The following is a 72,089-nucleotide window of genomic DNA, read 5'->3' on the forward strand; positions in this document are numbered from 1 at the left end:
CAAAGGAATCTGGGGCTAAACCAACTCGCGGAGGAGGAGAAGAGGCTTAAGCGGGGTTCAGCTGTACAGCTGAGCCAGTAGCAATTTTCGACACACCTAGCTCAAGCTGCCTCAGCTTCACCTGCTTCTCTGCCTCGATTTCCAGCTTGCGTACTCCAACTGCAAGTTCAGCTTGGTGCGCCTGGGCTCTCCCTTGCGCTTCATAGTGCAAACGGGCCAGGCGGACCTTCAGTCGCGTGCCTTCCCGTGAATCAACAGAACTGGGTGAAAACGGCTCAAACGGTGGTAAGCCGGCCTTGGCTTCAGCCTCCGCCTCTGCGTCGGCATCAGCTCCACCACTCCGCTTGTCCTTCTCCCCAGAACTGAGCTGGGCCAGAGCCACACCATCCACGTTAACATCTCCGCCGGTTTCAACGCCCCCAACATTTGACGTAGGCAACACCTGTAACTCATTCAAACGCAAGATCAGAATTTCTTTTATTTCTTTTTTAAGAGACTGTTTACTTACAACGATCTGAAAATGGTCTGCGATCTGCAATAAATCCTGCTTCCTGCACAAATTAACCTGCTCTAAAGATGGATTGGAAACAAAATCGTGCAAGTTAAACACTTCCATAATAAACAACCAATAATCATAACACTACCACACTGCATGAATAAGTCCTATACTGTCATTATACGCCAAACAATGCAATGTCCATTCTTGCCACCAACACATCTACAAAATTACCACAATTACTATAATTCTTGGGATTAAATGATATCCCGGACGAGCCCCCATTAAATGTTACGACCCCTTAAGACGGTCTAGGAGGTAAAAGGAGTAACATTGAGATTGTGGAAAGTCTGTACAATGATGGATGCGGCAAGAGACAAAGCAAAGACATAAACTGCCAACGAAAGTGATTTATTATACAAAGTGAAAAGAACCCATAAATACAAAGTATATTTACAAAAGTATAAGTCATTTAAAGAGAGAACAAATATGTACAAATTTACAATTCAGGGAAAAAGAGAAAAAACTAAAAAAAAAAAAACTACACAAATCAACCCAGGAGAAAGGGGACACTAGTGACGCCAGAAGAAAGAAAGAAACAAAACCAATTCTACCTTATTTAAACATCTATCCTAACTAAAGGAATAAAAAGAAAATAAATCTTCAGCGCCAAGCGCCGTATACTTCCCTACTCTCAACTGACAAACAAAACATACAGGGGATGGCGTTCACCTAGGGTTTCTATACACAGAGTTACCTAAATGTTGCACAATGGAAGTCGTACGACATCTTCCCTATCCACCTTACTCTTGAGTAAAGAGTAAACGTCACAGAGCATCAGCTCATCAAAGCTCAAAGAGCAATGCCATCCGAGTTACAAAGTAACAATCAAACAAAAATGGCGAATCAAAAAGATGGTAGGGTTTAACTACTGTCAAACAAGGATCTTGGCATAAATCAATAACAAACAAAGCAAAATCAAAACGAGTACAATGACAGCAAAAAGCAGTGAGCAAAAGAAGTCTCCATTCACTTCTTTCAGCGTCCTTATATCTGCCAGCAGGAAGTTTTCTGGCAGCTGATAGGTCGGCGTCTTGTCGCTTAATGATGACTGACAGCTTCATGAGCCAATCAGCAGTCAAGGAAGGCGGCCTAAAAGATCAACAGGAAACAAAGAAAGAGCAAGCAGGAGAGAGAGAGAGAGAGAGAGAGAGAGAAACCACAGGCACTCCCACAAGGACATTTATGGACGTAACACACACAGACACACACAAAACAGAAAAGGAATCCACAGACCTGCGAACCGTGACAGCTGCTCCTAAACACTTCACTTTCTAATAATACCATTTACCTATTTTTTCAACAATGTTTGTAAATACAGCTTGAATGGCTAGTGTTTGATTTAATACACCAGAAGCAACAAGTCGGATTGAAACACCTGAATTCAATAATTAAGAGGTGTGTACCAATACTTTTGTCCATATAGTGTATAACAGTCACAAGCCTGTTATAGGATTGTGAAGAATGTTGGGTTATTCTCTTCCTCACCACGGGGGGCACTAGAGTGCAGTATTTTTCTGTATAAGTCATGTCATTTTGTAGAAGAAGACAGCAGACATGAATTTGTACAGTAGCTGGATTCATGGAGTGAGGATATCAGGCTCTGCTGATCTGCAGCTGTAGTAAAGTTACTCTCAGCTCTTACAGCACACATCAAATCAATACATCTAGTGATGGTGAAATGAAGCTTTGTGAAGCACCGAGGATTTCCCCTCAACTGTATCGTAAAAAGGTTCATTACTTGAAACTTTTCAACACGGTGCACACTAACGCATCTTGTGGTCAAAAGGTGGAAAAATCAGCCTTTGTGTCCCAGATGACCCAGCCATTTTTGGATTTTTTTCAGATAATAAATCAGTTTGTGCTATGAAAACCTGTATAAAGCATATAAAATATATAGTCTATATAAATAAGTCTTTCACATGTCAGCCATTGTATTACACAATATATGAATAATTGAGTCTGTGTATAAATTTGTGGAAAAAGTAGGCAAGGCTGTAGGCATATATGTTACCCTGGACCATAAAACCAGTCTTAAGTGTCAATTTTTCGAAATTGAGATTTATACAGCATCTGAAAGCTGAATAAATAATCTTTCCATTGATGTATGGTTTGTTGGACAATATTTGGCTGAGATACAACTATTTGAAACTCTGGAATCTGAGGGTGCAAAAAAATCTAAATATTGAGAAAATCGCCTTTAAAGTTGTTCAAATTAATTCTTAGCAATGCATATTACTAATCAAAAATGACTTTTTGATATATTTACAGTAGTAAATTTACAAAATATCTTCATGGAATATGATCTTTGCTTAATATACTAATGATTTTTGGCATAAAAGAAAAATCTATAATTTTGACCCATACAGTGTATTTTTGGCTATTGCTACAAATATACCCCAGCGACTTAAGACTGGTTTTGTGGTCCAGGGTCACATATGATCAAAATGAAAGAAGATTATCATAGAATTGTCAGTTTCAGGCCCTGTTTACACTAGTGCGTTTTCGCTTTAAAATGGCATTTTAAAATGAAACTATCCTCGTCTACACTGGCGTTTTCACTGCGTTTCAGAAACGATCTCCATCCACACTACACAACCGAAAACGCATGTCACATGACCATTTATGCAGGTATAACCATAGATATGTATAGGTAGAGTCCCTATTATTTTGATGGCAGACGCGTCTATGTGGTTGTGTAATCTCCCTGAAAAGGGGGACATAGATATGTTAATGAACAGACACGAACACTTGTTGACATTGCACATACTTGTGGGGCAGTCGTGGCCTAATGGTTAGAGAGTCAGACTTGTACTAAACAAACTACAGATGGTCCAAACTTGCAGCAGCTAGAGTTCTTACAAGAATCAGGAAGTATGACCATATTAGCCCGGTTCAGTCAACACTGCACTGGCTCCCTATTATACATCATATAGATTTTAAAATCTTGTTAATTACTTATAAAGCCCTGAATGGTTTAGCTCCTCAGTACTTGAGCGAGCTCTTATCGCATTATAGTCCTCCACGTCCGCTGCGTTCTCAAAACTCTGGCCGTTTGATAATACCTAGAATATCAAAATCGACTGCGGGCAGCAGATCCTTTTCCTATTTAGCGCCCAAACTCTGGAACAATCTACCTAACACTGTTCGGGAGGCAGACACACTCTGTCAGTTTAAATCTAGATTAAAGACCCATCTCTTTAGCCTGGCTTACACATAACACACCAATACGCTTCTATTATTCAAATCCGTTAAAGGATTGTTAGGCTGCATTAATTAGGTCAACCAGAACCGGGAACACTTCCCATAACACCCGATGTACTTGTTACATCGTAAGAAGAGTGACAAGAGTAATTCTGAGGTCACCGTAGCCACCCGATCCAGTCCGTATCCAGATCTGATGGTGGATCAGCACCTAGAGATGACCTCTACAGCCCTGAACGTCAGCGAAGATCAGAACACCTACACTGTCAGAAATAAAGGTACAAAAGCTGTCACTGGGGTGGTACCTTTTCAAAAGGTACACTTTTGTACCTATTAGGTTCAAATATGTACAGTTTAAGTACTAATATGTACCTTTAAGGTACCAAAACTTCTGTCCATCAGGCATCTGTACAACATAGGATCTGGGCTGATCAGAAAGTTTAGTTACTTGAGCTGGATTCCATATGCCATCTTGCCATATTCTGACACTGTCGCCAGTCTGAAGGTTCTGAAGCACCCTGTTCCTTGATCAAAGTATTCTTTCTGTTTATGTTGTCTTTTTTCTAACAACTGCCGCACTGTGTTAGAGACCATACAGGGTTTCAACATTTGTGACATCGTTGGAAGTCTCGTTCTCACGCGTCGACCCATCAACAGCTGGGCTGGTGACGCTCCAATGTCTTACAATGGTGTACTCCTAAGGTTCAGCAAAGGCAAATACGGATGCTTTCCATCTGCTTTAGCTTTTTTTAGCATGAGTTTTACGGTTTGTACTCCTTTTTCAGCCATTCCATTCGATTGAGCGTGGTGGGGGCTTGATGTTTTGCGAGTAAACTCCCAGTCTTTTGCAAAAACTTGAAATTCATGAGAGCTGAATTGAGGTCCGTTATCTGAAATCACTGTCTCAGGAATTCCATGTCTAGCGAATTGTGACTTAAGATGGGTGATGACTGTTGCACTTCTTGTGTCTGACTTTAGCCATTCTACCTTGATGAACATGGAATAGTAATCCACTAAGAGTAGATACTCCTGCTGCCCAAAGGTGAATAGGTCAATACCTATCTTTTGCCAGGGTCTTACTGGAACTCTGTGTGGATGTAACGGCTCTTTGGTTTGTTGTTTCTGATGAGTCCTACACATGTCACAGCTGTTCACCATTTCTTTGATACTTTGCGACATTCCAGGCCAAAAGAGTACTTCTCTCGCTCTATGTCTGCAGCTTTCAATGCCCAAGTGACTTTCATGAATTCACTTAAGCATTTCAGCTCTCATTGCTGCCGGAACAATGAGTCGTTCTCCTTTGAATAGAACACCATCCACTACTGAAATTTCCTCTCTGTAATTCCAATACATTTGTATTTCTTTTGCAGCTTGGCTCTTTATCTTCGGCCATCCATTCAGGACTGTCTCTGTGAGTTTAATCAGCGTCTTATCATTCTTTGTTTCTTTTCTGAATTCTCCTAATTTCACACTTGACACAGGCAAATTGGAGATCACCATGTGCACCTGAGCTTCTATGTCTCTATCAAGTGAGCCGGTCACTGGTAAGTAAGCTCTGGGCAATGCATCTGCAATATGCATCTCCTTTCCTGGCCTGTACTGCACGTGCACTTGATATTTCTGCAGTCTCATTAACAGTCTCTGTATTCTAGCTCAATGGCTTTTTCATTATCACTTCAAGTGGCTTGTGATCTGACTCCACATAAATTTCCTTTCCATACACATACTGATGGAAACGTTCTACCCCGAACACAATCGCTAACATTTCTTTTTCGATTTGTGCGTAGCGCTGTTCTGTTTCAGTCAAGGCACGTGATGCATATGCAATCAGCTTGTCCTCTTGCAGTAGGACAGCACCAAGTCCGTTTTTGGAAGCATCCACTGATAGTGTCACAGGAATGTTTACATCATAGTATCCAAGCAAAGGGGTTTCAGTGAGCATTGTTTTCAATTTGTCGAATGCATGCTGATGCTCATCTCTCCACTGCCATGCCACATCATCTCTAGTTAGTCCATGTAATGACTCAGTGTGTTGTGACATGTTTGGAATTAACTTTGCTAGGAACGTGACCATTCCCAGAAATCGCTCCACATCTTCTTTGCATTCAGGTGTTGGCATTTTCTTTACAGCCTCAATCTTGCTCTGATCAGGTTTCAATCCTTCTTTTGAAAAAAATTACCTGTATTTGATTTCCTCCAGGCCCACTTTGCATTTTTCTTTATTCAGCTTGAAGTTCTTGATTCTTGCTCGCTCTAGCACTCAATCTCAATCTTTCATCATGCTGTTCTTTTGTCTCTCCCCAGATCAAAAGGCCATCAATGTACGTCTCAACGCCTTCAATTCTTTAAATTCCTTCAAACAGTTGTCCCACTGTCCTGTGGAACACTTCTGGTGCCGAATTAATTCCAAAAGCAAGACGGAGGAATCTGTAACAGCCAAAAGGAGTGTTGAACGTACAGAGGCGAGAGCTGGCTTCATCTAATTTGAGTTGCCAAAAACCTGAACTTTCGTCCAGCACTGTAAAGTATTTGGCTTTCGACAGTCTGCAGGTTATTTCCTCAACTGTTGGTAGCTGGTAGTGATCCCTCATTACTGCTGTATTAAGATCACGTGGATCTAAGCAAATTCTTAATTTTCCATTAGACTTTTCCACAATCACAACTGGGTTTACCCACTGTGTAGGCTCTTCGATTTTTGCTATCACTTTAATTTTTTCCATCCTGTTCAGTTCTGTTCTTAATTTTTTCCTTAGAGTGACAGGAACCTTTCTAGGTGGGTGTACTTTTGGTGTCACACTCTCATCATTTCGAATGGTGTGTTCCCCTTCAAGACAGCCTATTCCCTCAAACACATCAGCATACTCTTTGAAAATATCTATTTCATCACTTTTATTCAGTGCCATCACTCTCTTGATGAGCCCCATTTGTTCACATGCTTTAATTCCTAGTATTGGTTTGGCATCTGATTTTACAACAATGAATTCCAGGAAATAACTTTTCTTCTTGTATTTCACTGTCCAGTTACACTTTCCATTCACAGGTATTTTGTCTCCAGTGTATGTTGACAGTTTTAATTTGTTGGTTCAAGTATGTTATTTTTGCCTGTTCTTTGTAGTAAACTGTAAGGAATTACATTGGCCTGCGCCCCAGTATTAAGTTTGAATTTGACAGGTTTGTGCTCCAGTTTTATTTCGATAGTCCATTCCTCTGCTTGTGGCTGTGTGTTTGCGTGCACAGCTCAAACGTAAAGACTTGCTTGCTGATCCGTGACTTCATCATCTACTGCGTGCTCTTTCCGCGATTTACACATCCTGGCAAAGTAGTTCATTTTTTTGCAATTTTTACATTGTTTGCCATACACAGGGCATGTACGCAATGTATGTACAGTTCCACATCGTTTGCAATCAAACGTGCTTGCTTTATCTTTTTCACTCACTTTCATTTTATTTTGTTGGTCTTTTTTCCATGTCTGTTTATGTTTCACGGCATCTACATGCTTGTTTTCTCGTGCAGAGGCTTGTACATTGAGATCCTCCTCATGCATTTTTTAAATTTGTGCTTTAGTCGTTTATGCCGCTACACAAAGCTGGGTTGCTTTTTCGAGAGTAATGTCAACCTCTCTTAACAATATTTCTCTCATTATATCTGACGTGATTCCACAGACAACTCGATCTCTAATAAGGGATTCTTGGAATTCACATGATTTTGCCCTTAGCTTTAATTTAGTGAGACACTGGCTAAATGACATGTCCTCTTGCACACACGTGAAAAACTTGTACCTTTCATAGGTTATGTTCTTCTTGGGGTTACAGTAGTTTTCAAATTTCTCCATAATTTTCGTCAGATTTTGCTTATCTTCTTCTTCTTCAAAAGTGAAGGTATTGTACAGTTCCACTGCCTCTTCACATGCAATATGAAGAAATAATGAGGACTGTACATTAGCTGACTTGTCAGTTCCTCCGATAGCTGTTAGATATAGCTCAAACCTTTGTCAAAATCTTCTTTAATTTTCCGACAGGTTCCCTTGCTGTAAATCAAGTCCAGCGGGTGGCTTAAATCCTTCCATGTTAGCAACACTGTTGTTCGCCTTACTACTTCTGACACCATGTTTTAATGTGTTCATTATGGAGCATACATGACATACACGACGGTTTTCTGCCAACAACTTGTTCTACTTTTGAACTGCGCCACCCTGTGACTTCCACATGAACTATATCAAAATCATGATTAATTATTTACATATGACAGATGACATCACTAAATTCAATAATGAAATGCCTTTAACTGAAAATTGAGTATTTAATCTCGTCATTTTACATTATTGACACTATTTTCCTATTTTGATATTGTGAAGTTGCTTTGACACAATGTGTATTGTTAAAAGCGCTATATAAATAAAAGTGACTTGACTTGACTTGTAACCCAAAGGTCGCAGGTTTGAATCTTAGTACCGGCAGGTATTGTAGGAGGGGGAGTGAATGACCAGTGCTCTCTACCACCTTCAATACCATGGGGGCTTGGGGGTTCGGTGTGCACCTGGATGGATTAAATGCAGAGCAGAAGTTCTGAGTATGGGACACCTTGGATACACGTCATGTCACTTTCAATTTCACGTTTGTGTACAACCCAGATTTTGTGAGCGGAGTGGAGCGGCAACAATTTCCCCTCCGCGCTCCAAGCATTTAATAATCACTTCGCTCCAGCTCCGCTCTGGGTTCACCATTTCCCGCTCCCGCTCCACTCCTCACTCACTGATATCAGAAACACCGCTCTGCCTTCACTCCGCATCTAAAGTATTTCAGTATGTTTAAAAAAATCACAGTTCTGTTCGTAATGTATATGAAAAGAAAAATTAAATTAAATAAATAAAATAACAGGAGCGTTTCAAAGTGGCTTATTGGAACACTAGTATGCAAACTTATTTCCTACCACATGACAAGCTAATAACATGGCTGTCAGCATTAAAAGGTATAATTGCTGCTTTTTGCGGTGCAAATTTTGTTTGGGTTGAAAATAACAGTACATTTTCATCAGTTATTTTACATACGAATCGCTTCATTTCTGCTCATTCAAAATCGGATACATGAAGTAGCACTGTAAGATTACATTTGTTTGAATGCAGGCACGTGAACACATAGACATCAAAGGAGGCTTGAGCACCTGCCCTTTTTCTTCCTCAAGAAAAAGTGCCCTTTTTTTCTTGGGATTTTTTTTTTCTTTTAAAAAAAAAAAAAAAAAATGTATATATGTATGTGTGCGTGTGTGTGTGTTTCTGTTTGCGCACAGCTTTCCCTGGCAAAGAAATAAAAAATCTAAATATCAGGTCGGGTCGGAAAATGAGACTCTGTCGAGTTACGATGTCCTTCTCCCCTCTGCGTCTCGGCGCAGGCGCGCGCAGCACAGCAGTGTAACACACACTGATCAGCCGCACATCACAGTCACAGACAGACAGAGAGCCGCAGAAGTGAAGCCCTCCCTCCCTTTCCAGTTGTGTTTGTCTTGCTGTGGAGGTGAGTGGTGATGAACAAAAGACTAAGCTACCTGTGCCTCGAATTTACAGCTAATTATACAAAAGGCAAAATATAGTTAATTTGTCTTGGGAACACCCATGACTTACCATGTAAGTTAGCTTAAGTTTAGCTAAGGCAATAGGAAGTCTAGTAGGTTAGACCAGTGCGAGTTCTTTCACTGCATGATTCAGTTCATTAAAATGCATTTAGAATGATAACAAAATTCAAGATATGGGGGCAGAAATATATATATTTATATAATTTCATATAGTTAATCAGTATCATGCGTTTTTTCCACCAAAAAGCAGCATGATTACAAATGTTATATTTATTTTACAGCAGTTCAATAAACAAGAATTTAATATTAACACACTTACGTTTTAGACACAATATTGACAGTTTTTGCTGTATTTTGACAACAAATATAATTCCAATATGCGTCTCTGAGCAACATGATGCTGTTTCGTTCCTGAATTAATCAACCATTTAAATGATTCGGTTCGATCGCATTGACTCACTTTTTAACAGTGACTTGCTGCCACCTACTGGCAGTTTTAATTTCACATTTAAAGTATATTTTCTTATATATATATATATATATATATATATATATATTTCAAATATCCGTATTCAACGTTTTATTTATTTTAATGCATTTGTAACTGCAGGTTAAAGCATTCATGCATTAAACATTACTGCATTAAACAGTGTGCAAATACATCTAAATGCCACAGATGCAGCTTCTGTGTTTTTTCTGCATTGCAAAGATTAATTTTGTCAATACTGATCTCATTTGCTTGGTAACAGCACAAATGACTTATTATTCTAATTGACTGATTCAATTTAAGAATTTTACTCAAAAGATGACGCACATTTTTAGAAAAAAAGAGCTTTATAAAGGTAAAAATGCCCATAAAAGGTAAAAAATAAATAAATAAATAAAATAAATCAATTTAAACTTATTGGAAAATATTAATTTCTATCACTGCTGTGAACTGATTACCTCACAGAATATGCATAATATCAAAAACTTTAGGAGTCAGCTGTCCACGGCAGTCCTTAAGATACCAGCACAATAACACACTCAGCAAAATACGGTCTAATATAATTACCGATAAAATCCCCGAAAATACTGATATATATGTTTGTCAGTATTGCACACCCCTATTATATTTAACGTTTTGTTTTGAAAAAAAAAAAAGAATAAATATGAGAAGGGCCCTTTTTTCCACTTGAGCCCCTGCCCCTCAAAATGTCTATGCACGTCCCTGTTTGAATGCATCATAATGATGATCCTGACTTGCCGTCTCCTCATTAGACGCGCCTTTAGAAAGAAGTGCATCTTCATGGATTATAATGAAAGAGTTTTTGTTATCAATTTGATTTATTTCGTTAAGTAGTCTGTGAGGCATGTATTCGCTGACTTTCGGTTCATTTTTGTGAAGCGCTCCTGTTCAAGACGAGACGGCAGAAAGCGCATCATTGTTTTCTTGTTTTGTTGATATTGTGAGTGCACACAAATAAAAGTAGACCCTTTACAGTCCCAAATGATGTATTACTCTTACCTTTATGAGAAAAAATTATGGCGTAATGTGTTTCCATTGAAAACAATGCAATTGATTGCGCTGGTGCCTCCATGTCCTGCGCTTTAGCTTCCACTCTCCGCACAAACTATTGGATGCAGCACACATTTATTTAGGTTTAATGTTTAAACATTGTTATATGCTTAAACTGTTTTAGTATATCTATAGATTTTATTTTAGGCAAATCGTGATGATTTGAGAAGGCTAAATTGATCAAACATAGGCTATGATCAGCATGCCGGACTGCCGCTGGCCGCTTGGTCGTTACTTTAAGAAAGAAAAAAAACGTATTTAATGAACAAAAAAAAATGCTCCAAATGTTTTTCTAAATAAACTTAATAAAAAAAAACAAACGGAGGGCCCCAGTGAATATGTTGTCCAGGGGGCCCAGAATCCGTAGCGGCGCCCCTGAAGTGTCGTACTTGTTTAAATCATGCTTTCAGCTGAAAATATTCAGTATCTAAGGAACAAACAAATTCCTTGAGAACTATAACTTCCTGCTCGTGTCCACTGATATGAGTGCAATAATTCCAAACGAATGCCCAAAAGATAAACCAAAATCTCTGTCCTTTTTGCCGCCCTGACTGTGCTGTGATGCCTAGTTCGCCTATGCACGCGCCGGCCCTGGGTCCGGTGAATGAATGAAATACAATCCCTGTTCACGAAACGAAAGTTGAACTCATGGTGTGTACACACAGCTACACAATGTATTTTTCCCTTACCAATTATGTAAATGTACAAATTACTTATTTCTCGAAAATGTTTGAATTACACAGATTTTTTTAAATGAAATATTTACCTTGTGAGACATGGGCTGCCATTGATATTCATAAATGTTCATTTCTAAATTGTGCACATACATCAGTTTGTTCCATCATCATTTTCACAACATATTTTAATATTTTACACATAGTTAACTTACATCAAACATATTTTTTAAATGAAAAAAAAAAAGGCTGTAAAAGGATACAACTAATACATGACTAATTTAAAGGTTTGTTTTATCTGATGCAAAAGAAATCGTAAAAATACATGCGCTACTTATAGACAGATAATGATTTTTGCAACATCTTTCACAAAAGATAAATATTAATAAAAACACACAGGTAAATGCAAACACCAATCTTTTAATTAAAGCAAACGTACCATAATTACATTAGGCTGTTATATTGGTTACAATTATAAATTATCAACTAATAAAACAAAATTTCTTAACCAACTTTATTTAGATCGGGAATAGATCATTATTTTGAGGAGCATGTGCACATATGATGCATTTTGATTTGCGCAGATCGATCAGTGTCTGACTTGAAGCAGTGTGTGTCATCAAAGCAGGCAACAGCAAGAGCGATTCGAGCAGACACTGATTACGGTCATCGCAGTTTCTCTGGCGCTGCTGGCTGCACGAGCTCTGATGACCTCTAATTAACGATTTACCAGACTCACCATATTTCATGTTGTGCTTTAATTTTTACAAGAGTTTGTTACCATTTTAAAGTTATACTAATGCAATCGGGGCGCCTGCAGGATTTCTTCCAAGGGTACGCACTTATCAGAATTACCCGAGCCCGTCTTCCCCTTCTCCCAAAACAGACTAGCTACTGTTATTAAAATAGGATAAATTTTAAGCAAGGACAAAGCAGCCAGTGGCAGCAGTGAGTTAATCATAGCATGTGTTTGATTAATTAGCCATATCAAATCATCACGACTTGCCTAAAATAAAATCTTTAGATATAAAACAGTTCAAGCATATCCCAATGTTAGTTCAAATGTTTAACCTATATAAATGTGCGCTGTTAGACTCATATCCAACAGTTTGTGTGGAGAGTGCAAGCTGAAGCGCGCTCTGCAGGACATGGAGACACCAGCACGATCACTCATTTCACAAGTTCACACTTACATATATTTAGCACGAGTAACGTAATGCGTATTTGGCGAGTATGGTAATACGTTGCTGGCTTGTTGTCCTGGGGAAGGGCTCCGAGCTTGGGAATTGCCCAAACCCAGAGTACCCCCTAGTGTGTTGGGAACTTTAGTGATGATAGTGGAGAAGGGGTGGTGGAGGGATGCTGAATAGCCGTCAAATGAATGGAGGTATGTCAGCTGTATTTATACCCGTGTGTTGATTAGCTTGATGGCGTACCACTTGTGTCTAATTAAGCTAAGTATCTGACGTGCTCCTCCCGAACTTTGTTAATGAAACATCATTTCACGAGTTCACACTCACATATATTTAGCACGAGTAACGTAATGCGTATTTGGCGAGTATGGTAATACGTTGTTGGCATGCTGTCCTGGGAAAGGGCTCCGAGCTCGGGAATTGCCCGAACCCAGAGTACCCCCAAAAGCAATTGAGTGTTGGACAGCCGCCAGACTAAGATCCCCCCCAAATACACAATAGAGATCTGGCGGTAGCTGGTAACGAGGAGTAGCCTGGATGACAGGCCGGGGGAGCCTACGTGCTCTGAGGGAGTGGTTTGGCATGCATGGGTAGGCCCCACCGCTGGTGTGAACTGCGTGGTTTGGGGCGACCGGTCAGGGAGGGCTCGAACCGAAGCTCAACGGTGTGCTCATCACGTTGGGACGGGTGAGCCCTGCCCGCCGATGGAGGAGCAGCGTGGTTAAGGCCCTGACTAGGAGGACCCGAGTTGCCTGCAGTGGGATAGATCACGGAGTCGGCGTACGAGCCCTACTGGCCGTCAGCCCCTGCTGATCAGAGGACAGAGGGCGGAATCTGGCTGAGAGGACCCATGAAGCCTCCGACTAGAGCACAATACTCCGTCGTCGGACGAGTGGGTCCTATTACAAAGAGTTTGGGACGTCCAGTGGGCAGATAAAAAGAGTTTGGGACGTCCGACAAGGAGGCTTTCGCGACATCCAACGGGAGATCAAGACTCACGGCATCGAATGGATGAGCCTCACTTGCGGTCGGGAAGTACAGGAGCCCACTGGGAGACCAGCATCAACGTCTGACACGAGATCAAGACTACGATGTCAGACGGATAGCCTCGCCGGCGGGTAGGGAGAAGAGAAAACCCGGAACTGGGAGGGCTCTCGCAGCATCCGCTGGGAGATTGAGACTCAGGACATCGAACGGGTAAGCCTCGCCAGGTGGGGGGAAAAGGTGTGAGGATAGAAGAGACAGGTGGACGGTGTTTGGCGGGCAGACGAGACCCATAGCGACTGATGGCTAGGCTTCGTCACCCGTCGGACGGAAAATAGGTGGGTGGCCAAGACCGACACCGACGCTCTACGGGAGGCCAATACTCACTGAGTCAAACGGGTCAGTCTCGCCGACCGTAGGATGAAACGGTAAGTCGTCTGGCTGGGAGGCTCTCACCGACGCCAGCATGGGACTTGAAAAGGTAAGGTTATCTGGCCGGTAGGCTCTCGCCGGCGTCCGACGGGAGATCAAGACTCACGGTGTCGAACAGGTAAAGACGGAAAGGTAAAGTTTGGTCGGGACGCTTAGCCGTCATCGAACTGGTGAGCGTGCTCACCTGTTTGATGGGCCAGCGGCGCTGACGCAGGAGGAAAAAAGGCGAGGTTATCCGGCCGAGAGGCTCTTGCGACATCCGACGGGAGATCAAAACTTGCGAGTCGGATGGTCAAGCCTCGCCGGTGAGCGGACTGAAAACTAAGATTGCTTGACCGACCGAGTATGTAGCGTTCGATGGGGGTTTGATATTGTGGCGCGAGCGAATGGAAAAGGTAAGATGAGTCGGACAAGCAAGACAGAAAGGTAAAGTTGTGTGGTCGGGAGGCTCGCCGGCATCCGACTGGAGATAAATACTCACAGTCCGGATGGGTAAGACTCTCCGGCCGCAGGGTGGAAAAGGTAAGTTGTCTAGCTGGGAGGCTCTCACCGACATCCGACAGGAGCTCAATACTCACTGTGTCGGACAGGTAAAGACGGAAAAGGTCAAGTTGTGTGGTCGGGAGGCTCTCGCCGGCATCCGACTGGAGATAAATACTCACAGTCCGGATGGGTAAGACTCTCCGGCCGCAGGGTGGAAAAGGTAAGTTGTCTAGCTGGGAGGCTCTGGCCAGTGTTCGACAAGATGTGAAGATTCACGGTGTCAGACAGGTGAGCCTCGCCGAGCGTGGGACTTGAAAAGGGAAGTTTAAAAATATCTGGAAGGCTTGCACCAATATATATATATATATATATATATATATATATATATATATATATATATATATATATATATATATATATATATATATATATATATATATTTTTTTTTTTTTTTTTTGCTGAAATGCCTGCCGATAGCAGTACAGATTTAAGATGTTTTTGGAACCAGGAGCGACTGGCGGGTTTTTTGGCCTCGTCTAAGAATAGAGGTTCGAGAGGGGATTTGGCCTGGGAAATCCTGGAGCGGAGGTACTCGAGGACAGCTTGGTAAGGTTGGATAGGAGAAGAAAGATTGAAGATGTAAAACTAAATGACCTCTCTTAACTTCGTCTGTTTTACTTTGTTTGATCAGAAAATAAATGGTTTCGCTATCGAGGATTGTTAGGTCTGAGATGGTGGGGTTGATGGCCGGATCGAATTTAGAGGAGATGGTGAGCCCTGAGCATCTCAGAAACCCAGAAGGCTAGAGTGAATATGGCGTCCGACAAGAGATCAATACTTATGGCATCGGACGTGTAAGTTTCACCTATAGTCAGACAGAAACGAAAGGTTTGCTCGACTGGGAAGCTCTCACGCATCTAACGCGAGTTCACTACCTGCAGTGTCAGACGGGTGAGCCTCACCGTTAGTCGACAGAGAAAGGTATTGCTCCACCAGGAGCACTCTTACAGCATCTGACAGGGAGTTCAATACTCAGAATATTAGTCGTCTAATAGGGTAGATGCTATGAGGATTGCTTGCGTGATTGTAAGACAATCCAATAGCGGTGCCTGATAATACGTCCGAAAATCTTTTTTTTCAAAGGTTAAGCGTACAACGAAATGGGATTCCCTCTGCTAGCGTACCCCGAATAAGTGCCATGAATCTGGATGGATAGGCATGGCTTGGAAGCTGAGGTGATGTCGACTTTGCCAGCCAGGTGCTAAGACCCATGATTTGTCATATGGATTGCATGATCATTGTCCTACTATTGAGAGAGAATTCATCGAGGTGTTTTATGCTTGAAACAGGTAGTTATGTGGAGCTGACAAATTGGTTAGAAGGTTTCTTACACCAGAATTTCCTAGCAGCCACTCCAATGGGCTAATGCTGAGACAGCGGTCGACGAAAAATCTGATCATGAACACTCGTTTAATTGTGCCGCCTATAGGGGAAAGCTAAACAGATTAATTCAGTGAAACGGCTGAATGTAGTAATTGGAAAAATGGCAACTTTTGACGTCCATATTCGATAATTTACGATAATTATGATAGTAATTAACATTTGGCCATTTCTTTATGTCACAAACTATTGTAAAGATTAGGTGGATATTTGAATTGGATGTTTAGCCGAACGAGGATTAGATCGCACGGTGGCATATAGACCAGTGGTTCATAAACCCATCCCGGGGACCACCAGCCACAGCACATCCCGCATGCCACCCCCATTCAACACACCCGATCCAACTCATCAGCTCATTAGTAGAGTCTGCAAGACCCGAAATGGGTGTGGCCCATGAGAGAGACATACAAACCGCGCGGCGGCCGGGGCCCACAAGACAGGCCCGAGAACCACCGATATAGACAATTGTCAGGCCATTGGAGCCCTCTTAGGCTTTGATGTAATGAGTATTTACATGATATTGTATAATACATAAGAAGTTTCAACAGAACCATGTGTCACTTACTTTTGATACTTAATTCAAAACGATTATTATGGCCTATGTGGCCTGCAATGCATCCGTTACCCAATTATTCATTGGTGATGCCTTGGGTGAGGGGTCTATGTCTGCACCTGCCAGGATCGCCGCGCGGATGTTGTAAGCCACTAGCGGTGGCACCGAAGCAACAGCATTTGGTGGGACGAGCAGTGATGCTGCTGTAAAAGAGGATAGTGTGACGTTAAATGAAGTAGAGAGCTGTGAGAGAGAGGAGCAGGGGCCGCGATTTCTAGTGGAGGCAGCCTCACACTGAACAACGGCCTCTGGGGTTTGGGGTGGGAAACTGATAGAATCGTAAGAGAAAAAGGAGTAAAAGAAAGAGATGTGTGGGTCTGTATTGTGAGTGGAGGCAGCCTTGTAGCTAGCTCCTGCTGCTGTAGGCCACAGGAAGGGAGTCCTGAAGAGCTCTCGTATCCTGCTCTACTAATGGAAGTAAACTCACGCTAGTGTCTGCTACGGGAGCTGGAGGCCACTGTAAAGGAAAAAGAAAGTTATTCGTAGCGGGAGAAAAAGACTGATGTGTGGGCCTGTGTTGCAGGCGGAGGCAGCCTCGTGCTTGCTCCTGCTGCTGTAGGCTACCTGGACATTCCAGCGTGTCCCACCAAATGCTACAGTGTTGCCGATTTAGCCATTTATTGCTGGATTAGCCATTCTCACACTAGCCACTTTCAGCAACAAATTTTTTTTTTTTTTGGATTGTGATCAAACATTATCCACGAAACAAAATTAATATTATCCATTTTATCTATCCATTTAAAGAATGCTATGTGTAAATTAAATACTGGTAAGTATACAGAAAAATACGGAAAGTTTAAGTAATTCCTTTGTGTATTCTAGGCACTGTGTCATGGTTACATAGTGACATTAACATCCAATAATGTTGCGACGTCCTTTAACAACTTATCAACAATTACCTGCCTTGAGCGATTTTACCTGAGAATTATTTGGCAACACTGATGGTTGCGCCGCTAGCGTAGGCTGCCTCGCGCTAGCATCTGGAAACAGAAGCTAGAGGCCCGGTTGCATACGGCGCTGCGGCCGGGAGATCCGCGGTGAAGGCTGAGCCGAAGCAGGAAGAGAGTGAGGCTTGCTGCGGTGAGAACTGGGGTGCGGCCCAGGCTCATTGAAGGCCTGCTGCTGACGCTTGCGGGTGTTGGGCGGGACAATGGTGGTGTCGAGCGAGGCGAGTTTGGGCTTTTCTCGATCTATAGGCTGCTGAAATGGATTTAGGAGTGAGGTTGGCTGGTTTGCGGGGTGACGAAAAGATCGTGCAAATCCGCTTGTTTACCCTCCGAGAAGACGGTGCGTCGGAATTAATCAGTGTTTGGCTTATGTTTAAATACGATACAATTCCCGATCGGAGGATTTTTTGGCGCGGATGAAATCCGTGCATCCGAATGATAAGAGCATGGAAGTGACGCCGGTGGAATAGAGCGTGTGGCTGGTTGAGCTGAGAGCAGCGGCTGCGACGAAGACTGGAGCTCGGCGGCCGTGTCTGGGGGAGAAAGACCGATCCTGGTGCCGGCAGATTGGTCGGAGGATCCGAAAAGATCCCCGGCATGGGTCTCGTTGTTTGGACGGGAAAAAGTCGGGTCTGTGAAGTAATGGCAAAAGGTGCAGACCGGATGCTAATTAGCCGTCAAATGAATGGAGGTATGTCAGCTGTATTTATACCCGTGTGTTGATTAGCTTCTTACAGTAGAAACAACTTAAAATAGGCCTACACCGTAATTTTTGCTCATTATGGTAAGAGAAATACATCATTCGGAACTTTAAAGGGTCTACTTTTATTTGTGTGCATTCACAATATCAACAAAATAGGAAAACAGAGGATGCGCTTTCTGCCGGTCTTGAACAGGAGCGCTTCACAGTGATGAACTGAAACTCAGCGAAACTGACTCACAGATATGACAAATATATCTATAGAAAGCTTTAAATTACCATTTTAAAACGAAATAATTCAAATCGAAAGTAAAAACCCTTTCATTATGTAATCCTTAAAGATTTCTCTCTAAAGGCACGTACAATGAGGACATGGCGAGTAATTTCTCATCACCGTGACACCATCTAAAATATAAAAAAAATGGAAAAGCCTAAAACAGGCCCGATAATTTGCATTTTATTTTATAATTGTATACAATTAAAAAATAAAACAAATTATAATGGCATATGTAAACCCAGGTGAAAAAGACATAGTATTAAATGTATTAAAAATATACTTGAAATTCAAGTTGTATGTTTATAATACATTTGTATTCCCAACATGCTTATTTGAAGTGCATTAAAAATATACTGAATTGCATTTTAATATATTTCTAAAAAGTATACTAGAAGTACTTTTGTATTAAATATATGCTTAGTCATACTTCTAAGGAATATGCTAAACACAAGCACACTATTACTATATTTCTAAAACGTATAGTAGAACTACTATGTTAATAAATATATTCTTAGTTGAGGAATATACTAAACACAAGCATACTTTTAGTGATGTTTTAGTGTATTTACAAAAAACATAGGCTACTTATGTTACCTGTTACGGGGCTGACGAGACGAGAGGCGTGCGGATCCATGTGCAGGCTTTTATTAGGCAGAGACGTGGTCATAACAGGCAGGGTCAAACAATGGCAAACAGGTATGGCAGGGACAAGACAAAGAGTAAAACTTAGGGCAAGCGTGGGTCGGCGATCAGCGAACAGTATCCAGAGGGGCGAGACAGGAGAGGTAATCCAACAATGTAAGCGATAGTCCAGGCAGGGGAAAACACAATCCGACAAAGGCAAGGCAAGGCTAGGAAAACTAATAGGGCTCTGTAGGGCAGCAATAATGCGTACAATACTCGGCCACGAGGGAGAGAATGTCCAGGGTTGAAATAGTGTGTGTGATTAGTGATGCTGTGTGACCAGGTGTGCGTGTGATTGGTGCAATGAGTGATTGGTGACAGCTGTGATCAATGTTGGATGATGGGAATTGGAGTCCATGTGATGTGTGGTGTGAAAGTCCATGTGGTGAGCGGGTGACCTCTAGTGGTAAATGAACGGGAGTGCAGACCAGATTCGTGACAGAGCCCCCACCCAAAGAGCGGCTTCCAGACGCTCCACACAGTCTATAATCAGGAGGGAGGTGGAGCGGAGGCGGAACAGGGGGAGGGATGGAGGGCCAGGTCCTTGTGGCAGCGGAGTGATCTGGGACCGAGGTAGAGCCGGCAGAGCAGGAAGCCAGGGCAGAGTGGACGGGACTGGAGCCCACCAGGGCGGAGCAGGCGGGACTGGGGCCCATCAGGGCGGAGCCGACGGAACACAAGCCCGCCAGGGCGGAGCAGACAGAGCAGGAGCCCACCAGGGCGGACCAGACGGGACTTGAGCCCACCAGGGCGGAACCAGACGGGACTTGAGCCCACCAGGGCGGACCAGACGGGACTTGAGCCCACCAGGGCGGACCAGACGGGACAGAAGATCTCCACGGCGGTGCAGAAGACCACCAGAGCCAGACAGCAGACCACCACGGCGGCGCAGATAGAGCAGGAGCCCACCAGGGAAGAGCCGACGGGACAGGAGCCCACCAGGGCGGAGCAGACGAACCCGAAGACCACCACGGAGGAGCAGATAGAGCAGGAGCCCGCCATGACGAATCAGGAACACAAAGCAGAGCCTGGGACCTGGGGAGAACGGAGACACAAGGAGGAGACAGAACATGCACAGACACAAGGACTGAGGCAGGGAACACAGAAAGTTCATTGACGGCCTTCATAGCCGTGACAGGACAGAACGAGAGTTCATTGACGGCCTCCCTAGCCGTGACAGGACAGAACGGGAGTTCATTAACGGCCTCCATAGCCGTGACAGGACAGAACGAGAGTTCACTGACGGCCTCCATAGCCGTGACAGGACAGAACGAGAGTTCATTGACGGCCTCCATAGCCGTGACAGGACAAGACGAGCGTTGGTGAGTGGATACCACTGACACCTCCGGAGGTTCTGCAGCGGTTACTGCCACCTCTGGAAGTTCTACAGCGGTAACCTGAGGACACAGGGAGAGTTTAGTAATGGTCTCTTCGACCGCAACACAACAGAATGGGAGTTCATTGCTGGGCGCCACCACCATACGAGGAGCTGAAGGGAGCACCGCCACTTCGGGAGGTTCTGCAGCATGTACCACCACCTCTGGAGAAACTGCAGGGGGCACCATCACTTCAGGGAACACAGCAGTGAGCGCCACTACCTCAGGAGGTTCTGCAGCGTCAGCCGCCACCTCTAGAGACATCATAGTGGACGCCGCCACCTCTGGGAGTTCTGTGGTGGTGTATGCAGCCCAAACACACCAAAATGCGATCCCCATCAGGGAAAGCGTTTCAGACAGGGGAATCAGTTCAGGAACAGGAGGGCTAGAGTGAGTGGGTTTGGGGATACCAGCTGTGCGTGCAGATACCAGCTGTGCGTGCAGACACCAGCAATGAATCCCTCAGACTGGATATCAGACTGGAATAATGAAAGACTGACCTTGATGATCTGGGTGTGTCAGCGGAGACGTGACGCTGTGACTCTGGAAGGTCAGCGGAGACGTGACGTGACGCTGTGACTCTGGCCGAGCAGCCGTGACGTGACGCTGTGACTCTGGCCGAGCAGCCGTGACGTGACGCTGTGACTCTGGCCGAGCAGCCGTGACGTGACGCTGTGACTCTGGCCGAGCAGCCGTGACGTGACGCTGTGACTCTGGCCGAGCAGCCGTGACGTGACGCTGTGACTCTGGCCGAGCAGCCGTGACGTGACGCTGTGACTCTGGCCGAGCAGCCGTGACGTGACGCTGTGACTCTGGCCGAGCAGCCGTGGACGTGGACGCTGTGACTCTGGCCGAGCAGCCGTGACGTGACGCTGTGACTCTGGCCGAGCAGCCGTGACGTGACGCTGTGACTCTGGTCGAGCAGCCGTGACGTGACGCTGTGACTCTGGTCGAGCAGCCGTGACGTGACGCTGTGACTCTGGCCGAGCAGCCGTGACGTGACTTGACTTTAGGAGATCAGCTGAGATGTGTTGCTGTGACTCTGGACGTACAGCCGTGACGTGACTTGACTTTAGGAGATCAGCTGAGATGTGTTGCTGTGACTCTGGACGTACAGCCGTGACGTGACTTGACTTTAGAAGATCAGCTGAGACGTGCTGCTGTGACTCTGGACGAACAGCCGTGACGTGCTGCTGTGACTCTGGACGAACAGCCGTGACGTGCTGCTGTGACTCTGGACGAACAGCCGTGACGTGCTGCTGTGACTCTGGACGAACAGCCGTGACGTGCTGCTGTGACTCTGGACGAACAGCCGTGACGTGCTGCTGTGACTCTGGACGAACAGCCGTGACGTGACTCGGTTGATGACCAACTGTGACTTGGCTTGACTCTCTGACATCAATCGTGACTTGACTTGGTTCTTGAAGATCAGCTTTGACTTTACATGATTCGTGACGATCTACGGTGACTTGACTTAGCTTGCGAAGACCAGCTGTGACTTGTCTTGGCTCATGAAAATCAGCTTTGACTTGACTTGATTCATGATGATCAACAGTGACTTGACTTAGTTTGTAAAGATCAGCTTTGACTTGGCTTGGTTCGTGACGATCAACGATGACTTGGACTTAGTTTGTGAAGACCAGCTATAACTGGTCTTGACTCATGAAAATCAGCTGTGACTTGGCTTGACTCACGAAGAGAAGCTGTGACTTGGCTTGACTCATTACTGGCATCAACTGTGACTTGACTGGGCTTATGGCTGGCAGCAGGAACATGACAGGGTGTTGTTGTGGCCGCCATTTTGTGAACGGGCTCCGCTGTCACCGCTATTTTGTGAGCGTGCTCATGCGCGGTTGCGATCACACAATTGAGTGCGGTGTCACGTTCCTCCGCGACACCCACAGTGAACGAAGAACCCACAGTTAATAGAGCATAGTCCATAAAATCACTTAAAGACAAACGGGGACCCTCGCGAATTAGTCGCGATTTGAGCGGCTGGTTAATGCCCTCGCAGAAGAAGTCTATGAGTACACAGTCCGGCAGATCAGAAAAATAGGCTAAATCTAAGTACTCTTGTATGTAATCCTCGAGCGATCGCAAGCCCTGCTCGAGGGTTAATAATTGTCTCGCAGTGTCCATACCTGGCCAATGTCCGCGTGAAAAGCCGCTGGATCCTTGTGCGGCCGAGTATTCTGTTACGGGGCTGACGAGACGAGAGGCGTGCGGATCCATGTGCAGGCTTTTATTAGGCAGAGACGTGGTCATAACAGGCAGGGTCAAACAATGGCAAACAGGTATGGCAGGGACAAGACAAAGAGTAAAACTTAGGGCAAGCGTGGGTTGACGATCAGCGAACAGTATCCAGAGGGGCGAGACAGGAGAGGTAATCCAACAACGTAAGCGATAGTCCAGGCAGGGGAAAACACAATCCGACAAAGGCTAGGCAAGGCAAGGCTAGGAAAACTAATAGGGCTCTGTAGGGCAGCAATAATGCGTACAATACTCGGCCACGAGGGAGAGAATGTCCAGGGTTGAAATAGTGTGTGTGATTAGTGATGCTGTGTGATCAGGTGTGCGTGTGATTGGTGCAATGAGTGATTGGTGACAGCTGTGATCAATGTTGGATGATGGGAATTGTCCATGTGATGTGTGGTGTGAAAGTCTATGTGGTGAGCGGGTGACCTCTAGTGGTAAATGAACGGGAGTGCAGACCAGATTCGTGACATTACCTTTACTTAACCTCTTAACTGTCACCGTCCACCCTGTGGGACGCCTACGTTTACTTCACTATTTTACAATTAAATCCTAATCTAATCATGACAAACTATATATCGTTGGAAAGGTCTAAGACTCCTAAATAGGTATTTTACCACTTTTTTTGTAAAAAAATTATGTAGGAAAAGTAATAGATTAATTTATGACAAGAGTGCACCTAAAAAATCTACATCATAACAGGAGTTCTGACCTTTGTCACAGAAAGTCTTCTTATTTGCCTTTTTCTCTATCACGCTTTAGAAATCATAAGAAATTATATATCAGTTGAAAACTTAAAATCTCAAAATTCATCATTTGAAACCCATTTTAAAATTAGACATTGCATTACCATGGAAATGGTACATCAAAATCACGTTGGAGAATGTTTTCATTCATGAATTATAAAAAAATAAGTTTGGATAGTGCACTATCATGTCTGTGTTCAAAACCGTGAGTGACAGTTAAGGGGTTAAAGTATATTTTATGTGTACTTTGTGTAAGAACATAACAAAATGATTACACTTTTAGTAGGTTTTTACACATGGTTATATTTTAAATATTTATGTATTTATAATTTTAATATTTGGAAAAGTACGATATTTTGAAAAACATTTTTAACATTTACAATGTACAAACCTTTGTCAAATATTATTAACCATTGCAATATTTAAAATATGTTGTTTAATATGGGTTATGCTACTTTGGTTGATTAGGCTGTTGTTCATTACATGATACATTAATTGTAATAAGCTAGGTGTTTATAAATTTGTTCAAGCTTGATGCCTTTATTTTCTAATATATATTTCTGAAATTCCCACAAGGATTTCAACATCATATCTGAAAAAACAAAAAAAACAACAACAACAAAAAAACATTTATTTGTGTTTAAATTCAAACAACACAGACTAAACCTGATTGGTTCCAGAGCCATTGAACGGCTCTGATTGGTTCGTATGATAATGAGCTTGCAGCAGAGAGCTTAGTAAATCAGATATGATGTGCGTGCAAATGTCCCTTGAATGTGAATATAAATCTAAATTTAAACAGTATTATATAGAGCGATCGTGTCTCTTTAGGGTGCTTGGAGGAAACCACCCAATTCATATGGATTACTTTGGCAATGTTTTTTTGCGATGAACTTTTTGAAACGTGAACATCTTTGATGAATCTTTTCATCGGAGGAACATAAATATCTCAGATTGTATTAAAATATCTCTGCCTTTCTTTCGAAGATGAACGAAAGTCTTAGATGGTTTGGAGCATCTTAAGGGTGAGTGATGACATAATTCAAATTGTTTTGGGTGATCTATGAAATTAATTAGAAAATATAGCAGTATGTTCTTATTTTTACCAGCTGGCTGTTGGAACCTCACTGTGACTTCAGGTAAGATTTGTATTTAATTAACGTTATTTGTCTGTATCAGTCGTGTTTTTGACAAATGCATTGGCAGAAAAAAATTTATTAAATTAAATTAGTCATTATAACATGTACAACATTAACAGTTTTTATTTGCAACATGAAGTGTATTTATTTCTGATTTCCTGAACAATTTGGCTTCATTGTAATGAGGTTAATGATCTTTGAAAAACCATGATTATGAACATACGGTTACTTTGTCTTGAGCTGATCACCCAACTGTGGTAGTGTTGGTTGATTGGTGTTTATATTTTTTCAAGCTTATCAACATTATTTTCTAATATATATTTCTCATTACAGATAAGAACAAAGATTAAATTGTAAGAAGGGCTGCTTATAAGAGCATACAGTACATCTGAAACTGCTGAGGCTGGGAAGGTTTTTGACTATATTTCCAACCAGGTACATTGTTCTGTCATTTTTAAATAGAAAACAAATCATCAATCATCATTTGCCTTTTTTTTTTTGTGCGTGTTATATTAACATTTGTTGTTTTTCAGATCAGCTGCTATAGAAGACAAACTGAAATCAGTGCAGAGACAAGCAAAGGAATAGTAAGTATATTTTAATATCGTATCACCTCTGTTATAGAGATTTTTGAATCAGGCCTAATGGAGGGTGATTTGGTCAATCATGGAAGAAAAATGTTAGCAATGTGTCCATTCCGTTATCTAATTTTATTTTTTGTTTTGTTTTTTTTCTAAAGCTGCAAGGCACTTGTGCAAAATATTGTATGCCAGGACGACTAGGCTGTGCCCAGGTCTCCGGAACCTGCGACGACGCTCAGCTCCATCGGCCCTCCGTCTGCGCCTTCGGATCCACCAGCTCTGTCTCCATCAGTCTGCCCCCAGATGTCGGCAGCCACACCATCTACATCTTGGCTCCTCGCTCCCTCGACTCCGCCGTGTGTTGTCAGCACTGGGATGTTCTGGGTCTGTGTCTGCTCTATGTCAAACTCCATCTAAGCCACCAGGGCATCATCGTCATCCTCCCATCACCATCCCTTCACCACATCCTGCCATCATCCCGCACCTTTGCTTCTCACCATCCCTACGCCATCTCCTCGTCCACCTCCAAAACCCCCTCCATCCCTCCCTATTCTGTTGCTTGAACTTTATCATCTTCAGTCTTTGCACACACATCTATTCACTTCTGCATTTCGTTTTTCTGTAATTTTTTTTTTCTTCAGAAAATTGCATTGTAATTTTTATTTATTCATTGATGTAAAACTCTTTACTTTTCAGTAATACAGGTATAACTGAAATGTTCTACAAATGGATAAGATAGCTTTTCCATAGCATTTGTCTTTTTTTTTTCATTTATTATAATGTTTTTTGTATAATGTTTTAAAATTTACTTGTGTATGTTTGTAGTAATACAAATATACTATAAACATACTTGTATTTCAAGTACATTTTAATACATTTAATAGTATGTTTTTTGTTTTTCACCAAAGTATATATGCTGCTGTACTTTTTTAATGTACTTTATGAATATTTGTAATGTACACAATATATAATACATTAAAGTTTTCTAGATATCAAAGTGTACGTGTGTGTATATACTGAAAAATATAATACCAATAAATATAATATAATATATTAGTAGTGTAATGCTAATGCATTTCTAATGAGCTGAAATACAAACACAAATGTACTTGAAGCACATTAAAACGATGCTTCAAATATATTCTACCTGTAGTTCATGAAGTATTAAAAGTACATTTTAAATGTATTTTAAGAAATACACTTAAATTGCACTAAATATACTTAAAGTGGTTCCAATTTAACTCAATTTCAATATATTAAATATATTACAAATAGATTAAAATTGAATTTAAACATATCTTGAAATACACTTAATATACTTGAAGTTGTTTCAAAATAATACATTTAATATGCACTTAGTAAAGTATAATATAAATATATTAAGTGTGTCTAAAAAGCACAATTTAAATATATTTCTTTTTAAAAGTTATTTTTAATTCATGCAGCAAACGTTTAAAACATATCTTTAAAACTTTACTTTAAAACAACTATTAACTTTTTTATGTGCGCGCAGGCGCCCGTCTCTGTTTTGTCGTTGCGCATATAAGAAGTGGCGCCCCCCCCATGGGATTGAAATGCCCCCACCAGCTATAACATCCTGCCGCCGGGCCTGTATCTATCTATCAATCTGTCTATCTGTCTGTCTGTCTGTCTGTCTATCTATCTATCTATCAATCAATCACAGCAGCTGATGTCGCGTACATTGTCAGTTACAGTTGTGGCATGAAAAGAGCTTGAGATTATACACATGATGTGTGAATAACTGATAAATGTACTTTCACAAATATTTTATAATATCATATGAGCCATATGTTGCTTGCAGAAAAAGTATTTCGTTAGAATACCATGCTAAGCAGCCAAAGTTGAGTCTTTGGTTGTGCTATAAATCCATTTAGCACCAGTTCAATGTCTGTATGAGGCTGACATCTAGTGGACATTTCTATTATCTGGGAATTTACAGACACGCCTGTTTTTCCCGTCTCTCAAACACAGAACCAGGAAGGATCAGTGTAGAGAAAACGAAACTTAAGTGCTGTTGTCCTGTTGCAACTTTATATCAGCGCTCACATGCAGGAAAATGGCAGAAGCCAGATTTTCTCAGGATGAGTTCTTGTGTCCGGTGTGTCTGGATCTCCTGAAGAATCCAGTGACCATCCAGTGTGGACACAGTTACTGTAAGAGCTGTATTACAGACTGCTGGAATGAAGAGGATGAGAAGAGAGTCTACAGCTGCCCTCAGTGCAGACAGACCTTCAGTCCAAGACCTATTTTAGGTAAAAACACCATCTTGGTTGAAGTGGTGGAGAAACTGAAGAAGACCAAACTTCAAAGTGCGGTTCCTGCTGGAGCTGGAGATGTTCAGTGTGACGTCTGTACTGGAAGAAAACACAAAGCTGTCAAGTCCTGTCTGGTGTGTCTGAACTCTTACTGTCAGAATCACCTCGAACAACATGAGAGTTTGTTTAAAGGAAAGAGACACAATCTGACTGAAGCCACTGGACGACTGCAGGAGATGATCTGCCAGAAACATGAGAAGCTGCTTGAGGTTTTCTGTCGCACTGATCAGAAATGTATTTGCTTGCTGTGTTTGGTGGATGAACATAAAAACCACGACACTGTATCAGCTGCAGCACAGAGGACAGAGAAACAGGTATTTAACACTAGACACTGATGAAATATTGCTGACACTCGTTTCATATGTGTTTATATCAGCACCATATTAACAGCTTACAGCATTCACACTGCACACGACAGCAGAAATGAACAGCAGCTGCAAGAAGAGTTTCACTGCTGAACATACACCGTAAACATTTATCAACATGATCTTTCATAAAATAGGCCTTGAATTAAGAAACATGAAATAATGGAGTGAACTATTTACCCATTCTTTGACAAAATATAGACTTCTATCAGTAAAAGTGCAGGTTAAATGCAGTGACAGACGACAGAAACAGTGTCAGTGTGAAGCTCTTCATTGGTGTCAGCTTTACTTTTATGATAGTTACACTTGTAACTAAAAAGGCTTTAATCTTCATGTTAATGAATGTATGATGGTGGTAAATTATCAATCGCTCCTTCTGGAGTTTGAACCTACCGTCATTAATTATCAGCTCCACTTTTCCTGGATTCATCTGTTCATGTGATGATTTAGTGCCAGTAGTTTTCTGTGAGATTCACTATCATCTGTTTGTCCTGCAGAAGCAGCTGAAGGAGACGCAGAAGACGTTCCAGCAGAGAATCCAGCAGAGAGAGAAAGATCTCCAGCAGCTGAGAGAGGCTGTGGAGTCTCAGAAGGTGAGTCTGGAGAAGAAGAGAAGTTTGTCTCAGTCTCAGTTCAGACTCACTGAAGCCTGAATCACTGTGTGTCCTAACAGTGCTCTGCACAGACAGCAGTGGAGGACAGTGAGAGGATCTTTACTGAGCTCATCCGCTCCATTGAGAGAAGCCGCTCTGAGCTGATACGGCTGATCAGAGATCAGGAAAAGCAAGCAGTGAGTCGAGCTGAAGGACGACTGAGCGACTGGAGCAGGAGATCAATGATCTGAGGAGGAGAGACGCTGAGCTGGAGCAGCTTTCACACACAGGATCACATCCAGTTCCTGCAGGTAACACACATCTAGAAGAACAGGGTCATAGTGGACTTGAGCAGATCCTGCTGTGACACCAGACTCACAGAGAAACATTTCATGAGTGTCTTATTATATAATCATCAGTTAGACTCTCATCTGATTGTCTTCTTTTGAAAGAAACAAATGACTGTCAGTTGTGGAAATCTTGCTCAAATAGGTCTCATCTTTTCACACATCCCCTTTCACTTGTATAAGCGGTGTCCCCGTGTGAAGCTGATGAGTTTGATTTGTGTTTTCTGTAGAGTTTCCAGTCTCTCTCAGCTCCTCCTGAATCTACAGACGTAAATGATGATCTCTTCAGTTCTCTCGTCTCTTCTGATGATCTGAGAGAATCTGTTCATCAGCTGAGAGACAAACTGGAGGATTTCTGCAAAGAGGAGCTCAAGAAGATCTCAGACAGAGGTAAAGTCCTGGAGATTCATCTGCTCTCAGAAACCAGTCCATCATCATCTCATATCATGGAGAACATCATATTAGAAATGTTTTAGGAATGGATGCAGGATCATGAGAATCACACTGTTCATGTCTGTTGATTTCCACAGTCACATTCACCAGGACCAGGAACCACTTCCTACAATGTAAGTCAGTAAGAGAACCAGCAGAAAAACTCACTGAGTGTGTTCATGTTCTTCTGTAGAAGGTGAAAGAAGAGTTTTATAATTGATGATGTAAATGATGATTAGCACAGATATCTGGTCATCTGTACTGAGACACTGATGATACACTGAACATGAAGAGTTCAGATACATGAAAAGATCAAACAGATTCATAATTCCTGATTCTGATGTGTTTTATCTCCATCAGATTCCCATCAGCTCACTCTGGATCTGAACACAGTGAATAAATACCTCCATCTGTCTGAGAGAAACAGAGTGATTACTGACACTTACACAGTCCAGCCGTATCCTGATCATTCAGACAGATTTGATGAGTATGCTCAGGTGTTGTGTAGAGAGAGTGTGTGGACGCTGTTACTGGGAGCTGGAGTGGAGTGGAGATGATGGTGTGTTTATATCAGTGTCATATAAGAGCATCAGCAGGAAGGGAGCGGGTAAAGAGTGTGGGTTTGGATCTAATGATCAGTCCTGGAGTTTGTTCTGCTCTCCCTCCAGATACTCATTCATACACAATAACATAGAGACTGCTCTCTTTGTGAAGCCCATCATCAGGAGAATAGGAGTGTTTGTGGATCACAGAGCAGGAACTCTGTCCTTCTACAGCGTCTCTGACACAATGAGCCTCATCCACACAGTCCAGACCACATTCACTCAGCCGCTCTATCCTGGGTTTTGGATTCTTGATGGATCAGTGAAACTGTGTTGATGAATCAAAATAGACTGACGATAGATTCTACCCATAATGCTTTGAGCTGCATGATAAATCAGTAACAGTGAGATGTTATAGAGTCTCTTCTTTTCTCTTTATGACATTAATACTGCAGCTTTAATTCTGCCAGCAAAATAACATGAATCAGAATAAATGTAATAAATCCTCATATAGACAGTGTTAGATTTTGCTGTATTTGGTTGAGCAGTAGTTTGGGTGGCTCGCTAATGTACTAGATTTCTCTAATACATAAAATAAGTAAGCTTGACCAAAGTTCTTGTGGGGAGAAGAATTTATTGAAGGTAGCAGTGTAGCAGTTCCTCAGCAGTGATGTTAGCATGTCATCCTTCAAACAATCTTAACCCAAAGTACCTGTCTGTGAGACCAGACCTTTATACCTGGTAACAAATGTGCTACAAACAACACAATAACACCCCATGGAGAGCCAATGATAGTGTAACCTTATGATGTCCTGACAGGATGGGCCAGTTGGTTCACACTTTAGAACAGTTTATACAGCTGGCTACAGTTGATTCAAATACATTTGATTAAAGTTAATTAAAAACAAATAATCTTTCAATCCCCCATTTGATCATTTTTGATCACACATAATAAAAAGAACATAAAAACAAATAGTTATCATTTTAGTAATCGTGTACACATGCTGTATACAGGTTCCTGCTTGCAATAAAGGTTACAATAATTCATGACAATTGATGCTAGGTCATCACAAACTGTACAATACATGACTTAGATTAGATGTGCTGCTGATGTTCTATCAATAGCCTGTGCTTTATCCTTCTTGGTTGTACTGCAAATTAATTTAATTACTATGATTTTCATTCCTTTAATCAGTAAGGTGAACAGAGTCAACCCAATTAAGCCTAAGAAAATGTACTCAACTGCTGTTTTTCCTAGGTCTCCTACATATTTTGTTATCCAATTGAAGAAGCCAGAACTTGAAATTGTTGATATTTCGTGTACTACCCTGGAGACATTATGAATGTTAGAAATCACTTTTTGCAAATCTTCATTATTATTTGGAATGTAAGAACAGCACTCTATTCCAATAATTTTGCAGGTCCCACCTTGTGCAGACAGTAGATAATCCAGTGCTACTCTGTTTTGCAAGGCAATTAATCTAACAGAGGTTAATTCTTCTGATATTTTGCTTAAGCCCAATGCTGTGTTATTAGCTAGTATTTCTACTTCTTTGGAGAGGTCACCAATTTGGTCCAAGGCTGACATTACTCCATAAGTGGGAAGAAGAGCCAAGTGCTCTCTTCCACATAGACTGATGGTGAGTTCCAAAAGATCTGTTGATCTTTGATACCTGATTCTGTCAGGCAAACTTGAAACAATCCTCATGGCTGGAACTAGATGGCCTAGTGCACAGACGCCCGACCATATGCTAGGAAGTTGAGAATATGCATTGTTACCACACATCCAATAAACTCCCACAGCAGTATGATACGCTTCTGGAAGGGTTTGATTGTCTAAAACCTTATGACAATCCACAGTCTCTCCAGCAAAAACAGAGCCATTTTGTTTAGCACACCATGGATATGGCCCAAGGGACAGAACAATGTTTACAGGTTGATCATCTAGCCTCTGGTTAGACCTGACAATGATTTCATTAGTTCCAGAATTTTCACCGTTATATTTGGGAGTGACAGGTACAGACATCATAGGAAAACCATGTGCAGCAGAATGTGGCATTAGTCCATAGATATAACAACCAGTCCTGTTAGCATGTTTGGCTGTCATCTGTACCAGCTGCATGTAAATGTTTTTGTTATCCACAACATTCATTTTGGCACTCAAAACACTATTGATTAATGAAAGTAATATTGCTTGCATGGTGAGTAATGCCATTCTCTGAGGTGTCTTGGAGTATGGTCTTGTGATAGCATTCACTTAACAGGTGAATTTGTGTTATCCCAATCTTGTAGCAGGTGTCAGCTTAAAGACATGTGCGGAATGGTGTAGATCCTTAGGACCACTGAAGACCTGCAACACACAAGAAGGAAAGAAAAACATATATTGCCATAGCACTTAGATTTGAGCAGTTACTTCTTTCTACAGCTAAAACTGTCCCTATTTAATCTGGCAGGACACTACAGTGTTTATCAGTGATAGTGTGATCTTCATCCTCAGGCAACAAGCTAAAGCCTAAAAACTTTAGTCATCCCTCTCCTCTAGGTGGATTAGCTAATTTGCAATGGTTCACATGAATCCATTTATTCTTTCCAGATACTTTAACTGCTGCATTAGTTACTAAAAGAACCTGAAATGGACCTTCCCACCTTGTTTCCAATGGTAATCTCTGAGGTTTGTGAATCATTACCCATTGACCAGGAATTAGACTATGCCCCTTCTGGAGGAGGCTCCCATGCTTCCCAAACTTGCTTCTCGGCACCCTGTACTGCCAGGCTGAGTCTTTCACAGTATTGGACCAGGCTGTCAGATATCAAGTGTACATCGGCCTTTCGTAAATCTATGGTTCCAGGTAAAGACATGGGACGGCCTGTGATGATTTCAAAGGGGCTTAATCCAGTTTCCTTGTTGTGTGTTGCCCGAATGCTGCAGAGCACAGTGGGTAGGGCACCCGGCCAGACAATTCCTTCCTGATGACATTTTGATAATCGTTCCTTTATGATTCGATTCATCCTCTCTGTTTGTCCTGAGGCTTGTGGTCTGTAAGGGCAATGTAATGACCATTGAATGTTCAACATTCTACACACTTCCTTGCACACTGCAGCTGTAAAGTGTGTTCTTTGGTCAGAATTTATACATTCTGGTAGACCCCACCTTGGAATAATGTCCTTGACTAGTATTTTGGCTGTGTGTTGATGTGCCATGTTTTGTTGGGAATGCTTCAACCCATCTTGAAAATTTATCTATTATGACCAGCACATCCTGAAATCTCCCACACCCAGGAAGTGTTATGTAAAGGCTTATGGAAAGACAAATCGTCTAAGAGTAAATACTAAGAGAGATGGATTATCTGTGATTTTGGGCAAACAAATCCGACAACACTTGCAGAAGTGTGAAACTGACAAATTACAACGAGAGATCAATGCAGAAAAGGCAAAAGTTCGAGCACTAGCCGAACAATTGCAGAATGAAAAAAAGGACAAAGAAATGCAGAGTATATCCCCAAGAGAAGAAATATGGTCATGGATGGAAAATGGAGCAAAACTACATGATGATAATATTTGGCGATATGATACACGAACCGTTGCTCCTGAATGTCTTTTGCCCTATTTAGCCACCCAAATTCATTCATTGGGCCATGTAGGTGATGACAAAATGATCTACAGATTCAATCAAGTGTGGTGGAATCCCAAATTCCGCATACAAGCACGTCATGTCACTAGAAACTGCATCACATGTGAAAAAAACAATCCAGGAGCCAGAATCCAGACTCCAGCTGTGGCAACACCAGCTCCACCTGGTCCATTCAGACACCTTCAGATGGACTACGAACTTCTTAATCTTTACAAAAACAAGTGAGAGCATCTATGACCAAGAATAGCTCTAGCTTCTCTGACTATCATCATGGCACTTTCTCAGTCCCAGCCTTTTGTTCAAATATTCAGACAGGTTATCCATCATCTCATCAATGGTTACATTTGGAGGTTCTATTCCATGTTTTTCTGTGGTTGGCCTCTGTGCAGGGTCCTTATTTTTGACTTGTGTAGACTCAGCCATGGCAGTACAGCAGATGTGCCCTCAAATATAGAGAAGCAGAACAAAAGCTGTTAAGAGTCGTTAAATGTGCTTATTCAGATTTAGATTAACAGCAGTCTTTGAGACTGACCATTTCAGTTACACTTTTCCTGGATTCATCTGTTCATGTGATGATTTAGTGCCAGTAGTTTTCTGTGAGATTCACTATCATCTGTTTGTCCTGCAGAAGCAGCTGAAGGAGACGCAGAAGACGTTCCAGCAGAGAATCCAGCAGAGAGAAAGATCTCCAGCAGCTGAGAGAGGCTGTGGAGTCTCAGAAGGTGAGTCTGGAGAAGAAGAGAAGTTTGTCTCAGTCTCAGTTCAGACTCACTGAAGCCTGAATCACTGTGTGTCCTAACAGCGCTCTGCACAGACAGCAGTGGAGGACAGTGAGAGGATCTTTACTGAGCTCATCCGCTCCATTGAGAGAAGCCGCTCTGAGCTGATACGGCTGATCAGAGATCAGGAAAAGCAAGCAGTGAGTCGAGCTGAAGGACGACTGGAGCGACTGGAGCAGGAGATCAATGATCTGAGGAGGAGAGACGCTGAGCTGGAGCAGCTTTCACACACACAGGATCACATCCAGTTCCTGCAGGTAACACACATCTAGAAGAACAGGGTCATAGTGGACTTGAGCAGATCCTGCTGTGACACCAGACTCACAGAGAAACATTTCATGAGTGTCTTATTATATAATCATCAGTTAGACTCTCATCTGATTGTCTTCTTTTGAAAGAAACAAATGACTGTCAGTTGTGGAAATCTTGCTCAAATAGGTCTCATCTTTTCACACATCCCCTTTCACTTGTATAAGCGGTGTCCCCGTGTGAAGCTGATGAGTTTGATTTGTGTTTTCTGTAGAGTTTCCAGTCTCTCTCAGCTCCTCCTGAATCTACAGACGTAAATGATGATCTCTTCAGTTCTCTCGTCTCTTCTGATGATCTGAGAGAATCTGTTCATCAGCTGAGAGACAAACTGGAGGATTTCTGCAAAGAGGAGCTCAAGAAGATCTCAGACAGAGGTAAAGTCCTGGAGATTCATCTGCTCTCAGAAACCAGTCCATCATCATCTCATATCATGGAGAACATCATATTAGAAATGTTTTAGGAATGGATGCAGGATCATGAGAATCACACTGTTCATGTCTGTTGATTTCCACAGTCACATTCACCAGGACCAGGAACCACTTCCTACAATGTAAGTCAGTAAGAGAACCAGCAGAAAAACTCACTGAGTGTGTTCATGTTCTTCTGTAGAAGCTGAAAGAAGAGTTTATAATTGATGATGTAAATGATGATTAGCACAGATATCTGGTCATCTGTACTGAGACACTGATGATACACTGAACATGAAGAGTTCAGATACATGAAAAGATCAAACAGATTCATAATTCCTGATTCTGATGTGTTTTATCTCCATCAGATTCCCATCAGCTCACTCTGGATCTGAACACAGTGAATAAATACCTCCATCTGTCTGAGAGAAACAGAGTGATTACTGACACTTACACAGTCCAGCCGTATCCTGATCATTCAGACAGATTTGATGAGTATGCTCAGGTGTTGTGTAGAGAGAGTGTGTGTGGACGCTGTTACTGGGAGCTGGAGTGGAGTGGAGATGATGGTGTGTTTATATCAGTGTCATATAAGAGCATCAGCAGGAAGGGAGCGGGTAAAGAGTGTGGGTTTGGATCTAATGATCAGTCCTGGAGTTTGTTCTGCTCTCCCTCCAGATACTCATTCATACACAATAACATAGAGACTGCTCTCTTTGTGAAGCCCATCATCAGGAGAATAGGAGTGTTTGTGGATCACAGAGCAGGAACTCTGTCCTTCTACAGCGTCTCTGACACAATGAGCCTCATCCACACAGTCCAGACCACATTCACTCAGCCGCTCTATCCTGGGTTTTGGATTCTTGATGGATCAGTGAAACTGTGTTGATGAATCAAAATAGACTGACGATAGATTCTACCCATAATGCTTTGAGCTGCATGATAAATCAGTAACAGTGAGATGTTATAGAGTCTCTTCTTTTCTCTTTATGACATTAATACTGCAGCTTTAATTCTGCCAGCAAAATAACATGAATCAGAATAAATGTAATAAATCCTCATATAGACAGTGTTAGATTTTGCTGTATTTGGTTGAGCAGTAGTTTGGGTGGCTCGCTAATGTACTAGATTTCTCTAATACATAAAATAAGTAAGCTTGACCAAAGTTCTTGTGGGGAGAAGAATTTATTGAAGGTAGCAGTGTAGCAGTTCCTCAGCAGTGATGTTAGCATGTCATCCTTCAAACAATCTTAACCCAAAGTACCTGTCTGTGAGACCAGACCTTTATACCTGGTAACAAATGTGCTACAAACAACACAATAACACCCCATGGAGAGCCAATGATAGTGTAACCTTATGATGTCCTGACAGGATGGGCCAGTTGGTTCACACTTTAGAACAGTTTATACAGCTGGCTACAGTTGATTCAAATACATTTGATTAAAGTTAATTAAAACAAATAATCTTTCAATCCCCATTTGATCATTTTTGATCACACATAATAAAAAGAACATAAAACAAATAGTTATCATTTTAGTAATCGTGTACACATGCTGTATACAGGTTCCTGCTTGCAATAAAGGTTACAATAATTCATGACAATTGATGCTAGGTCATCACAAACTGTACAATACATGACTTAGATTAGATGTGCTGCTGATGTTCTATCAATAGCCTGTGCTTTATCCTTCTTGGTTGTACTGCAAATTAATTTAATTACTATGATTTTCATTCCTTTAATCAGTAAGGTGAACAGAGTCAACCCAATTAAGCCTAAGAAAATGTACTCAACTGCTGTTTTTCCTAGGTCTCCTACATATTTTGTTATCCAATTGAAGAAGCCAGAACTTGAAATTGTTGATATTTCGTGTACTACCCTGGAGACATTATGAATGTTAGAAATCACTTTTTGCAAATCTTCATTATTATTTGGAATGTAAGAACAGCACTCTATTCCAATAATTTTGCAGGTCCCACCTTGTGCAGACAGTAGATAATCCAGTGCTACTCTGTTTTGCAAGGCAATTAATCTAACAGAGGTTAATTCTTCTGATATTTTGCTTAAGCCCAATGCTGTGTTATTAGCTAGTATTTCTACTTCTTTGGAGAGGTCACCAATTTGGTCCAAGGCTGACATTACTCCATAAGTGGGAAGAAGAGCCAAGTGCTCTCTTCCACATAGACTGATGGTGAGTTCCAAAAGATCTGTTGATCTTTGATACCTGATTCTGTCAGGCAAACTTGAAACAATCCTCATGGCTGGAACTAGATGGCCTAGTGCACAGACGCCCGACCATATGCTAGGAAGTTGAGAATATGCATTGTTACCACACATCCAATAAACTCCCACAGCAGTATGATACGCTTCTGGAAGGGTTTGATTGTCTAAAACCTTATGACAATCCACAGTCTCTCCAGCAAAAACAGAGCCATTTTGTTTAGCACACCATGGATATGGCCCAAGGGACAGAACAATGTTTACAGGTTGATCATCTAGCCTCTGGTTAGACCTGACAATGATTTCATTAGTTCCAGAATTTTCACCGTTATATTTGGGAGTGACAGGTACAGACATCATAGGAAAACCATGTGCAGCAGAATGTGGCATTAGTCCATAGATATAACAACCAGTCCTGTTAGCATGTTTGGCTGTCATCTGTACCAGCTGCATGTAAATGTTTTTGTTATCCACAACATTCATTTTGGCACTCAAAACACTATTGATTAATGAAAGTAATATTGCTTGCATGGTGAGTAATGCCATTCTCTGAGGTGTCTTGGAGTATGGTCTTGTGATAGCATTCACTTAACAGGTGAATTTGTGTTATCCCAATCTTGTAGCAGGTGTCAGCTTAAAGACATGTGCGGAATGGTGTAGATCCTTAGGACCACTGAAGACCTGCAACACACAAGAAGGAAAGAAAAACATATATTGCCATAGCACTTAGATTTGAGCAGTTACTTCTTTCTACAGCTAAAACTGTCCCTATTTAATCTGGCAGGACACTACAGTGTTTATCAGTGATAGTGTGATCTTCATCCTCAGGCAACAAGCTAAAGCCTAAAAACTTTAGTCATCCCTCTCCTCTAGGTGGATTAGCTAATTTGCAATGGTTCACATGAATCCATTTATTCTTTCCAGATACTTTAACTGCTGCATTAGTTACTAAAAGAACCTGAAATGGACCTTCCCACCTTGTTTCCAATGGTAATCTCTGAGGTTTGTGAATCATTACCCATTGACCAGGAATTAGACTATGCCCCCCTTCTGGAGGAGGCTCCCATGCTTCCCAAACTTGCTTCTCGGCACCCTGTACTGCCAGGCTGAGTCTTTCACAGTATTGGACCAGGCTGTCAGATATCAAGTGTACATCGGCCTTTCGTAAATCTATGGTTCCAGGTAAAGACATGGGACGGCCTGTGATGATTTCAAAGGGGCTTAATCCAGTTTCCTTGTTGTGTGTTGCCCGAATGCTGCAGAGCACAGTGGGTAGGGCACCCGGCCAGACAATTCCTTCCTGATGACATTTTGATAATCGTTCCTTTATGATTCGATTCATCCTCTCTGTTTGTCCTGAGGCTTGTGGTCTGTAAGGGCAATGTAATGACCATTGAATGTTCAACATTCTACACACTTCCTTGCACACTGCAGCTGTAAAGTGTGTTCTTTGGTCAGAATTTATACATTCTGGTAGACCCCACCTTGGAATAATGTCCTTGACTAGTATTTTGGCTGTGTGTGTTGATGTGCCATGTTTTGTTGGGAATGCTTCAACCCATCTTGAAAATTTATCTATTATGACCAGCACATCCTGAAATCTCCCACACCCAGGAAGTGTTATGTAAAGGCTTATGGAAAGACAAATCGTCTAAGAGTAAATACTAAGAGAGATGGATTATCTGTGATTTTGGGCAAACAAATCCGACAACACTTGCAGAAGTGTGAAACTGACAAATTACAACGAGAGATCAATGCAGAAAAGGCAAAAGTTCGAGCACTAGCCGAACAATTGCAGAATGAAAAAAAGGACAAAGAAATGCAGAGTATATCCCCAAGAGAAGAAATATGGTCATGGATGGAAAATGGAGCAAAACTACATGATGATAATATTTGGCGATATGATACACGAACCGTTGCTCCTGAATGTCTTTTGCCCTATTTAGCCACCCAAATTCATTCATTGGGCCATGTAGGTGATGACAAAATGATCTACAGATTCAATCAAGTGTGGTGGAATCCCAAATTCCGCATACAAGCACGTCATGTCACTAGAAACTGCATCACATGTGAAAAACAATCCAGGAGCCAGAATCCAGACTCCAGCTGTGGCAACACCAGCTCCACCTGGTCCATTCAGACACCTTCAGATGGACTACGAACTTCTTAATCTTTACAAAAACAAGTGAGAGCATCTATGACCAAGAATAGCTCTAGCTTCTCTGACTATCATCATGGCACTTTCTCAGTCCCAGCCTTTTGTTCAAATATTCAGACAGGTTATCCATCATCTCATCAATGGTTACATTTGGAGGTTCTATTCCATGTTTTTCTGTGGTTGGCCTCTGTGCAGGGTCCTTATTTTTGACTTGTGTAGACTCAGCCATGGCAGTACAGCAGATGTGCCCTCAAATATAGAGAAGCAGAACAAAAGCTGTTAAGAGTCGTTAAATGTGCTTATTCAGATTTAGATTAACAGCAGTCTTTGAGACTGACCATTTCAGTTACACAGACAAATCATTAGTTTGATAACCCAGCGTAGTTATCAAAACTATATTTTAAACAAGACATTCACATTCAGGTTTGTTTTCTTTGTTTAATTTCTGAAAATTTCTGAGTGATAAAACTTGTTCAATTCATTTTGAGTCTTTACTCAAAAGGCTGAATTAGTTTTTCAAATTTGTCCCTCATACAATTTACTTTAGAGCTTTCAGTATCATTTAACAGAAGGCAAATAACTTGGTTCATCACTTTATGCCATATTCTTCTAACCTAATTAGAACATATATTTCAAATCTAAAATAGTGGCTACTGAATTAGCACCCAGTCAAGAATTCACAGTTCTTACAGCAACATCAGTCCCAATTATTTCCAAGGCTCCTACAGTCAATGGACGAATGGACTAAATTGTTTTTTACAATTCCTACAGACAAAAAGAGAAAGGACCAAGCCTCTGCTTCTACAATCTCTTGATGAACGGACTAAATTGTTTCTTAAACAATTCCTACAGACTCCAGAGAACAGGACTAAGCCTATAATTACACATCTATGGCTCCTACAGTCTCATGAGAACGGACTAAACCTCTTTCTTAAGTGATTCTTACATACTCAAGAGAACAGGACCAAGCTATAAACACTTTTTCTATAGCTCCTAGAGTTTAGGAGAATTAACTAAATCATTTAAAAGGTTCCTATAGACTCAAGAGAAAGGCCTAAGCCAAAATTTCTTAAACAGCGCTACACTGGTTATTATGGTTACACTACATACATCAAATGATCTGCTTACTTATGAAAGAGTGTTCTTTAAGTTCTTTTAGAGAGCTGATAGTTTCACTCACCAAATTAGGATCTTTGAGACAGGATCCAGTTGATTCAAATAACTTATGTCCACAGATGCGGTCTGTTGATCTTCAACACAAACTGTAGAATCTCCAAAACTCTTTGTTCACTTCTTGTTGCAGTTGGTGAGTTATCTTCTTGTCAGTCTCTCCTGGCTGGCTCTCGCCAAATTGTTAGATTTTGCTGTATTTGGTTGAGCAGTAGTTTGGGTGGCTCGCTAATGTACTAGATTTCTCTAATACATAAAATAAGTAAGCTTGACCAAAGTTCTTGTGGGGAGAAGAATTTATTGAAGGTAGCAGTGTAGCAGTTCCTCAGCAGTGATGTTAGCATGTCATCCTTCAAACAATCTTAACCCAAAGTACTGTCTGTGAGACCAGACCTTTATACCTGGTAACAAATGTGCTACAAACAACACAATAACACCCCATGGAGAGCCAATGATAGTGTAACCTTATGATGTCCTGACAGGATGGGCCAGTTGGTTCACACTTTAGAACAGTTTATACAGCTGGCTACAGTTGATTCAAATACATTTGATTAAAGTTAATTAAAAACAAATAATCTTTCAACAGTAAGATCAGTGTGTGTGTGTGAGTCCTGCTGAGTGATGATGTGTTTATGTGCTTTTCTCAACTGATATTTGTGTTAATTAAAATCAGTCGTTTAGTTAATCATATTAATAATAATATGATTAATAATTGATATTTTCATTTTTAATGTTACTTTAATGATTGTTTCCAATGTTATTTCAGTTCTCTGATATGAATACATCTTCTACCCACTTGATGAACAAAGGTGATGGGTTTTATTCCTCCTCTGTGCAGATCTGCAGAAGACAAATCAAGCACCTCATTATAGTTTCTTCTCTCACCCTAAAATCAGTCGACGTAACAATCAGACAAGTCACAAAAGGGTTTAATGTGTCCCTGTGTAACCATAACATCAGACTACTGCTTAAAAAATGAGATTCAAGACAGGAGTCAGCTGGTTATCTAATTCCAATATGATACAAAAGTGAACAAAAATGGCAGTAAAGTCAAACACTGAGAAGTAGTTCTTCAGAAATGAGGGCATGTCACACAATCTATCCGTGTTGCCATCTGCCTAATTTCTACTTAGTGTCAGACAAGTTTGCACCAAAATACCATATTAATGTCATAAAAGAATAAAAAGATGAGAGACTATTATCAAAGTAGTACCACAACTTGTATTTCAGCTGTGATCTGTGCCGCGCGTCTCGATAAAACATCATTCCCCGAGAGAAAATAGTTCTTCACCAGCGGGCTGATCTCTTTCAGGAAGAACATTGTTGTTTATCAGAGTTAGTATTTTGAATTGTGTGTATTTTCTATGTTGTCTAATTCACTCTGTTAGATAGTCAGCTTTCCTCCTTTGTCTGATGGTTTCTATTCCTGGACCAATTGAATGTAAGATCTTCACAGTTATTCATTATGTGTTTAGTTATTAAACCTGAATCTTTGGTCCTGTTCTTGCATAATCTCCCTTTTAAAACTACAGACAGACTTAAGTATCTTGGAGATGTTCTGCCCAAAAAACCCAAATAAATTTTTAAGATGAATTTTCTTTAGAAATTGGAAGATTTGAAGATAGACATTAGCAAATGGAGGACACTTCCTCTCTCTATGATAAGGCCGTATAAATGCTGTCAAGATGGTTTCTTTGCCTATTTTTTTGCCCTTTTTCAAAACTTGCCTATTTATTTGACAAAATCTTTTTTTAAAACATTAGATTCTGTAATTCTCCCTTTTATCTGGGGCTTTAAAGCTCACAGAATATCAAAGATGCATTTACAGAAGCCAAGAGATAAAGGTGGGCTACCATGTTTCTTACATTATTATCGGGCAGCGAATGCCAGGGCCCTTGTCTATTGGCAGGAGGATTATAAAGTGGAAATCTCTCCTGATACACCTCCCTGGGTTGCTATTGAAAAAAGTGGAATTAAAAATAGTTCGCTTCCAGCCCTTCTCTTTTCAGCTCCTGGATTGCTAGCATCTGTTAAGATGGATAATTGTATTGTTTCAAACTGTCTGAAAATATGGCATCAAATTAAGAAGGGCTGCAATTACCTGACACTGCTGTTTCTGCCCCCTTCTATCTCTGATACGACATTCAGTATCTGGAGGCTGAGTGGTATAGTCACCTGGAGGAGTTATATATTAACAAACGTTTTGCCTCATTTTCACAGTTAAAAGAGAAGTTTTCTCTTCCCACAACCCACTTCTTTCGACATTTACAGATTAGAAATTATATACGTCATGCGGTACCCAATTTTGAATCTCTGCCAGAAGAAAGGAGGATTTATAGGCTATTGTTGGGCTCACCTGATTCCAAACATCTGGTTTCAGATTTTGTAAATGTATTTTTTTAAGAAGTGAGTTATTCTACACATTTTTTGAAAAATGCTTGGGAGGAGGAGCTGGGCGTACAGACTGAGGCTGATGTATGGGAGGAGAGCCTCAGCAGGATTCGATCTTGCTCTATTAGTTCTAGGCATCAGTTAATTCAGTTTAAGGTGATGCATAGACTGCACTATTCAAAATCTAAATTGCACAGAATTGTTCCTACTATTTCTCCTATTTGTGACAGGTGTATATCTGCAGAAGGCTCTCTGACCCATCTCTTTTCTGACCCATGTCCAAAACTATACGACTTCTGGTGTTGTTCTGGTTGTGTTTTTACACCTGATCCAGAAATTGCATTATTTGGTTATTCTATTTCTCTGTTAGATCATAATGTGTCTGTACAAAGTACCATAATTTGCGGAATGATTATTGCTAAGAGTGTCATTCTGAGGCTGTGGAAATCAGACACTGTTCCTCAGTTTAAGACCTTGTTGAATATTGATCTTACTGGAATATTGCACATGGAAAGAGTCCGGTATGGAGTTATTGGTAATCTTAATAAGTTTTACAGTATATGGCAACCATTTCTAGATCATTTGGACCGATATAATGCTGACTTTGACCAGCAATGTAATGCTTAGTATCTTGTCTGCCCACTATTGAGTGCCTAGTCATTTTTCCATTGAAACTGCATGTACGCCCTGCGCTGATTGTTCTTAAAAGTCTGTTTTTTAAATACATTTATTTTTTAATCATTATTATCTTATGTATTTTGTTATTTTATTGTTGTTGTTTATTGTGCAATATAAAACTAATAAAAATACTTATAAAAAAAAAAAAAAAGATTTCTTTAGGTTCAAACTAAGATATTACAAAAGTCAATGACAAAAGTCATGTTTAGGTGTTAGATCAAATATAATATATTTTTCATAGGAAAGCCAGGTGAAACTTTACTGTACTCTGATAAACTTGTGAACCCAGCTGTTATAGATGTATCTATCTGCTCTGAGATCTGAACCGTTATGCTGAGGACAAGCTGAGGATCCTCAAGCTGATGATTATCCTCCTCACGCTCCTCTTTCACTTGCATCGGGACTGAAGTAAACATGGTAAAAAAATTATAAAATCACAGACTGACGATTGTCAAGGTAATGGAAATAAAATAATCAACCATGCAGTTCAAACTAAACATGGGTGTGTAGCATTAATACGATCATTTATAGATGTAGGTAGTGGTCAAGGAGAGGGACATGCCTTCATTGATGTAATGAAAACAACAAGTAACAACATCAGAAAACACAGAGAATCAGGGATAACAGCAACAAACATTTTAAACGAAAGAGGGATAGACTCCGTTGAACTCATCAAATGCACAGACATACATTCAACCTGTGTCTACCTCAAGGACCTACCAGGTCTTGCAGATTGTTTTTTTGCATCCAGCCAAACAGATGGGAGTTGGATTAAAAATAGATAGCTGGACTAGCATTTTAATGAATGTATAGAAATAAAACCTAAAAGTGTACAGTTTACAGTGTCATATCTCCTGAATATTGAAACTTTCTTGGATGTTTGCATAAATGCATAATTTTGAATGGTTTAGAGCATAGGTCACTAACAGGCGGACCGAAGCCGTCCTATCTGGACCCGGACCTACATATCTAGCTTCTATTTCAACTGTCGCAGCTTTTGTAGTCTTTACGGTAGTGGACTCCGGTTCGAATCCGTGAAGGCTTTTGACATAATGAAATAAATACCAAACGCTAATTTCTAGTTCATCAAATTTATATCTAGCAGATCAAGGTCAGCTCTAGAGCCGTTTGGGTGCAGTCGTGCGTGCAGTGATGAGAGCAGAGAGCTGCCCGCTGCACGCAGACAGATGAAACTTTCAGTGGGTGAAAAACAATGGCATTTTCAAAAATTAGGAAAGTTGACGGGTCCTTAAAAATCTTAAATGTTACAAGAAAGTCTTAATTATGATTTCATGTCTTAAATGTGGGGACTGAAAGACAAGAATTGCGCTATTCATTGAATAAATATGAGCGCTGCACGTTAAGGGTGGGCGGATCGATCCTAATATCTATAGTATCGATACCAACGTTGGTATCGGTATCGGATCGATACTAGCCTGATTAGATCGATACTTTAGGTTAATTTTCTCTCCTCTACACTTAATATACTATGCATTCAACAAAGAATAGACATGTCTCTGTGTTTATATACTGCTCTTTTCACGTCTCTTATGCCCTCACGTGTCTCAGTGGCTCCAAGCGCAAGCGGATATTATTGGCTACAGCGAGAGATGGAACAGTAGAAATTCGCTACTGTGGCAACAGCACCAAACTTATTCACCTTTTTCAATGTGGAAGTAAGCTTTTTTCATAGACTGAATGTGTGAGACTTCCACTTCCTTAGACACGGTAGGGAAATCATGAGAAAAATAACAGTGCAATAAACGGTAAACTTGTTTGTGCTATCCACCGTGTGTGTTTATAATTAAGACAATTCATTTAAATAATATGGTAAGAAACACCAGTTTGCAATACCAAGCAAGCAGCAAAACGAGCTGTTTTGTACAATTAAAAATAGCTGGAAGCAGATGAGACTGGACGCCAGACCCATTAAATTTACCGAATTTGGCCTTTTTATACAGTATTACTGTCTTCAACCATTAAGCCATGTTGTTGTTGGTTTTTTTTTTTTTCTCTTTATAAAGGTTTTCTATCAGAGGAAAACACTTAACATGCATGCACTTTGCGTTCATATCCTGGGCTGCTTGCCTGCATATAGTTTGCATCATCAGTATACGGTCACTGTCTAGTGGGCTTTGTTTTCAAGTGCGCAACAGTGCGCAACTCATGGCATTCGGTGTTCTTCTGCTGGCGGTTATCAAACAGCGTTGCATTACTGCGGGTGCCCCCTTCTGGATTGGGGGTGAATTGACTGTATTCGTCGTAAGGCTTCATGCACCGAACCGAGACGCCCGTACCTGACGGTTCGGTACGAATACCGTGCCACCTAATATACATACATATATATACATATACATACATACACATATATATATATATATATATATATATATATATATATATATGAAGAGTTCATTTGCAAAAACGATAACTCCATTTGTTTTTGTTTTTTGTTTCTTCAGAAATCACTTTTTTTTATTGCGCATTCCAAGTAACATCAATCAAACTGCAGCTGGGTTGTTTTGATTAAGTAATAATAACTTAAACAAATACAGGTAATTTACAAAATTAAAGTTCGTTGAAAATATGTTTTTATTACATATCAATAGTTTGTTTTATAGCAAAAGCAGTTAACTCCAACTTCGTTTTTTGGCAAAAGCAGATAACTCCACATTTCATGTTTTAGAGTTAAAAAAAAAAAAAGAAAACTTGTTTAATCTTTGTAATCTCCTCAGATGATGTAGAAGTCTGGCAAACGTTGTTTTTGTTGTGATCATAGATTGTATGGATGTGATTACACGCAATACACAGAGGTTTTCCCTCACCATTGTAACGCGCTGCTTTTGCAAGGTTCCGTGAAAACGTTTAAGCTTTTATTTTCCTTTTACGCCTTGAAGAAGATATCACAGGTTCATCATGTTCGTCGAAATTATCCATCCTCGTCGATCACTTTTAGTCAGCTTTGTCGAAACTCTTTTCAGCTAGCACGTCTTTTCAAAGTGAAAGTAGCCTTGTCACCTGACCTGAATACAGCGCGCTGATTCGCTAAAATGGACTTATCGGCTTCTGTTCAAAAACGACAAGGGCACTTATCGGCTTCTGCAGTAACGTGAACTCGCGACGTCTTGAAAGTTTTTTTTTTTTTTCAAAGTGGCCTTTATCGTTTTTTGCAAATTAACTCTTCATATATATATATATATATATATATATTTTTTTTTTTTTTTTCAAAGCACCTAAAAGCCATTTCACACTTGCCATACTCCAGCAGGGTGAACGCACTGACCAAACAAAACAAAATTTGTGGTAGTGTGAAATGACCATAATGCTGTATGTTAGGTGTGAGATTAATTAAACTTGGTTTGCTATAATACATCCATTCAGAAGTGCACCAGTGTGAATCATAATTCCCCCTACATTTGCTGTATATCCATAAAGTGATATCGTTGTCATAGTATTCTTTCATTGGTTAACTAACTCATTAAGACAGTCTCTTGCTCCCACCTACTGGCATAACAATGTAACATGCAATACATTTGAAAAAAAAAAAACTATATATATTTTTGCATATGATTTCTAATTAATTATTGGAAGTGGGTTGGTTAAGGGCCTGATGAGCTGATGCATTACAATGCTTGATTCGGGTTCAATAGAGGAGCATGTGATTAGTTGTGCATAGTTAATGATTGCTCTTAAATATTTAAATACAATGTGTTGAATGCCTACTAAGACTTGCATATTTGTGCATAATGTTTTGACCCTGGATGCTTACAGAAGGATAATCTTTCATTTATGTGCCAGAAACATCATAAGCATTCATAATTTTGTTGGTTCATGCTGAACTGGTGTTGATAAATGTACTCTTTATATTAATAAGTCAATTTATATTGTCACTGTTTTTAAGTTACATTGTCTGGAGAGTTTTCCAGTGTCCAAATGTTGTTTGTATTCTATTTATTATGAAGGGGCAAATTATAATCTCGATAATGAAAACATTTACATGTGGAGATTTAATTTATTTACATAAAGTTTGAGTGAATGGGAATATATTCTATGAAACATGTTTAAGTTTATTTAATTGAATATTTTAATGTTTTAAAATATATTTGCATTTATAGAAATCTAATATATTTACATGTACAGAAATGTAATATGTTAACAAATATTAGAAATTAATATATGGACATATATTGCAAATTAATATATTTACATAGCCTAAATGTAGGCTATTTAAATATAAAGGAAATAAATATATGTAAATATTTCCGATAAAAATATATATTTACATGTATTTAATATATGTTAGTAAATATTAAAAGCGGCCAAAATCAAATATTTAAATATATTTTTAATATATATTTCAAAATATATTTACATATTGTATAAAATATATTTTCATGTACAGAAATGTAATATGTTAACAAATATTAGAAATTAATATATGGACATATATTGCAAATTAATATATTTACAGTCCGATATCTAATATATTTACATATAAAGGAAATAAATATATGTAAATATTTCCGATAAAAATATATTTACATGTATTTAAACTAAATGAAAATGCGTATCAATAGCACGAGTTTATGTTTCGATTTGGCGTACTGCTTATATTCAGAAATTGACTTGCATATGATATGCAATGATTAAGGTTGTGTGAAAACTGCGTATAGCCTACAATATACACGCCAAACACATGTGTATTATATGCGCGCCAAAGTCCATTTTTGCGCATCAATACCACGATTTTCTGTTATTATTTGTCGTACTATATGGTATAAATGAGACCGGGCTGTTAATAAAATAAAAAAGGTGTTGACTGCTTAGCGTTAAACATTAGAATTAGACGCATACGTCATAAATGTTTCCGCCCCCGCTGTCACGAAAATACTACTAAAATTATAATTTGAACAAGCCTTGAAGCCTCAGAAGGGCAGGACTAGGAAGGACGCATCCTCACTATATGCAGCCTTTCGTTTGAGAAGCACCCTTCAGTGCGCGTTCTCGCATATTCTCTCATCAAACAACACAGTGCAGATTCGATGTAAGTAAGAGATTGATTTTACAGTGTTCACAACTTCAGTGAGTATAATGGGAGTTTTTTCATAATTCGCGCAATGAGTCCTTGAGTGTTTTTTTGCTCGCATTATCTATTATAGCCTAATTATATAATCTAGCTATTCCTAGTCTGAATAACAGTTTTGTTTGTAATACTATTGAAATAACTCATATAAAGCATCATTTTCTAACACGAAAAATCAAACTAATTCATAAATGGTTATATTTTGTTTTATCTGTGCAGTCAGTAGGCTATGTGGCGTGCATGAATATGCCTATGTAAAAAAATAAAATAAAATAAAGAAATAAAGAATATAAAAAGTTTTATAGGCCTGTTTGTTCCATTATTAGACTAGTATTAACGTCAAGAACAATAACTGACAATAATGTTTTTAGTCATAATATTGCAGTCACGAATGTTGTATTACTTAAAACTTTTACTTATTAAAATAAATCTTTTTATTTATTTATTTATTTTTTATGTAGATTGGTAACAGACTACAGTATTGAAGTAACTGGTAAAATTTAAGTATTTGCCATTAAAGACCACACAGATACGTTTAATAAGGCAATAAATAGAATAGAATAAATAGTAGAAATAAAAGTAGGGCTAAATATTGCCCCTTAATGGACAAGTTCATTTCTAACCCTGGTTTCCACCTAAGAAACCATGCACTGAGAAGAAATGAAGGGTCTGAATACCTTTGCAAGACACTGCAGATGTTATAAATGCCCAAAACTGAAGGGGAAAATGGCAACTGAATGGCTAAAAAAAACAATAAATATAACACGTTATAAAAAAACAATACATAATTCCCCACCTTCATTTTTTCTAACGACCATAAACTGCACAAAATCTCATCTCAACACCTTTCATAAATTGCTATGCTATTTTTAATTGTGTAATTTCATCTGAATATCAACACTTGTGAAATTTAGTCAGTCAAAACAGTTTTGAAGTTAACTGACCTAATTTTGTGTTTCTGGAAAATAGTGATCTGATTTATTATTATTATTATTTATTTATTTTTTTTTTTTTTGTCTGTTTGTTACTGACAAGTCTGTGGACACAATGTTTTTAGATTTGTGAAGTAAAAAAAATAATAAAAATAATAATTATATATATATATACATTTTGATACTAGTGCTATTTTTAATTTGAAAACCTATAGGTTAAGAGTGAGAGTGAAATCAGTGATTTGCATTCATAGTGTGGCTATTATGACATATCTTCAATTAAAATATGGGCAGTTAAGTAAAATATTCATATGCCTGTATATAAGTAATATATTAATTTTACCTTTCAGATGAATCTCTTTTACTGGGATTCTGCTTTGTCTGTCATTAGTTATTCAATTATTCAAATAAGCTGTCAAATTAAAAATGTAAATAGAACAGTTGATTTAGTATTTTACATTAAAGACTCTTGAAAACTGTACAATTATTAATAAGAACTATCAAAAGTCTTTTATACATTCTGTAAAAGTTTGCAGTCTGTGTATACAATGTGATAGGATTTACAATATGTGTGTGTGCATGCATTTATATATGTGACCCTGGACCACAAAACCAGTCTTAAGTGTAAAATTTTCGAAATTGAGATTTATACATCATCTGAAAGCTGAATAAGCTTTGTTAGGATCGGACAATATTTGGCTGAGATACAACTATTTGAAAATCTGGAATCTGAGGGTGCAAAAAAATCTCAATATTGAGAAAATCGCCAAATGAAGTTCTTAGCAATGCACATTACTAATCATAAATGAAGTTTTGATATATTTACGGTGAGAAATTTGCAAAATATATTCATGGAACATGATCTTTACTTAATATCCTAATGATTTTTGGCATAAAAGACCCATACAATGTATTTTTGGCTATTGCTACAAATATACCCCAGCAACTTAAGACTGGTTTTGTGATCCAGGGTCACATATTATATAATGTAACTGTCATGGATCTGGAGGAAGGACTCAAATGCAGAGTGAGTGTTAACAGTTTTATTGGAGAGACTTGCAGACAAGACGAGAGATGGTGGGGGGACTTGTAGACAGGCAGGCCTGGGTGAACGGCCACAGAGGGAAGGCTGACTGCCAGAGAGGGGTGAAAGCAGCAAAGCAGGAGGCCGGTGGAATTCTCAGTTTACAAAATGTTAGACTAACTAGCACACATGGAGACAATAGCACAACGAACTGGCAACACAAGAGGGAAAGGGAGAACAATATAAAGGGGAAGAGAGCACAAGGAACAGGTGGGAACACTCAGACAAACCAGGAGAGAACAAGAGAGACAGGCGACGACACTCAGATGAATGAGGACTAAACAAGGGGGCGTGGCAACGGCAAACAGGGAGGCAGGACGAAAGGAGCACATGGCAGACGACAACAAAGACAGAGCCATGTGCTCAAACACAAAACAAACATAGAAACATGAAACACAGACAAGACTGACAAAACAGTGAGGGCAGGATCCTGACAGTAACTGCATGTAGGCCTAAGAATTATGGAGGGCCAAACCTGTAGAAATGAACTGAATGCAATAATTTAATTTAATTAAGTCCAACAAAATAAAATGAAATATATTTGTATTTGTTTTAGTAAGTCATTTATTTCTTTATTTTTTTCCTATTATTACATTTATTTATATATTTTTTATTCTCTGCAGGTTTTGTCCTCCATATGATCATTAACTCTAAATCAGTAACTCTAAATATTTGCAATTATGCTACTATAATGAGAAATTAAATGTTTTCTTTATTTTTAAGCATTCATGTCATGTTGTTAATTGTGCCTTAACTTACAGATTCATCTGCTGCCATGCATAACAATAGCAGACTATTCAATTCAGAGTCCAACCAGACTGAAAAGCAACATGCAGATTTCAACGGGTTAGTGTCATAATCCACATGTAGACACCAGGGAGCCCCCTTGCTCTCAAAAATGTTTTAATTTTAGTTTCGTTTTTGAGTTTGGCCAGCGGTTATGAAAACATGAATGATCATTTCTTTTAATGCGGTGCGCTGTCACACTCTCTTTGTAAAAGTCAGTCAAATCATGTAACGTGATTGTCATACAATCTCTTGCTCGAGACTAAAAAAAACGAGTTGAAAGCGTACCGAGCCGCGGAAGAGGAACTGTTTCTCGAGCGCTTTCAGTGAGCGCGATTCGAGACGGACACGCACAAATGCGTTTCATTCATTCTTTCATCAACTCCACCATCCATAAAGTGTAGGCTTCCATACTTCAACGTCAATAGGGTATATGTCGAACGTCACCTGACTAAACCCGGAAAACAGGGGCACGTTCAGGCTCACACCGGTGCCCAATGTTTTGCTACGGTTTCCGGGTTGAACAACATTAGGCTTGTTTGAGATTAGCAAAATCTGCGCAGAACCGATCACCGGTGATCACCACGAGATGCATGCCGGTTAGAAAAGTGTCTGAGTTACGTCCGCCTTGCTCTGATGTCATGCTGACGTGTGCCAAAAAGCTCTTGCGATGGCGAGGCGGCTGTGTCGGATTGAGTAGTGGCGCGCAGTTGCTCTCCACCGACTGTGCTGATCAAAAGCATGATGGGAAACGACTGACTGATGACACAGCTCAATGCTCATTGGTTCAGACAACCGTGATGCTGCATTCTCTTCTAAAATGTTTTATTTTTTTAATCTGATTTCATGCTATCATGTATTTAAATTGTGCGTGAATATTCCCAAACACTATGACAGTGCGATCTCTGTGTGAGATATGTGATTGTTGTCATATTTTCTATAAAATCTAAAATACATGTTTGAATTAAAATAAAAATGGATGATAAATACGCCTCTCGTATGGAATTAAATAGCAAGCACTTTGAGTGTCTTGTTCATCATATTTATATTCATATAAAAGTATATATCATGTTTATCAGCAGCACAGCGCATGAGTGAGAATAAGGCGATATCTGCCTTTGATCTCGTTTGATCTCGTTCTACTTCGAGAGGTCAGAACTGTCCGTCTTGACTGCGCTTATTTCACTCCTCCTCTCACTGCAGCCGCCTACATTTCAGGCGAGGCGCATCTCAAACAAGCCTTCCGACTTCACGTCTCCGCTTTCAATTCCAAATTGAAGATAACAATTGAAGATATTAGAAGACATGTTTGTTGTAAGAGTCGTAAAATAGCATATTAATATGATGATGATGAATTTGTAAGTAAATGTAATTAACATCAAAATAAATTCACAAGAGCAAGTATATTGTTTGCACGTTTATTTACATTAAAGGCAAAATAACTGAAATAACAAGAGCATAAGTACAGATCTGTAACTTCTTTAAGTCTGTCTAAATATCATTTAGTAATTGCAATGTCTTCTGGTCCATATCCTTTCCTTAGAGAGGTGCTAGACACTGATTAATGTAACATAAAAATACTATACATATTTATATATTTTGCTGTTGTATTGTGGAGTGACACTTTCATAAACCTTTCTATGCTCCTCTTATTATATAATGGCAAATATTACAATATCATAGCACAACAACAGCGATCAGCAATAATGAAAAGCCTAATACTCACAATAAAAATAATAAGGTCATATAGATCATAACACAGTCTCGGAGGTAAGAAGTGGATTATCCTTCACCTGAAATTTCTTTTCATTCTGAAATGTGAGGCAAATGTTGGATCACAATAATTAGGAACCACGATTTCCACAAATTCCTTCACTCGACTGGGATGTTCTCTTTTATTATGGACGGCAAGGGCAGTGACTGTAACATCCAGCGTATTTTGCAGTATTAAGCCCTATTCGGACGGGACTAGTTTTCTAAACTACGTTTGAGTTTCGATTCTTATCACCTGACGTCTGTGATTTTCATGTACCAATTCGGACGGGACTAACATCTCTGTGTTTATTACAGAGGTGGGAGGGTCTGTTTTGTACATCTGGGCGTTTCAGAGATCACGCGCTCTGTATGCGTGCATTGCGTGTCATTCGGATTGATTACCATTAGTATAACAGTTTTACTACAAATACCATGGTGAAGCTATATGGCTAGTATAGCAAAACCATGTTAATGTGTGGTTGCTTTAGTTTTACTTTAGTTATTTATTTGTAGTAAACCCGTGTTTAATTTTCATAAAGGTGCAATTAAAACATTATGTAATTGAGTGCAGAAATGAACGTAAAATAAACGTGCAGTAATTTTACCTGACGCAGATATTACAATAGCCAGTCTGAATGGTTTACGTGATCTGGTTTTTATTTATTTACTTATTTTTTCCTTGCCGGGAGGCAAATATATCAAACATGAGCGCGGTAAGAGCGTCTACGGTAATTAACGTTGGCCAAAACACACAAGGAAACCCATTGTGAAAAAAAATCTCACCGGCAATCACAGACATTCACATTCGGACGGGATTAGTTTTCTCAGAGGATCACTGAGTTTGCTGAAAAACAGTAGGTAATTTGCTCTGGAATTATTACAGAGGTTGTGTGAGAAAAACACAGACATGGCAGATTCGGACGGGATTAAAATCACCAAGTACGTCTGTGAAACACACATTTCTCTAACGACCCTCTGGAAAACTAGTCCTGTCTGAATAGGGCTTTAAACACGTATTTACACCGATTTAATCAGGATCCGAAAATTCTTCAAAAAGAACACAAAGAATGATCTTCTCAGCTGCCATAGTTGCAACACTTGCGTCATCAGAACAAGGTGTTCAACGCACCACCGTTTCCGTTTAATAAACGTTTTGCAGCATTTTTTCGGGGCTGAACGCAGTCCTGGTCTCATCTCTTCTGCTTGGAGAACGTATTTAATAGCAGTATCAAATAATGGCGATATCAATGGACTTTTAAGGTAATCAGTTAAATTAGCTAGCTGTTTTTATTGTTGACGTTTTATTCGACTTTTATATATGTTATTGAAAAGAATAAAAATAAAAAACTTTTATGTATCAATCCACATATGTGATGGACATTGGTAATGATTATCTTTAGTGTCTACTTTGAAGGCATCTTGAGTAAAACAGCTTCATATTTAACGGGGCATTTGCAAAACGCGTGAACCGGAAGCAACGAGACCTGGTTAGCAGAATACGGAAGTCTGTTGCGCATAACCCCTATTCGCGAACTCCGATGGAAAGTTCAGGAACAGTCCATTTGGTGCTGGATGACGGGGGTGACTGGAAGAGTCCATGTGTTTAAGGGGAACACATTCTACAAAAAGCATGAGAACAATTTAAGAACATTTTGCCATGGCATCTTTTGTTACTGTTTACATGGAAGAATTTTATCAGTTATACTCATTGACTGTAGTCAACATACTTTACAGTTTCAATTAAGAAATGTTATTGTTATAAACATCTTCTAGAAAAACCATCTTCCCTGAGAATTAATTCTCTCTTTCAGGTCACGTCACGACGCCACCCAAATTAATTCAGGTCCTCCACCAGCACTGTACCGCCTGAACACAGAAAGAAAACATATTGATGGGACTGATGGAAAGGTCAGACTATGGACATATGGAAGAAAAGACAGAAATAAGAAAAACAAAGTCATACTGATGGTGGGAGAAACTGGCGCTGGGAAAACCACCCTCATCAACACCATGGTCAACTACTTACTGGGCGTGAAGTTTGAAGATGAAGAGTGGTATGTAATTGCTGAAGCAGAAGAAGTACATATTGATCAAACTAAATCCCAGACATCCGAGCTCACTGTTTATGAGGTGTTTGTTGAAGAAAACCCAATATCTCTGACCATCATTGACACTCCAGGATACGGGCACACTGAAGGATACGAGAAAGATAAAGAGATTGCTGAATACCTGAGCAAATTATTTTCTGCTCAGGATGGGATTCATTATATTGATGCAGTGTGTTTTGTGATGAAGGCGTCTCAGAATCGACTCTCTGGAAAAGAGCATTACATATTTCACTCAGTTCTGTCTCTGTTTGGTAAAGATATCGAGAATAACATAATGTTTCTACTCACACATTCAGATGGAGGACCTCCAATAAATGCTCTAAATGCCATTAAGAAAGCAGAAATACCCTGCAGAAGAGATGAAGACAATGAACCTATTCACTACTTATTCAACAGCCAACAGAAAGAGAAAAGAAACAAACGATATGAGCAAAACTGGAAAAGAACCTGGGAAATGGGAGACGAAAACATGAATGAGTTCTTGACAGAACTTAAAGAAAATAACAGAAAAAGTGTTCAGTTGACATTAGAGGTTCTGATTGAGCGAAGACGACTTGAGGCCTGTGTCTCTAATCTGAAGGATCGAATCTCTGAGAAGGAGCTAAAAACCCAAGAACTGACTAAGATTGAGGAAGCCCTCAGACAGAACAGAGACAAGATTAAAAAATGTGAAAATTTTGTTTTTACAGTCGAGAGAGTTTTCAAAGAGAAAGTCCTCATTGAAAACGAATCACGTTGGAACAGAAAGGCAACCTGCTGCTCCGACTGTCAAGAAAACTGTCACGTGAAGGGCTGCTGGTGGGCAAATGATCTCTCGTGGTGTGAAATCATGAAAAACAACCACTGCACTGTGTGTTCAGGGAAGTGTCATTACAGCAAACATGTCAAAGAGAACAAGAAATATGAGCTCAAGACAAAGGAAGTTCAAATGTCATTTTATGCCCTTAAACAGGAGTATGAGTGCATCGGTGATGAGCCTGAAGCCAGTTTCGACAGAAAAACATATGCAGATACTAAAAACGAATATGAGTGGATCATGAAAGAGTCTGAGAATAAAACGAAAATAGAAGAAGATCTAAACAGAGATCTGGCAAAAATTAAAAATGAAAAGTCCCAGCTGGTGCAGGAAGCTTATACCAGCATCATGAATCTGTCCAAGATCGCATTGAAAGCAGACAGCGCTCTCACCATTCAGTATATGGAGTTCCTGATTCCCAGACTGAGGGAGGAGAGAAAAGATGCATGGATAAAGGACCTGGAGGATCTGAAAAAAGCTGGAGAAGATCAGAAAAACAAGGGGGTTTTACATTACATGTTTCAATTCACTGGGGGAATATGGAACCAATTTTGGAACCAATTTTGGAACCCAAACAAGTAAATGAATGCAACAAATCTGAAGATGTAAGATGAAAAAGCAGAAGATTCTGATCCATAAGGAAATGGTCGGTTTGATGAGTTCTGTTGTGAAATGATTGGTGAAATGATCTTTGGAAAACTGCAAGAATAATTATTTACCATTCATTATTTCTGATTTCTGACAAAATATTAAAACAATTTAATGAATTTCATTGTTATATTTTATCTTTACAGTCTTTTCTTTCTTTTTTTAACTTGTAACATTGTAATGTTGTTGGAAAACATACTTCCTATAAATATATTTCTTTAATAATATATATATATAAATATATATATATATATATATATATATAATTTTCTTTTCTGTTTTAGGTGCTCACTCTTGTAACTCCCATTGCAGTACTGTATGTATTGTTGCTATTACATTGATACATTGCTTTTGATGTTCCTCTTTGTAAGTTGCTGAGCATATAAGCATCTGCTAAATAAATAAATGTAACGTTTGTCCTTGTCCTGTGCCTTTATTGGTTCATCTTGTTTACCATGTTAGTATAAATGTGTGCCCTATGATGATTTCTTTTAAAAATATTTCCGAAAACAATCATAGGCCCGGTTTCACAAACGGGGCTTAGCTTAAGCCAGGACTAGGCCTTAGTTAAATTAAGATATTTAAGCAACTTTTACAAAAATGCCTTAGAAGAAAATATTACGGTGTGCATCTTGACACAGAACAATGACACTGACATATTTTAAGATATGTCAGAGCAAGATATTTTCAGTTGAGACAGCTCAAACATGCATTTTAGTCTGGGACTAGCTTAAGCCTTGTCTGTGAAACCGGGGTTTAGACTACAGAAGTAGATATTCAGCTCTTCAGTCCAGTTGGTGGCGGTATTGCTGAACTTTATTAGCTGTCTTGCAAACAGCCAGAAAAGAGGAGGAATCCACAATGAAGAAGAACATACAAGAGCTGAAATGCAGCATGGAAACTATGAAGCGTTATTGCTTCGCTTTTTGAAGCATTAATGAAATCTGCAGAATATTGCGTTGTAAAAATGAAGCGTATTAAAGAGGAGGTCAAGGACATGAGTGATCCAGAAGCATGTAAAGTGAAAGTTGAAGACATTGAGGAACAAGCAGGTTGGTGTCCATTCATTATCCTTCATTAACTACTTCTGGGAAACATGAAAACAATAAAGTATCCGTTTGTAAATATTTATTTATTTATTATCCATTTATTTATTATTTTTTATCTATTATTTATTTTGTTATTAGCTTATTTCAGTTAATCTGACTTATTGTCACTTGATTTGGTTTCCAAAAGTAAAATTACCATAGCTCAAGCTCAGTCACTGTGGCAATTTATGCTGAGAAACTAACCTGGGGCCTGTACCATGATGGTGGCTGAACAAACTCAGGGTTACAGGATTAGTTTTGAGTTGACAAAACCAAACCAGTCCAATCCGGCTTTGTTGGTACCATGAAGCTGATCATCAACTTTCTCTGTCAACTCAGGCTTGATCCTGAGTTAATGGAGCGTGCTCACATGAAAGTGTGACATCATTAATGAGCAGCCAATCACATGCCTTGAAACTGTGATTCACTTCTCGTGAGAGAGTCAGTGCGATTCACTACCAAAGATTAAAAGATTGAACAATATGAAAAATTTAAACACATTTACACAGCAAGATGAAACGATCGATTCAGTACCGCCGCTCCCTATACGCAGAGTACGCAGTTTGCGTAGGGCACCAACTCCCGGGGGCACCATCCCAGTTGCTCAAAAAAAACAAAAGAAAAAAAGTGACGCGCCATACCAGCACCCGCGACCGCTCACACCTCATGTTTGCGGCTGAACGCAAATGATCATAATTGGTGGATAACTATGCCCATGAAAAGACATCAGCAATCCAGCGCCAAGAGAAGGAAAAAAAAAGATGAAAACGAAGCCCGTGCGTCACTTTCAGGTAGGCTACATTCAAAATCCTGTGAAACTTTTTTAGGTGTTGAGATCAATAACGTGTTTTAATGTAGTACTGTAATAATTTCACCACCACCAACGTGTCTAATATTCTCTCAGCGTTTCCATGTTCACTTACAAAAGTTAGCCATGGTTTTAATGCGAATAAAAAAATAAATAAAAATAAATTTAAAAAACAAAAAACATGGTTCTTGTAGCCATGGGAACCGCAAATAAACCATGGTTTTGTTACTTCAAATAATAATATACAAAGAAGTATTAAGATAATATTTTTGTAGTTATAAAAACAAACCAAAGCCAACAACAGCCTTTAAAATGACTTAAAATGCATTGTATAAAAACAATAAGGCAACCCTGCTGAAAAAATGAATCACAAATACCATTATAAACATTACAAACCATCAACTTTTAAGCATTAAAAAACATTCTGTAGTGTGTTTTGGGACATATTCCATTAGGATCAATTACCATAACCAGTAAAACCATTACAAATTTTGTGATGGTGTCCATTGTTTTTTAGATTAGATTAGATTCAACTTTATTGTCATTACACAAGTACAGGTACAGGGCAACGAAATGCAGTTTAGGTCTAACCAGAAGTGCAATAGTAGCAAGTGCAGGATATACAATGGTTGAATAAGTGCAGGACAAGGATATGTACTGAATATATGTATAAATATATATAGAAAGATGGTTATTAATATAAACAGAATTTACAGGTGAATATGTGTAGTGAATAAATATACAGAATTTACAGGTGAATATGTATAGTGAATAAATATACAGAATTTACAGGTGAATATGTATAGTGAATAAATATACAGAATTTACAGGTGAATATGTATAGTGAATAAATATACAGAATTTACAGGTGAATATGTATAGTGAATAAATATACAGAATTTACAGGTGAATATGTATAGTGAATAAATATACAGATGGCTATTATTATAAGCAGAATTTACAGGTGATATGTACTATCAATATAATATATATACAGATGACTTACTATAAACAAGGTGTAGAAGTGCAGTGGAAGTGATTGCGTATTACAAAAAGTGCAAAATGTTAATGTAAGCATTGATAATGTAACAACAGTCGGCAGTGCAAATGAGCATAATCCAATTTAGGTATGGTAGTGCAAGATACAAAAGTAAACAGTTGTTACTGTAATAAAATTTACATTCAGTAGTGCAAATAAGGCAGATGTGAGGTAGGAGAGAAGAGTTAACAATACCTGAGGGAGTGGATCAACGGGGTTAGAGTTCAGTAAAGAGACAGCTCTGGGGAAGAAACTGTTCTTTAATCTGCTGGTCCTGGTCCGAGGCACCTGAAACGCCTGCCGGAGGGCAGGAGAGAAAACAGTCTGTGGGCTGGGTGAGAGGAGTCCTTAAGGATGCTGCGAGCTCGATGCAGACAGCGTTTCCTCTGGATGTGTTCGATGGCAGGTAGTGGAGTCCCTGTGATGCGCTGGGCAGTTTTCACCACCGCTGCAGTGCCTTGCGCTCCGCAACAGAGCAGCTCCCATACCATACTGTGACACAGTTGGTCAGGATGCTTTCTATTGCGCAGCGATAGAAGTTCACCAGGATAGCAGAGGAGAGCTGATTCTTCCTCAGTGTCCTCAGAAAGAAGAGGCGCTGGTGAGCCTTCTTGACCAGGCTGGAGGTGTTGGTTTTCCACAACATGTCCGCCGAGATGTGGATCCCCAGGAACTTGAAACTGGAGACACGCTCAACAGCCATTCCATTGATGTGGATGGTGTCGTGTGTGCCTCTTGACTCCTTCCTGAAGTCCACGATGAGCTCCTTCGTTTTGGTGGTGTTGAGGAGCAGGTTATTTTCAGTGCACCATGTGGCCAGGTGCTGGATCTCCTCCCTATAGGCAGTCTCATCGTTGTTACTGATGAGGCCAATCATCGTGGTGTCGCCTGCAAACTTGACGATGGAATTAGATCCATACACAGGCTTGCAGTCGGAGGTGAAGAGGGAGTAGAGAAACGGGCTTAGCACACAGCCCTGTGGTACACCAGTGTTAAGTGTGATGGATGTGGAGCAGGTGAATCCTGATCGAACATTCTGGGGTCTGTTGGTCAGGAAGTCCAAAATCCAGTTACACATTGAGGTATTGATGCCCAGGTCTCCAAGTTTGGCTATTAACTTGGTTGGGATGACAGTGTTGAATGCTGAGCTGAAGTCAACAAACAGCATACGTGCATAAGTGTTCTTATTGTCCAGGTGAGTGAGCACAGAGTGCAGTGCCATGGAAACTGCGTCCTCTGTGCTCCTATTGCTACGGTAGGCAAACTGGTGTGAGTCCAATGTGGATGGTAGAGAGTCTTTTAGGTGTTCCAGGACCAGCCGCTCAAAGCACTTCATGACGATGGGTGTGAGTGCTACAGGGCGGTAGTCATTAGGGCACCTCGGACTAGAGTGTTTTGGCACTGGCACAATGGAAGTGCATTTAAAGCATGTTGGTACGGCTGCTTGGGCAAGAGACAGGTTGAAAATGTCTGTAAAAACCCCAGCGAGCTGCTCCGCACATGCCCTGAGAACACGACCAGGGATGTTGTCTGGTCCAGCAGCCTTGTGCGCGCTGATCCGGCTCAGTTCCTTGCAGACATCTGTGGAGGAGAGTATGATTGGTGAGTGGTCATCTGAGGGATTGAGCTTGGTGGCAGTTTCTCTGTTGTCTCTTTCAAAGCGAGCATAAAAGTAATTTAGCTCGTTCAGGAAGTTGACATCAGTGGCTGCGGGGGTGGAGTGGGTGGGTTTGTAGTCACTGATGGCCCGTAATGTTGGTTTTATCAACATTACGTTATTACAAATGCCTGCAAAGGCAGCCAAAGGCCTGGTAATTGCTGCTGTTACACTTACAGGACGATCAAGTCCTTGTCTAATAGGCTATTGACCCAACATTTGATACAAATATCCGCTTAATCTCTCATTTTTGGCCACCTTTTTGCTATAGATCAGTGGTTCCCAACCACGCTCCTGGAGGCCCCCCAACACTGCACATTTTGCATCTCTCCTTTGCCTGACACACCCATTTCAGGTCTTGGATTCTCTACTAATGAGCTGATGATCTGAATCAGGTGTGTTTGATTAAGGAGACATGGAAAACTTTTGGGGTAATTTTTGAAAAACGTTTGCAGTTTTGGGGGCCTCCTGGATCGTGGTTGGGAACCACTGCAATAGATGACATATAGATGAATTGTAATTGTAAATAATACAATTTAATTACAATTTATTTATTTATTTATTTACTTTTATATTTTATTAAAGTTCTATTTTGACTCCTATAGTAGGTATTTTTGTTTACTTCCATAATATTTGAGGGAGGGGCACAACAATACAATCCTGCTTAGGGCCCCCAATTGGCCAGCAGCGGCCCTGGATCGATCCATGAAAGGAATATTTAAAGAAAACATTTTACTATGTAAGTGCAAGTAAAAGTTGTAAAGTTAGTTTATAGAGTTGATAATATATAAAACACTTAAAAATCCAAGCTCATATGTAGTCATGTTTAGAACTATTGATTCTAAAACTTATTTATATTGCATATTATCTATATGTTTATATTAATTTAAAATAAAAGTTTAATAATTAGAATTAATCTAAACTGGCTTGTGTAATGGATTAAGGGTATAATAATTGTATAAATAATATAAAATAATTATAAAATAATCATCTCTAAAAATCTGATGATTTTATCTTTAAAATTTTTACTATGTAGTGTCCTTTAATTTGGAGTTAGAGAATTGGAGGAGTGGCTTTATTGTGTCAGACATGTGTCACTTTGCTCGAAGCTGATAGGTCAAATTTTGGTTTGAGATCTCTAAACCAGAACATAGCCTGCCCCAGAGCAGGTTAGCTGTGGAGCGTAAGCTACTATGGTGATGAACACTGCTAAAAGCCAAACCACTTTCATGGTACCTAAAACCTATTGTTGGCACACATTAAACTGAAACTTACCTGACTAGCCAGCTAAACCGGCTAAGCCTGAGTTCCTCTAACACTGACCAATAGGAACACATCGATATTACCACTGACTCTCTCACATACTATAGTTGACTTTATTATTCAAATAATAAAGTCCAAAATTAAAAGTATACAGAAAATACAACTCAAATAATCTAATAAATAAAAAATATAGGCTACAACAAACTGTATTTAATGTATTGTGCCAAAAATGCAATGACCTTTTTTTTTTTTTTTTTTTTAAGATATATGAAAACATTTTAATATAGTTGCTGCTTGCGCATTCGGTTGATCAGCAGTTTCTTGCCATGTAGCCGTTTGCTCTCATTTTATGACAGCTGTACCTTTTATGGTTATTAGTAGAACATTAAAACATTACAATCTAAAATTGCTCTTTAAAGCATTAAAAACACTAAATTAAAAGTTAAAATCTCTGAATTAAAAATGAAAATAAATAATAGAAATCAGACTACATTTTAACTGATAAGAGGAACACACATTTAAGCCAGCTTACATTTGATTTACAGTTACTGCTATCATAAAAATACAATTATATGTAGGATTAAAATTCTACTTGTCACAATTAATGTCCAACAACAAATATTTTAGCAGAATGCATATTTGATTCAAAATTATTACGCTATTATTCTGTGCTATTCTATTAGTCTGTGCTGCGCGCATGCGCTCAGCAGCGCTCGTTCAATCGTGTAAGCCTCGCCCACTCCTGACAGCAAAATGGACATATTTGCATGACTTTCTAACATTTACAGATGAAAAATATACAGTATCTCACAGAAGTGAGTACACCCCTCACATTTTGTAAATATTTTATTATATCTTTTCATGTGACAACACTGAGGAATTGACACTTTGCTACAATGTAAAGTAGAGAGTGTACAGCTTGTATAACAGAGTAAATTTGCTGTCCCCTCAAAATAACTCAACACACAGCCATTAATGTCTAAACCGCTGGCCACAAAAGTGAGTACACCCCTGAGTGAAAATGTCCAAATTGGGCCCAATTAGCCATTTTCTCTCCCCGGTGTCATGTGACTCGTTAGTGTTACAAGGTCTCAGGTGTGAATGGGGAGCAGGTGTGTTAAATTTGGTGTTATCGCTCTCACTCTCTCATACTGGTCACTGGAAGTTCAACATGGCACCTCATGGCAAAGAACTCTCTGAGGATCTGAAAAAAAGAATTGTTGCTCTACATAAAGATGGCGTAGGCTATAAGAAGATTGCCAAGACCCTGAAACTGAGCTGCAGCACGGTGGCCAAGACCATACAGCGGTTTAACTGTTTAACCATACAGCAAACCGACTGGTCCGCCCAGCGCCGATCCATCCCGAACAAGCCTAAACAAACTGTCAACAATGGCTGACGTTGCGTTGCTATTGATGTTCATGGCTTTGCGAACCTATCGGCATCCAAACATGGTGAATCCAACGTGTTCGTGTTTAGCTGCTATTTCAAATATGGCGGTCCAAAGTTTCTGTTGTCTTGTTGGTCACGGTAACCCCGCCCCCAGCCCCTGACACAAACGGTTCTTCCTTTTAGTCCAGCAATGTTTTGGTGCTACTTACGAACCGCTTTTCCTGGTTCGGAGCAGGTGCTTTGGGTGTCGAAAGACAAAGAACCGGTTTGAAACTAGGCTCTGGCTCCAAACCAGCACTGGAACTGCCTTGGTGGAAAAGGGGTAAAGCAGACTAAGGACATGCATTACTGGAACCATGTCCTGTGGTCTGATGAGACCAAGATAAACTTATTTGGTTCAGATGGTGTCAAGCGTGTGTGGCAGCAATCAGGTGAGGAGTACAAAGACAAGTGTGCCTTGCCTACAGTCAAGCATGGTGGTGGGAGTGTCATGGTCTGAGGCTGCATGAGTGCTGTCGGCACTGGGGAGCTACAGTTCAGCAGAGCATGATCCCCTCCCTTCGGAGACTGGGTCGCAGGGCAGTATTCCAACATGATAACGACCCCAAACACACCTCCAAGACGACCACTGCCTTGCTAAAGAAGCTGAGGGTAAAGGTGATGGACTGGCCAAGCATGTCTCCAGACCTAAACCCTATTGAGCATCTGTGGGGCATCCTCAAACGGAAGGTGGAGGAGCGCAAGGTCTCTAATATCCACCAGCTCCGTGATGTCATCATGGAGGAGTGGAAGAGGACTCCAGTGGGAACCTGTGAAGCTCTGATGAACTCCATGCCCAAGAGGGTTAAGGCAGTGCTGGAAAATAATAGTGGCCACACAAAATATTGACACTTTGGGCCCAATTTGGACATTTTAATTTAGGGTGTACTCACTTTTGTGGCCAGCGGTTTAGACATTAATGGCTGTGTGTTGAGTTATTCTGAGGGGACAGCAAATTTACACTGTTATACAAGCTGTACACTCACTACTTTACATTGTAGCAAAGTGTCATTTCTTCAGTGTTATCACATGAAAAGATATAATAAAATATTTACAAAAATGTGAGAGGTGTACTCACTTCTGTGAGATAATGTACATGTGACGTATCAGTGATGAACTGAGGAAAACACAATGTATCAAATGCATTGAACAAATATTCGCTGGTGGATCAATTTGATCCATGATCGACATTAAGGGCTGCTTAAGAATAAGCGTGCACATCAAATTATCCTGACTCATTGAACCTGGATCGAATTAGTCGGATTGTGTGAACTTAAATTGTCGTTTATGACTTAAAATGTCGCTTTAGTCCCGATCGATTTGTTAGGTTATTTCAAGTCAGGTTTTGGACTTTAATCCCCGCTTTTCTTAGCGTCTTTTATAAAACAGCCTCAGGTTTCTTATCTAGCATAATTTCATAAGTCAGACGATTCTGTTTTTGTTTAAAGTCTTGCAAATTATATATTTTTTTAAATCAAAAACAACTACCCATGCTATTTTTTAAATTAATTAATTTATTTAAAAAAAAGAATAACATAAATAGAGATAAAAGCCAAATGACTGAGAATAAAAATTACTTTAGAAAGATGGCAGCATCATTGTTATTTTTACAGGGGATTGGTAGATCTGTAGACTATATGACTGTATATGACTCCAGCTACACTCTTCATGTGATGTGTTTCTACAAAGAAGTTAAATTCATGTTATATCAAGGTATGAAAATTCAGTTATAGGCTACTGTGTACATTTGCTTTTCTACTGTACTGAAGAAAAAAAAAATGCAGCTGGACAGCTTGCACATCTCCTTTCCTCCTCAACTGCCTGTCAGACCTGTCAACTTGCAGCATGCACACTCGGAGTGGGTGATATGACCAAAATCTCTTTGACAGTATAAGCTATTTCACGATAGCTATACATCTCAATATATTTATTTTTATTTTAGTTTAGTTATTAAAAAAAGAACAAAGAAGCAATGTACAAACTAGGGCTGCAACAATTAGTCAACATTATCGACAACGTCGACAATAAAAAATTGTTGACAAATATTTTTGTTGTCGAGTAGTTATGGAGTGAATATTGTGCCAAAATTATACAAACAAATTCAGCGTTTTGCAAATAAACACAATCTGCTTTGCAAAGGAAAAACTCGATTTTCAAACAAACGCAAAGTGATTTGCAAATACAAAACTCTATTTGAGAGAAAATGCAGAGGTATGGACAAATATATGTATTGTGTGTTACAACTGTGAGACTCATTTGCCTTTTTAAACTTGGCTTGATTTTCTCACACGCTTGCAGGCAGATTTTCTCACAGGTGTCAAAGCAGATTTTCTCACAAATTCAACTGAGCAACCTTCTATTCCAAAAACAGCAGATGGTGCTGTCGATCCATTTACGCTAGTCTCCCGAGACCCAAAACACCTCTTTACCTTTTCAGACCAATATGAGTGGAGAACAGGTGAGTTTCTTTAGATGTTTTCACAAAGCGACCCTACTACAGTGTCAGTGAAATTCACAACAAGTGCTGTAAAGTTGTTAACATGATTGATTAGTCCAAAAATCAGTAGTGACATTGCTAAACATTTAACTAGGCAGTCTTTCCTTATAAAAACTGATCCATTCTCTGTACCTCTTATCCTCTGTTGGATCACAGGATATAGAATATACATATATATATTGATACAATTGTTCAACATTCAAAACAATGCAGGGGTATAACAAAATGTCGTGTCACAATATATTGTAATACTAAAATGCAAATGTATTATGGATAGCGACAATATTGTGTACCAAAAATGAAAGCTTAGACAATTTAATTTAGTATATAGTAATATCAACCAAGAGGTCATTAATTATTAATTAAAAAAAAAAAATTAAAACAAAGCACATTATTTAGTACAATATCTAAAACTTTTTAAATGATGTGACACTGTGCAATCATTTGTGTCTAAAATAATTGCATATTTTTTAGCTAAGCAAAATGATGAATATTTCTCTTCTGGTGTCACTCTTGTCCTGTGAATTGGGGAGAAGGATCCAGTTCACGCTGATGTAATACTAAATTCAGCATTTTAATAAACGGTGGTTTAATAAACAGCGTGCTACACGGGTGAAGACACACTCTGGACAGTGAGGACTCTTCTCGGAGTGACTCAGATGAACGTTTGCATTTTAAAGAGCCACTAATATAATTACTGCCAATAGCCTTTTATTCTTAACTTCATGAGTTAAAATGTTGCTCGGCTATATACAAAAAGCTACTTATTTTTAGTTGTTTTCCAAACAGGCTATTGTCAGACTAAAATCTGCCGATTGGTTGAAATATGAAATATCTCCTTACAGGCCGCTTTTAGTTTTAAATGTTGTACAAGGCATGTATATAAACTATGCTATATATAAACATAAATATGATAATAAACTATGATATCCCTTATTAAAATTAAATTGTGATAACCATGTTTTTTTACAGGTTACCATTTCTATATAGGCAGCTTTACTACAAATACCATGGTATTTATTTAGTAAAACCATGGTTTATTTTCATAAGGGATATTAACATTTAGATTATATTTCGGTACATTTATATAGCTGAATCACAATAAAGCTCACCTGAACTTAAACTAGTTTGATTATAATAACCTATTTGTATAATTAGATTAGCATACTCCTTTCAGTAGGTTGTCTATGTGTAGTTTTATATTTGTTTAAACTTTTACTGCAGAGGTAGCCTACAACATTTCTCTCCACTGGAGGCTATGTTCAATTCAATTCAATTCAAGTTTATTTGTATAGCGCTTTTACGATACAATCGTTGCAAAGCAGCTTTATAGGAAATTAAGTTTCTACTATATATATGCATACACATACGCACACATGCACATATATATATATATATATATATATACATACATACATACATATACACATACACACAGAAGAAACCCAATATATTTAAGTTATGACAGACTTAACTTGGTAATTATGTGTTGTCTGAGGGTTGGCATCCTCCATGGTCCTCTGAGGTGTTGCCATCATCTCTTCTCAGGTGTTTGGTCATCTCGAATCTTTTAAGGGTTGGATCCAGACTGACGCTTCATCTCATCATACATCTCATCATATATAGCATGACAATAAATCTTACTTGACCTAACGTAAAAATACAATTCAAAACACTTTCATTTTTGGTACACAATATTGTCGCTATCCATAATACATTTGCATTTTAGTATTACAACATATTGTGACACGATATATTGTTATACCCCTGCATTGGTTTGAATGTTGAACAATTTTATCAATATATATATGTATATTCTATATCCTGTGATCCATTTCTATATCCAGATGGCTCTGGCATATCGATCACAGTTTGATTGCTTCAGTCTGTTGTGCTGCTGAGAGGTTTGTGTTTGTAGCTCCGTGTACCTTCGCTTTTTATTGAATCTCTACCTTACTTTCACTCCCTTTTGTCTAAAGTGATAATATATAACTTAATTCCCACCATATTTCTGGTGTTATCTTTCAAACTAATCTAACTACCGTATTGTCCCGAATATAAGACGATGTTTTTTTCTTGGAAATACATCTGAAAAAACGCGGTCGTCTTATATTCGAGGTCTAGACTTTGACATGTCAGTAATACACCCACAACAATAGATGGCGCCAAAAACACATAAAACGAGTGTGCCATGAAATATGTAATGTAATGTGTGTTGTAAAGTCGTGACTGTCATGTTAACCTGATGGGACCAAACTTCCTCTGTAAGTGATTTTAAAACATAAGACAGTACCCAGATTTGAAGACTACAATAAGATTTCACTTCTACTGATAAAATGTTTTTGGTAGGCTACTATGAGATGGATAGCCTAAATGTTATATAATTCAGATGGGCTACCTGTTATTTCAATGGTATATCAAAAAGTGTATATTTTTCAATGTCATTGTTGGTACATTTTACCAGTATTTACCATACTTTCAAAACAAAAATTAAAATAGGAAAAATATGCAATTTGAAAATAATTTAAGAAAAAAATGTGTTTTACAGAGGGGGAAAAACAAAACAAACAAACAAACAAAACAAAAACAAGATTTGTTTTTCAAAAAGCCTTTTTCCAAAAGGTACATGTGGAAAAGGGGGGGGTCGTCTTATAATCAGGGTCGTCTTATATTCGGGACAATACGGTAATTTGATCGTTCGCTTTTAAAAACCGTGAGTGCAGCTTGCTAGCCCGTTAGTTTGTCACTCGCGGTTCCATTTGCGTTTCTATTCGCGCCTATTAATTTTTTTATTTTTATTTTTCCTCGCTCCGTTTTCACGAGCTCATCTAACAACAGTGGTAAGTGGTAAGTTAAGTTGGTATCATTCATCAATCACGGTGAGTAATGGCTTCTTCTCCTGCTATTGTTGTTTGCACTGTTTGCCACATGTATAGTTTATCTGTCTCTGTCAGCAACGAGGGATTCACATGTGATAAATGCAGGGAAATAGTTAGGCTGACAGAGAAGGTTTTAGAACTAGAGACACGCATCCAAACTTTAGTTGAGGACAGTAAGAATGTGAGGGCTGTAGATACTGCTTTGGATGCGACTAGCTCAGGGAGTCCTGTACATTGTTTGGTTCCGGTTGAGCCCGTGCAGCAGGGCAACTGGGTGACAGTCGCGGGTCAAAACACCACTCTTCCATTCCGATCAGAACATCAAACAGGTTCTCCCCCCTCAGTGACGCACCCACTAAGAAACCTGATGAAAGTGCTCTAGTTATTGGCGATTCTATTGTACGGAACGTGAAAATAGAGACACCAGCCACCATAGTCCATTGTTTACCAGGAGCCAGAGCGCCTGACATCTTGGCAAATTTAAAAGTGCTGACTAATGCTAAATGTAAATTCAGTAAGATTGTTATCCACGTCAGCGCTAATGATGTTCGACTTCGCCAGTCGGAGATCACCAAAAATAATGTTAAAGAGGTGTGTGAACTTGCAAGTACGATGTCAGACACTGTAATATGCTCTGGTCCGCTCCTGCTTACCGGGTGATGAGATTCATAGCAGACTGTCGTCACTTAATGGCTGGATGTCTAAGTGGTGTCCGCAAAATAACATAGGCTTTATAGACAATTGGAAGAATTTTTGGGGCAGACCTGACCTGTTGAAAAGAGATGGTGTTCATCCCTCCTGGGGTGGTGCCGCTCTTCTCTCTAGAAATATGGCACATAGTCTTAGAGTTCATTTTTGACTAACTGGAGCCCAGGTCAGGAAGCAGACAGACTGGCTAAACCAACCGTCTGCTAGCCGCCTCACGTCACAGAAGTCAGTTAACTCTCAGCACATAGAAACTTTTTCACCTAGATATCACTCTATAGAGACTGTGTCTGATCCCAGAACAAGAAAATACAGAAAACATCCAAACCAAAGTAATAGTAACAATTTAATTGATGTTCAACAAATAAAAAACTGATATAATACAGATAAACACATGATAAAGCTTGGCTTATTGAATATTAGATCCCTTTCTTCAAAAGCACTTTTTGTAAATGATATGTTCACTGACCATAAACTAGATGTGCTTTGTCTGACAGAAACCTGGCTAAAACAAGATGATTACATTACTTTAAATGAGTCTACACCCCAAGATTACTGTTACAAACATGAACCGCGTCCAAAAGGTAAAGGGGGAGGTGTTGCTACAATTTATAGCAATATTTTCAGTATCTCTCAGAGGTTGGGTTTCAAGTATAATTCGTTCGAAGTAATGGTGCTTCATATAACGCTATCCAAAGAAACAAGTGTTAATGATAAATCCCCTGTGATGTTTGTACTGGCTACTGTATACAGGCCACCAGGGCACCATACAGACTTTATTAAAGAATTTTCTGATCTTCTATCTAGAGGTCGACCGATTCATCGGTTTTGCCTAAAGCTAAAAAATATGCAAAAATCCATGCCGATAGTTTTCCGGTTTGCAACCGTTGCTGGAGTGACTGAGATGGGTCCGCTGGCATTATACAGTACGAGAGCGGCCTCTAGAGGCGGAAATCACTGACAGCACGTGTTGTTTATTTTGACACGTGACACTGCGCGCTGCACAGAGCGGGAAACTCCAGACGCGCATTTAAATACAGCCGACAGAAAAGCTTGCCTCGGAACAGAGCGCCATTCACATAGTTTTCTATTAAATTACATTATATGTGTCCCAAATTGTTGTGAATGTACATAATGACTTCACCCTAGGCTATAAATTATGTATTGTGTTTTTCAGCAAAACGTTTGTCTTTCTAATAAAGTCTGTATGCTTCATATAGAGAGCTGTAATACAGATCGCGCGTTCTCTTTGCTTGCTCTGTTTTTTTAAACACCAACTTCACTCTCATTTATGCCACATTGTTCATTCTTGAAGCAAACTTATGTCCATTTGGTGATTAAATAAATTGTTTTAGACCGCTACTTGATTTGAACGCAAAGCGTCTGGTGTGTGTGTGTGTGTGTGTGTGTGATACCTCCGAGTGTGTATGATGCCACACATTTGCGCGGTGTGACTTTTTTCTTTTTTTTTTGATTAGATAATTATCAAGTGTTAAAAATAGAAGCAAATAAAGTGGCCATACACACATACAATATCCATATGTATGTAATTTTAATGCTATGGCCTTAATTGTGTAGATATTTAAAGATGGCCATCTTTAAGCATGACTGTTGAAATTAAATGGTAACACTTAACAATAAGAGTCCATTCGCAGCATTAATGAAAACTGTAGAAGTATTGTTTCTTGTTAGAGTGTTTTCATTTCAACATTCACTATTAGCTACTAATAGACTACATTTTTAAATTTTAAAGTTTCTTCTTTTAA

General features: G+C 39.6%; 2 protein-coding genes and 1 long non-coding RNA gene across 3 annotated transcripts; all 3 read left to right on the top strand.

Annotated features, from left to right (window-relative positions):
• Positions 1 to 25,167: 25,167 nt before the first annotated feature.
• On the top strand, positions 25,168 to 25,990 carry LOC131523983 (uncharacterized). Its single transcript, XR_009266897.1, has 3 exons — positions 25,168 to 25,262; positions 25,361 to 25,414; positions 25,567 to 25,990. It is a non-coding gene; the product is annotated as an uncharacterized LOC131523983 (long non-coding RNA).
• A 930-nt stretch (positions 25,991 to 26,920) lies between these two features.
• LOC131523979 (tripartite motif-containing protein 16-like) lies at positions 26,921 to 36,580 on the top strand. The gene is made up of 6 exons (XM_058750662.1): positions 26,921 to 28,058; positions 28,607 to 28,702; positions 34,457 to 34,690; positions 34,957 to 35,116; positions 35,257 to 35,292; positions 35,518 to 36,580. Exons 1-6 carry the CDS (start codon positions 27,486 to 27,488, stop codon positions 36,036 to 36,038), a joined length of 1,620 nt encoding a protein of 539 aa, XP_058606645.1. The 5' UTR covers positions 26,921 to 27,485; the 3' UTR covers positions 36,039 to 36,580.
• Positions 36,581 to 50,853: 14,273 nt separating this feature from the next.
• LOC131522124 (uncharacterized) lies at positions 50,854 to 56,890 on the top strand. The gene is made up of 3 exons (XM_058747389.1): positions 50,854 to 51,073; positions 51,625 to 51,709; positions 55,216 to 56,890. Exons 1-3 carry the CDS (start codon positions 50,854 to 50,856, stop codon positions 56,888 to 56,890), a joined length of 1,980 nt encoding a protein of 659 aa, XP_058603372.1.
• Positions 56,891 to 72,089: the final 15,199 nt, after the last annotated feature.

Source organism: Onychostoma macrolepis, chromosome 02 (assembly GCF_012432095.1).
Source record: "Onychostoma macrolepis isolate SWU-2019 chromosome 02, ASM1243209v1, whole genome shotgun sequence".
Lineage (NCBI taxonomy): Eukaryota > Metazoa > Chordata > Actinopteri > Cypriniformes > Cyprinidae > Onychostoma > Onychostoma macrolepis.

Bases quoted from the DNA above. Each gene is read 5' to 3' on its own strand.
- LOC131523979 (XM_058750662.1), top strand. From the start codon at position 27,486: ATGGCAGAAGCCAGATTTTCTCAGGATGAGTTCTTGTGTCCGGTGTGT. The intron at 28,059-28,606 runs GTATTTAACACT...TTTGTCCTGCAG, and splicing joins CACAGAGGACAGAGAAACAG to AAGCAGCTGAAGGAGACGCA. The intron at 28,703-34,456 runs GTGAGTCTGGAG...GTGTCCTAACAG, and splicing joins AGGCTGTGGAGTCTCAGAAG to CGCTCTGCACAGACAGCAGT.
- LOC131522124 (XM_058747389.1), top strand. From the start codon at position 50,854: ATGGTGGGGGGACTTGTAGACAGGCAGGCCTGGGTGAACGGCCACAGA. The intron at 51,074-51,624 runs GTGGGAACACTC...CTTAACTTACAG, and splicing joins GAAGAGAGCACAAGGAACAG to ATTCATCTGCTGCCATGCAT. The intron at 51,710-55,215 runs GTTAGTGTCATA...TCTCTCTTTCAG, and splicing joins CAACATGCAGATTTCAACGG to GTCACGTCACGACGCCACCC.